Source organism: Hemicordylus capensis, chromosome 1 (genome assembly GCF_027244095.1).
Source record: "Hemicordylus capensis ecotype Gifberg chromosome 1, rHemCap1.1.pri, whole genome shotgun sequence".
Lineage (NCBI taxonomy): Eukaryota > Metazoa > Chordata > Lepidosauria > Squamata > Cordylidae > Hemicordylus > Hemicordylus capensis.
The window spans coordinates 272,911,197-272,973,388 of NC_069657.1; the positions used below are offsets into that span (position 1 = coordinate 272,911,197).

General features: G+C 43.3%; 2 protein-coding genes across 2 annotated transcripts; both read left to right on the top strand.

Annotated features, from left to right (window-relative positions):
• The first annotated feature begins 6,186 nt into the window (after nt 1–6,186).
• LAPTM4A (lysosomal protein transmembrane 4 alpha) lies at nt 6,187–39,994 on the top strand. Its single transcript, XM_053285259.1, has 7 exons — nt 6,187–6,491; nt 33,674–33,794; nt 34,652–34,728; nt 34,814–34,936; nt 35,150–35,245; nt 36,987–37,085; nt 39,207–39,994. Exons 1-7 carry the CDS (start codon nt 6,393–6,395, stop codon nt 39,279–39,281), a joined length of 690 nt encoding a protein of 229 aa, XP_053141234.1. The 5' UTR covers nt 6,187–6,392; the 3' UTR covers nt 39,282–39,994.
• Nucleotides 39,995–43,352: 3,358 nt separating this feature from the next.
• On the top strand, nt 43,353–60,610 carry MATN3 (matrilin 3). Its single transcript, XM_053285258.1, has 11 exons — nt 43,353–43,593; nt 50,678–51,247; nt 52,855–52,977; nt 53,087–53,209; nt 53,309–53,455; nt 53,554–53,700; nt 53,801–53,947; nt 54,048–54,170; nt 54,709–54,843; nt 58,374–58,487; nt 59,886–60,610. Exons 1-11 carry the CDS (start codon nt 43,380–43,382, stop codon nt 59,939–59,941), a joined length of 1,899 nt encoding a protein of 632 aa, XP_053141233.1. The 5' UTR covers nt 43,353–43,379; the 3' UTR covers nt 59,942–60,610.
• The last annotated feature ends 1,582 nt before the right edge of the window (nt 60,611–62,192 follow it).

Sequence of the window (62,192 nt, forward strand, 5' to 3'; positions counted from 1 at the left end):
AAGACAGTAATAGACAATGAATGCACCATTCAGTTTTCTGTCTCCTATGGAAGTGCCTTGGCAGCTTTGTGACCCCATGAGTCTGTTGGGATGTTAATAAGGTCCAAAGTCTTAATAAACTACAGCAAACTTTACAGATCAGTATTTCCAATAGCACAGAATTCTATCTTTATCTCCTGTTCTCATAGAAGAGGACCTACCAAACAACGGAAATTGTCAGATACTAGAAGGTGGAGTTTTAATGGTAAATGTAATCCCAGGCTTATTCTTTTTCACCTGCTCGTGTATCACAGAGCCCTGGGTGGTGAAAATTAGGTTCTTTATTGTAATTGTAATTTTATTTACAATCATTGACCAATCAGAGAGTAAAAACTAATAGACATTAAAATGTATGTGTGTGTATATATATATCTATTTCTATCTCTATCTATCTATCTATCTATCTATCTATCTATCTATCTATCTATCTATCTATAGTTTAGAATTACAATTAGGTTCTTTAATTGTCCCAGTGGTCCATCTCAGGAACCTAAATGCATGAGAGAAAAGAACACGCATGGACTCCAAAAGTACCAACACAATGATTTCACTAAAATAAACAGTGGTTTATTCTGGCACTAGACCTCATGTACAAGCAATGGGATATGATGTGATAATATAGACGAAATGAGATGGCAAACAAAATATTTGAACAGTGGGGAAATGAATAATGCAGGAATACAATGCAAAGCATTTCCTAACAGCAAATACTTTCTTACTCATCTATTTTCCTGTACTTCTTTCTGTACTTCTCTTAAAACACTCTAACATTTCAAAAGAAGTCACAACTGCCTGGGATATATTGTTGGGATTCCAGCAATGTAAGGAAAGGAAGAGGCAGAGAGATTCATTCCTTGGGTGGAGGAATCTGTTTCCTCTCCCTTCGACATGCTCCCTTGTCTTTTCTCCCAAATGCTTTCTCTCTTGGCCTTTTATATCTGTATCTCTTTTCCAGGGAAACCAGGAAGAGGAGAGAACCCAAAACAGGGTGGATTTGATTTATATCAAACTGATTTAAATCACGATTTAAATCACTAGCAGAGTGGATAAAAATCAATGATTTTTTTAAAAAATAATTTTAAAAAATCAGATTTTTTTGATTTAAATCAGATTTTTTTGATTATTTTTTTTAAATCATTGATTTTTATCTACCCTGCTAGTGATTTAAATCGTGATTTAAATTGTGATTTAAATCAGTTTGATTTAAATCAAATCCACCCTGACCCAAAATGTTCCAATCTTCCTTTTCTGTCAGGAATTGCATCAACATTATGTTCCTTATTAATCTGATCACTGACTGTAATAAATTATTACTTCTTTACTATGTTCCTTAATATTTCTGTAATTCCTTTTGAAGTCTCCAGAAAGTACTGGCTGATTTATACCATGTTTTCAAAAGTACCAATCTGACTCATCTGCTTTGGTAATCCGGAATAATGCACTCTGCATGCACTTTATTACCTGCTTTCCATTTGTGACATGCTTGTAGTCAGAACTGTATCCCACGCTTATAGCACATTGTACACCATGCCTCCCAGTTGCTTGGTCACACCCCCTACACATTCACAGGCATGTCCCTATTTCCATTGGTGAAATGTTGGAGAGTATGCAATTCAACATTTGGCTTGATTCCCAGACCTTAACATAACCTTGACAGGCGCAAGCCATCTTTCATGCCAAACTCCAATGTTTTCAAAACATTTTGCTATGTAAAGTTCATCTTGTGGCTCAACATTCCCTGATATATCTTGGACAAAAGTCATACACAGAGTGTATAGACAGAGTTTGGCTTTTTCAGTTCTCAGCAATCTTCAAAGTTCCAGCATTGGCTTATTGCAGCTGACCTTTGGTTCACCAAGTTTACAACTTTTCAGAAGCAGGAGCTGATCTGAAGCTTTTAGGACCAGACTAACAGATGGCACAGTCAGAAATTACAAAATGACGGATGTTTGTCAGTGACTTCAACAAGTGTAGTTCAAGCACATAATGCCAAAAGCCAAGAAAATACAAAACAGATTATCTCCCATCCTCAACAGACGCTCAGCTTATGTAATAGTGAGGGACAGAGGTCTCTGTTAATTTTATGGGCTCACATATTATTCAATAAAATCATAATTTAAAGTATGCCATCTTTATAATTACTATAAAGTAATTATAGATACTATTATAGATTATATAATAGATTATATAAAGTAATTATAGATACTAGCTGGGTGACTCTGGGCCAGTCATTTCTCTCTCAGCCTAACCTACTTCACAGGGTTGTTGTGAAAGAGAAACTTAAATATGTAGTACACCGCTCTGGGCTCCTTGGAGGAAGAGTGGGATATAAATGTTGTTGTTGTTGTTGTTGTTGTTGTTGTTATTTCTCTTAGCCAGCCAGCATGGGGATGTGGCAAGGCAATGCAGTGCTGGCAAGGGAGGCACCTGATTGGCTGAGCTCTGTTTGGCCAGTGGAGGCGCCTGATTGGCTAGGCGCCAGTTGTGAGGAGGGGCCATCAGCCTGGGCTGGGAGTCAGGAGGCAGTGGGAAGGACTGGCCCTGGCCTGGCGCCAGAGGGGGTGAGTGTGACATGTGTGCCTTGGGACATGCGTGCCCCGGATTTGGCGAGTGAGGACTGAGGAGGAGAGGGGGAACAAAGTGGAGAACACCAGCCAGCAGACAGTGGCCGCCTGCTGGCTGGTGGGTGAAAGAGAGGGGAGAGAAAGGCGGCGGTGGGCAGCGGACGGTGGGAGAGAAAGAGGGCGGCGGGCAGAGGGAGAGAAAGGCAGTGGCGGGCAGAGGGAGAGAAAGGCAGTGGCGGGCAGCGAGCGGGGGGAGAGAAAGGTGGCGGCGGGCAGCGAGCGGGGGGAGAAAAAGGCGGTGGGGGGCAGCGGGCCGGGGAGAGAAAGGCGGCGGTGGGCAGCGGGCCGGGGAGAGAAAGGCGGCAGAAACGCGGCGGCGGGCAGCGAGCGGGGAAAGAGAAAGGCGGTGGCAGGCAGCGGGCCGGGGAAGAGAAAGGCGGCGGCGGGTTGCGGGAGAGAAAGGTGGCGGCGGGCGGTGGGTGGACTGGAGGGAGAAAAAACGGTGGCGGCGGGGCCCTTCTTGGCCACCCGCCCTGTGTGTGGGGAGGAACTGGAGGGGAGGAGGGCTGGAGAGCACGGGCCAGAGGGAAGGGAAGAGCCGAGAGACCAGGGCAGGAGGAAGAGGGAGGGGGAAACAGCCAGCCCCAAAGCGCCGCACAGATGCTCTGTGCGGGGTTGGCTAGTTTCTTTTTAATTCTTGCAGATGCACTGCATATTTATGATATGGATTTCAGCTGAATTTTATTTACCCAATTTTTCACATTTCCATGATTTGCACTAATGCTCAGCTGAAATCTTCCATTTTATAGAACTTAAGATTCTGTAAGAGCAGACTCCTTCATGCCTCTCCAATATATAGTCCATAATATGTTTTATGTGAATGTAACACAAATGCATTTAAGCAGAAAGCAGAGGTGAGCAGCACTGTTGCTTCAGACTCACCTCAACCTATGAGCATTCACTGCTGAGATCTTTCTGGGGTGTGGGATTAGTTATGTAAGTTTTTGTCCTTGGGGATTTTTCATTTTATGAAACATGCTTTTCTCTCTGTAATTTCTTTAACATTCGATCAAATATTGTTGCTGATTTCCTCCCCTTTAAAAATACCTTCCTATTTTTTTGTCAAAGAATTCTTGCATTGTGAATTTTCCTTGCCCCTATGTGTGATTGCAATTGCACTTAACAAAGCCAGTCTTTAGTCTCAGCTGAGTGTGATTTGTATGAACTGACAAATTAAAAATCTACAAAGGTTGGGCATTAAACACCAAAGCAGAAGTAGGCCATAAGAATGAAGTTGCTTCACTTAAACAGAACACAACCTAAATCATGGATTTCCTTTAAAAGCCTGAAAAGGTTTCCTTGCCACACTGGAATTTCTAAAAGCTGTGTGCATTTACACAATTGCCTTTTTGTTCACATGTACTAACCCCAAGAAATCTTCTGAAAGTTTTTATTTAGTTCCCAGTGTTCAAGTGAACAAGAATTCCTGGGGTGATTTGTGCACTTGAAAATCACCTTTCTTAAAGTGAGGGAGCCTTTGATGGACATGATTCCACATTCTGCTGATAGCCATTTGTATATACTGATCCTAAATGGTTTCTATAGAAAACAAATACATAACCTAAACTTGCTACTCACTTTAAAGTACACATAAAACATCAAAGGAATAAAACCCAGCAGCTGACAATTTTTTCTGCCTTCAAAGAGAATGGCAGATTAACACAAGGAAGGGACACAAATTTCCCTGGGCATCTGAGAAAGTGGGGGGGGGGGGGCACACTGGCTGGGTGATAGCTTACTCTTTGCTCTCTCTCTTGTGCTTCGCTGAAGAAGGCAGTGGGCAGGCAGGGGCCCATCTTCACTTGTCCCAGGGCCCATTCCAGTCTTGCTACAAACACCCCTGCATGGCAGTGTGCCATTTCAGCAAAGCTAGTGGCTGACATTCAAACTAATCGAGGCGCTTCACACGAGTGGTGCGAAGCGCCTTGCGGTGGTTTGTGGGGAGAGCGGACTTAGCCTGCAGACAATCAAACTGTAGTCCTGGGTTGCCAAATCGGCTGCCCACACGACTACCAGCTTCGTCACGGAGCCAGTGGCGGCTGAGGGGATCGGGGGCTGCTTAGCCCCCAGAAGTCCCAGGATGCCCCGCATGAGCACACGGGGCATTTGGGGAGAGGGACCCCTGGAACTGGGAGGCTGCTTGTCTACTCATGTGTCAGCAACACCCCCCTCCCCGAAATCCCTGGAAACCATCTGCAAGTTTTCCACTGATGGAATGTGCTTTCATCTGATTCCTGGGGTCTCCTGCAGCCCCCTGCACCAGATTCCACACAATTTCTGAATGTTGCACAATTCTCAAGAACAGCACTTGGAGGGTGTGGCTCAAGTGCTACAGTCTGTGCCACTGCATGAGTGCAAGTCTGGATGCAAACCAAAATAAAGCTGTTTTCTTTGGTTTTTGTTATAAGCATAATTTGGGTTGTTCCATATTAAAAGGAAAACATTAACAAGGATTTTCTTGGTTCTTGGTCATGCTTGTAAGGCTGTAAAAGATATCTGACTTTCTTGTGAGAACAATGGATATACATTACAGCTTAGATGAAAATAAAATTGAGAATTCAGTATTTAGCCCACAAATTATCTTCTATTGCTGAACAGAAAAAGACTCGTGATTGACTTAAAAGAGAGATAACAGGCATTTACAGAGGAGAACTATAGAGTTTAAAAACAGAACTCCTGAAGTGACTAAAGTGTTATTCCTGAATTTAACAGATATGAGAGAGAGATACAGTAAAATAATGCAATGGCTAAAAAGAAAGAGAGGAACAAAGAGGAAAATGAGAAAATCAACAGTATATTGCTTCAAATGCTTGGTGCAAACTTGGGCAGGAAGGCAATCTGCCTTTTAGCTTCTACTCAAGAGTTCTGCACATGAATAGAACATAGTTACACACAGAAGAATAAAATGCTCTTCACACACAGAGATTCTGATGACTCATTATTATGAAGGAAAGGTTTGAAAGATCTCTCCATATGGTTTCAAAACTTTCCTGTAGCTATGCAATAGTTGCTTAACAGTTGCTTGCCAACAAGGAAATGTTCACTGTGGGCAACACCACCAGAAACATCAAGGCTAAAGGTGTGGACACATTATGAAGGGAAGTCACGAACCGCTGTGTGAGTTATCAAATTCTTATAGTGAGATTTTAAAGATATATATTAAGCACTGCCTCTTTATCATGTTAGATCCCGGCATGCCAAGGCAGAGCAAGGTTCTCCTCCCGCCCCTCTTGGCTAGGAACAGAAAGCATCACCTAGGCACTCCTCCACCCCTGCCTGCAGTGCTGATGTATGCGATGCACTCAAAGGCTAGGAGGGGGACTGATTTACCAGGAAGTAAAATTCCCTTGAAAGCGACGGGATTTACTTCCAAGCAAACTTGACCAAGATAAAGCATCACGCCAACCCGCCGGCACGGGAAATCGGGGATAGTCACGTGACGTAAGCCGCCCGGTCATCCTCCGTCTCTGGGCTAAAGAGGAAGGGAGTTCATCACTGACGCCATCACCACCGCGAGCCCTACGATTGGCCCGTTTGGCTGCCAATTGCCCGCCCCCAAATCAGATAGGAAATATTTTGCTTTGCCATCCGCGGTCTGATTGGCTAAGAGCTGCTTGAGGACGTGCGCGGCGCTGAGGCCCTCGCGTTATCTGTAGAGTGCGAGGCAGACAGAAGGAAGGAACGTTCAGTTTGGCAAAGAGAAGAAGCGGCGCCATAGTCGGCACTGCGATGACGTTCAAGCGGGGTCGAGACCGTTTCTACAGCACCCGCTGCTGCGGCTGCTGTCATGTTCGGACTGGTACCATCATCCTAGGCACCTGGTATATGGTAAGAGGCCTAACTTTAAAGGAAACTGGGGGAGGGGATCCCTCCCTATCCCCCATCAGTATCTCATCCTGTGCTTCACTGCGCATGTTCAAGGGGAGGGGGCGTGGGGGGGTGCTGGTGAGGCGCCGGTTGATGTTCCTTGCTGCGCGTGCGTGTAGTTCCGCCAGTTAAGCTGAGGGTACGCCATCTCGGTTACTGCGCATGCACAGGGAGGAATGTGTGTGGGCGCTGTGGAATGTTGCGCGTGCGCGTTGCTTTTTCGAAGAAAGTTCAGGACCTTGACGATCAATATGTAGGATAAGAGGAGGATGAGATTATGGAACTAATTAGATGCCGGTGTTTATCTCCGTAGTCGCAGCCCACTGTACGCGTGATTGATTGATTGATTGATTGATTAAGTGCCATCAAGTCGATGTCAACTTAGTTGGAAGTAAATCCCGCTGAGTTCAGTGGGACTTAATTCCAAGTAAATTCGCATAGGATTGCGGATGCATCGCATTCGAAAGTAACCTAGTAGCCAGCGATGTAGCTAGGGGAGAGGCAGCCGTGTTCACCCCTCTCTCTGGTGGACCCTCAGAGTGAGGGCAATAATGAAGAAAGTAGGGAGGGGTGGATCTGGGGCCCTGGGTTCTTTGATCCCCTTTACTCGCTTATAGCTACATCCCTGCTTGCAGCAGGGTTCCCTTGAAGTCGGCTATGGAGTAGAGGAAGGGCAGAATTTGGAGCTCCTTGCAAAGAGGACTTGACGATCATTGTGATTGTTGAACATGACAGTATTACTCCTCATTTTCTTTCTTATCTCTTCCCCTGCCCCCTTTTGCAATCGCCAAAGCAAACTGACTCTGGATTACAAACATCCCTTTTTGCTCCCTTCCAAAATAGGTAGCTGACGGTGTTCTGAGCCAGCCAACACAACTTCCTCTGCCTTGCAACTTAAACAGTAGAAAAGAGGAAGTGTGTTTCTTTTTAGCCTGTGCTTTGTAAACTATAAACAGTCAGGGGGTGATTTCATCTTTAGTAACCTGTTTTCATACCATACTCTTTGTAATGCCCTTGACTGATATTGGAGCCCATGAAGATTAGAATAAAACTATATGAATGGTTTTGGAAGTCTCCTTGAAAAAGTGACCTGAGGTAAATACTGTGGTGGTTACCAAAGGGAGCCCACCAGTGTTCCCTTTAAAGTGTGTGTGTACGTGTGCTCCGCTCACACCTTTTTTGATGCCTGCTCAGTTAATTGTAGATCCTGTGCAGGTTGAATCAGGATGCTCCCACTCCAAATGCACATGAATGCACACTGCCATGATACTGCTGTGCCCACTGCCACATTTTTCTTCGGGAATCAACTGGATTTGACAAAACTAAGGGCCTTTAGATGTTTGCCTTGCTAAGACAGATCCACATTGCAATACTGGTCTGACTTCCAGTTTTAACTCTTATGTTAACTCCAAAGAATCCTAGGAGTTATGGTGGTGAGGACTGAAAATTCTTTTACACACTTGTAGCAACTCTTGCCCCTGAACTAGCTTTCCTGGGTGTGGGGAAGGAGAGGATGAAAGAATACTCCCAGCAATCTGGGGTATAGATGTGCCCAAAGACTGCGCCAAATAAAAGTTTGTGCTTAAACTTTTCCTGAATGTTATTTTAAGGTGGCTTTTGCTCAGAAAGTTGATAATGAAACTAGGATTAAAATGACATAACTGACACTTCCATAGACAAATAATACTGAGGCAGTACGCTGAAGCAGCAAAACTGTGACAACCTTGGAGTTGCAGGAGGAGACTCAATCACTACTACTTCTTCTTGTGAAAGGTTGCAAAATGGAAGTTTATGCAGTTTCCCTTTTATGGTGGGAAGTTTCTAGCAGTGGCTTTTTTTTCCCTGGAGAGTGAAACTTTTGTGCTAGTAACACTTTTTTTTTTTTTGCCATGCTTGCTTCTCTTCACAAGACTTGTCAATTCTTGCATTAGTTCACCAGTGATATTCAGACAAATGTTTTACAGACCTTTTTGTTTTGGTTTTTTTGTCAAAGGTGAAAAATTCAATTCAACCTGATGTACTGTTTCCTCTCCCTTTTAGCAGGAAGATACTGTACTACATAGGAGGGTTTGTTTGGTCAATCAAGACTTTCTTATGTAGCTGTGTTATGGAAAGCATTTGTATATATGTGCTTAATCAAGTGCCTACAGTGGATGGCCAAGAGTTGTGGCACAGCATCCAGTTTGTGTGGGGGTTCTATACATTTACTAGCTACTGGGAAGTTCCTTTTTGTTCTAGGGAGATCCTCCCTGCTTCTGTGCCTTGAAAAGGCTGGGTCTGGAGCCATCTCCAGACCTTGTACTGTCTTCAGAGAAAGAATTAGAAAGTAGTGGGATAGCTTGTTGCTCTCAGCAATTCAGTGTGCCATGCACAACCCCCATTCAATGGGTTAGGTGAATGATTCTTAAAGGATCTGCTTCTTCTTGATTGGATGGTGCATTGCTATCTTATGGAAAAGAGGATCTGAGGAGAGCCCACCCTTGTAAAGCCCATTCACTCTCTAGCAATGAGTGACTATGTGCATGGAACCGTGTTCTGATTAACAAGGCTAGTACAATATCTAACACAATTAATTTGTGAGCGGAGTTATGCTCTTTTGATCTGTCTGTGGAGGAGAAGCTGAAGGTATCGGCTCATCTTCATTTTCATGGACTGAAATAAATGTAAAAGGATTTAGGAAGATCTGAGATTAATTTCCCCCTCTTCTGCTTGGTGGCACTTCTCAGTAGTGAGAGGAAATCTATTTAGTTATCAAGATTAAAACCTTTCAGCCTGCTGAAAGGTTTAGAGAAGAGTGTGTGTATTTGTGTGTGGTGAGTGTATGTGTGCACACGCTTGAGGTGAAGGAATAAAACTTTTGTGAAAGGCTAGCATTGTGGTTTTGCACACCATTCTTGTGTGCTCCTTGAAGAGTGTGTCTGTTGGTGATCCTGCAAAAAGATAAATTTAGCCAAGGTGGCACATTAGACGGCCAAGAACATATGGCAATAAGCAATGTACTGCCTCCAGAATTTCATTCTTCAGTAGGAGTTCTCACATACCCATATGTGGTTTTTGGGGAAACACTGTTGTGCTTTGAAAGTTGGCACTCTGAATACTACAGTTTAGGTTTATTGTGAAGCTTTATTGGTAGTTCTTAGTTTAGTTTCTGGAAAATCTGTTTACATTTCTTAAAAATAGCTGCAGCTTGGGCTGGTCTGAATAAGATAAATCATTATTATTCAGTTTGTGTGTTTGTGTGTGTAAATTTATTTAGACTTATTTCTCACTTTGTTCATATTCAGCTACATTGCATAACATTAAGTATAGAAATAGATTGCAGTAGTCCAGAATCTGTTTTGCAGAATTTCAGCATTGGTCAGACTGAATTTTCTCCATTGACTGTTCTGTACAGTTCTTTTAATCTAGATTTTGTCTGTATTCTACAGGATGTGTTTAATAGTTGCTGGCTGCCTTTAATAGTTGACATATGCTGGAATCCTATGCACACTTACATGGGAGTAAACCCAATTGAACAGAGTGAGACTTGCTTCTAAGGAAACCTGCACAGGATTGGATGTGTCCTTCTAATGCTTCAAATACTTGACCATTACTTGGTCATATTTATTTAAGCAATTCCAGATGGAATCTCCTCCCCCCCCACCCCCACTTAAAAAAAAATTGAATCTGTGTTGCTCTGTTTTGTTGCAGAGGTCTCTTACACTATCCAGTGCAAGATGGAGTGTGTTGAGTATTTGCTCTGGTAGATACAAAGAGGGAAAAGTTCACTGATGGCTTGGAGGAAAGAGTTTTACATAACATTTGTCTATTCATAAGGCATTGTTAGCTTCTGTTTGTGTTGCAGATTATAATAAACCTATTAAGCTAAGCTAAATCCTCTTTTGTAAACTTTATGGAGAATGTTGGGATCATTATTAAACCATGTCTTGCATTCCTGTTCAATTGCTCCAGTTTGGATTCCATCTCTCTGGATTGTGTACTCAAATTTGGTCTGATGAGTAGTATTATATTAGCATACTTCAAAATAAAGTCACATTTTAATACATGCTTCCCTGACACTTGTGGAAAAGAAAATGATATATTTCTTAAAAACCACCAAGATATGCCCCATTGGTACTTGGAGTGTTGCCTCTGAACTAAAATCAGTTCAGTTCAGTTTTATTTTGGACTCTGACCAGCAATACAAAGTAGATAGATTAAAAACTTTAAGCATTAATAACAATTCACCCTAAACTGTAACAGTTGGATTAAGTATGGAGATGGAGCAGTGGACCATTTGCTGCAGCAGGAAGCTGTGACAAGTGGCAGAGGAGCAGGTACGGACCTGCTTTCCTCACTTTTAGAGGAGCCCCAACTGTCCTTCAAATCTGTGCACAAATCTTAATTCATGCACAACCCTAATTAGAGTCTGATTCTATTAATGACCACACAAAATTTGGCAACATTATTTGTAGCGTCAGAATCGTAGTCAGCTAGAAGAGAACAAACAAAACTCCTCTGAGTGGCCTGGAAAACTTCTTAGCAAATTTGCTATAAGAGAAGTGCGAGAATCATGATAAAAAGTACAGTATAATCAAACATGAGCTATAGACTCTACTGCTCCATCTCCACATGGGCATGCCTGTTCCTCATGAGGAATCTGCTTAGACCTGCCCTCCAGAACTGCTGACAATAGAGCATTAAAATGTGCCAACGAGAACTTACTTGGGCACTGTTAGGTACCTAGCCACTGTTCCCTCTAAGCTGTGCACGTCAGTGGGCATGCACAAAATCCATTCCCGTAGCTGTGCACTGTCTCACCCTTGCCCTGCAACTGCCACCTTTCTGCCACTGCCAGTGGCTTCTTTGCTGCCTGCTGATGCTCCCCACTGCCACCTCCCCCCTTCTTGGCTGCCACCACGTGGGCTCCTGCAGGTAAGATGGGAGGGGGGATTCCAGTCAGTTTCTTAACCAACTCACCTGCCCAAATTGCAGAAGCGTGAGCAAGTTCCTAGGGGACTGCTGCCTCTGCTGTCGCAGCTTGTAAATTCTGGGCTGCAGCTAGCAGATTACCTGACAAAGTTCCTGATTTTGGGAGGGGGGTGGGAAGGAAGCTAGACAATTCCATCCGACCCATTAATCCCCTCCTTGTAGAAAGGAAACCCCACTGATCTGTTGCTGAGGGCTGCAGTGAGTTGATAGCAATATAATGCTTTTCTAATGGGGCAATGGGGAAACATACATAAGACGTATAGAGATAAGGAAAGAAGGATGTATAGTACCCTGCTAGGCACCACAGCTAGCTTTTTATTTTTTGTTTGTCCTGGGGGAAGCTAATTGGTGACAGAAATGGTCAAATAAGCAGCAGATAGTGACTCTGGTAGCTTCCCCTACCCTCCCTGAAGGTGCAAAAATTCTTTCAAAGATGAACTGCTGCCTAAAGAAAAGGAGAGAGATGCAGAGAGGAGGGTGGGATGGGGTTTTTCTAAATTTCTCCCAGATATTTATTGCACACATTAAAAAGACAAATCGGGTACAGGGGCATAAAACCAAATATTAAAGGATCCCTTGTCCTTCTTGAGAATATGGATCACCTGTGTGTGTTTTTGTTGAATGTGTTTTCTTCTAGGATGTGATTTAACAGAGACCCGTTCAACCTGTTTAAACAGAGGCAGATAAAAGGTTTCCTGGGGATCTTCCAGAACCCTGCTTTGACTCCTGCTTTCCACAGGAGCATCAACTGAGCAGTAATTAGAATCCTCAAAGTCCTTCATCCAATCGTTTCACTGCCCCAGTCTTGCCCCAGTTCCCAAAGTCTGCGTTCTTATTAATGCCACATAAGTAGTTCACTAGAGGAGCCAAATGAGCCTATTAAATGAAAGCGAAGAACAAACCCAACTCATGAACAAAATCTCACCACTAAATTAATAATAAAAGTAACATTGAACTATATACTAAACTTAATGTAAAGTTTAATCAAAACAACCACTGTGTAACCAAAAACGTATGACTGAAAGCATCCTATACAGAAGAGCAACCAGCCAGACATCTTTAACCAACATGTATATACAATAAAATGCAGTACACATATAAAGACATTTAATTGTAAACTCCATTAAAGAACCCAAGGTCTTTTAGAGGCAAGGAGATAACTCCAACAGCCAAAATTGGCAACAATATATAGTTCCAAAGTGGCTCAAAGTTCCCAACTGCAGCTCTTCTTATAAGGACTAATTCCAGGATAGTTCAGAGGGATGCCAACAATTCAATGATGATCTCTAGATATCTCGCCGGTGTTTGTACATCCATACAGTTCTGCTCAGAGACCTCAGGACCGGAGAGGGGAAGATAATACACTCTGTTATGTCTGCTAGCTGAGAACGATGATTGTAAAGACATTCAGTTCTGCTCAAAACCTCAGGACCGGAGAAGGGAAAACAACACACACTGTTATGTCTGCTGGCTGAACACTAGGAGAAACTTGGAAAAGCACTACATCTGCCCGGGGATAGATAGCCATTTTGCTGAATGCTTCCTCAGGAGCATTTTCCATCAGACTCCATTAATAAGCAGGCTAAATACATGTTATATATAAATACATAATAATAATATAATATATAATAATATAATACATAATACATAATGTTATATATAAATACATAATAAGCAGGCTAAATACATTAATAAGCAGGCTAAATACATTAACACCCACTAATGTTCTTCCAAGCAAATTAAAGCCTCAAAAGTCTGCGCAGACTATTAATTTAGAGTGGTGAGCATTTTGTTCATGGGTTGGGTTTGTTTTTCTCCTTCATGGTTCCGTGAATTCCCCCTTCTTTTTGGTTATTAAATGAAAGTAGCACGTGCAAAAAAATAAAAATAAAATAAATCAAGGTCGTAACTGAAATTGATCACTTCTACTTTTATTCACCTACAAAAAATGTCTTGATACATTATGGGGTGGTGTGAAACTGCAGTCTGCATCTGCATCCAGCAGGGTACAGCAGCAAATTTGCCTTCTGTCTCCATCTCATAGATAGTAATTTATTTATTATATTTATATCCTATCCCCTCCAGTGAGTTCAGGGGAGCATCCATGTTTCTTCTCACCTCTCATCTTAACTGGGCAAAGAGGCACCTTTTAACGTGGTGATTCTCTTTATTTAGAAGGGGGAGAGTAACTGGCCCTATCCACTCCCAGCACTGTACTTCCAGTGACTGTTGCTGGTGTCTATCTTGTGTTTTTTTTAGAATGTGAGCCCTTTGGGGACAGGGAGCCATCTTATTTATTTATTATTTCTCTGTGTAAACCGCCCTGAGCCATTTTGGAAGGGCGGTATAGAAATTGAATTAATAATAATAATAATAATAATAAATAGCTTCACAACAACCCTGTGAGGCAGATTAGGCTGAGAGAGAGTGATTGACAGATAGCATTTGCAGGAAGTTTTTCACACACTGCTTTTAGTTTGCATTTCCGCCGGAATGGAGGGTGTGCGTTCACATATTGGTCAAATTACCCCAAAGTCCCCACGAGCTATCAGGGAGTATTTCACACACGATTCGGGTTTCTCATTGCACATTAGGATGTAGCCTGATTTATATCCAGAATTAAAAAAAACACTTTTTGTATTGTTTTGGGGGGGCAATTTCGAACTCGTGGTAAAGCCTCTCAGAAAACCTGAGGTAAAGCCTGCTGTCTGGGAAAGCTCCTGGTATTGGGAAATGGGGTGGGGAAGGTAGCAGTCTGCAGCTGGTGAGGGAATCTATGACCGTGCCGCACGCAGCTAATTAGATGTTGCCCTTAAATTGGTCTTGGGAGTGCCCAAGTCCAAATGGGGTGTGTGTTGTATCTGTAGTAGCACATAATACTTCACATGTGTGCACACTGTCTTGATACTGCTGCCCAGAACAAAACTAATTCCACCCACTGATTTAAAAAAAATAAATTGGGGGGAACACTGTACCTAGCTTGTTTGAGGTTATATATTTGGTTCCCAAGGAAAAAAAATTGTAACATAACTTGGATAGTTTTGGTGTGCGATGTCTAGGAGCCTTTGAGGGCTAACTTGGCATGTAATTGCCCGTATGCTATCAATAGCTATGGAGAGAACCCAAGTGAATAGAATTTCTTTGTAATTTTTAATTAGTAATTTCCATCATGATTGAAAGCCATCCTTCAGTATCAAAGGTGCCAAACTCTTAGGAAGAAGAAAAAGATTTAACCATAAACTGCATACCACTAGCCAGACCCTGGTTTCCACACTTGGTACACCTGCCTCTAAACATAAAATCTCATTAGGCACACAGCAAGGCACCTTGAAATAAGCTTCTCAAAAACTTGGTTTGGGTTGTTTCTAAGGCTGCAAAATTGTAGTATAACGTGATTTGGGCACCATATAGGAGATGGGCTAACACTTTAGCTTTGTATAGTTTGATAGGAGCTGGCATAAACTGTCCACCTCTAGTTCAAGAAAAAAGCCAAGATTGCTGAGATACTACTTGGGCATTCTGTGTTATAAATAGGGATGTGCTTGAAGTGCAGTGCAGTCCCTGCACCTCTAACTGGGAGGAGAGCAAATCCATACCTCCTGCTCCTCTGCTTACTGTCACAGAAAGTTCTGCAATACTCCCCCCCCAGTTAAGATCATGTGCTGGCGGGGCATTTCCCAGCTGCCCTAGTGCGATGCTGGCATGCACATGGCCTCCACACATGCGCTGTGGCCATGTGCGTGCCAGCATCTCACTAGGGCAACCAGAAGACTGTTGTTACTGTTTAATAAACTATTTATGTGAGTTATATATACTTGTAAACATTATTTGTTACAATTGACATAGTATCAATAGAATTTGAGAAAGATAAGAGACATTACAAACTATGTCCAATTTTCTGTGAACCTATTTGGCTGTTGTCCATCTTGTGCTCTCTTGTAACAAAGTTTTGTTGCAGTTGCTGTGTCCCATATTCTTGCAATCCATTCTGCAATGGATGGGAGAATGTACTTCCTCTGAAGTGCCACAATGCATATATTTGTTTTCATAAGCATACGCCTATTGAAATTGTCTCTAAATCATCATCAACCAATTTCTTTAAATAAGTCTTAAGATTACACAGCAACAAATTACCAGTCATCTCACTAATCAAATTAACACCCACCCCCCAGAATTGCACCCTTGTGCAAGTCCAAAAAGTAGACACATCATTGCATAGTGGCTCTACATCCCCAAGATGATTAAAATGTTAACCTAGGAGTTCAGTACCCTAGAACACTTTTCAAGAGGTAAAACTATTTGGTTCACAAATAGTTTTTTGGGAGGGACCACATGTAACAGTGTTCTTTACTGTAAGGCACAGGAGCCAACAGCAGCTCCCAGCAACCCTTGTTTGTTGTGCCTATGTGCAGCTTCGGCCAAAGCTGAATACTTTCTGTAGTCCCTAGGCACCGTGCAAAGACAATCAAACCCACTGTGCAGTGCTACACTCTGCCCAGCACTGGTAGGTGTCCTGTAAGGGAAAAGCCCTCTTGAGCCCCTGCATCATCTTGGAACGTGTGCACCAAGATCTGAGAAATGCAGCCTTTCCCAGGGCTTTCTCCATAGAGCTCTTGAGAGGGTTCTTTCTTAAAGAGCTCTCCTAGCACTGAGAAAAATACAGTACTGTGCAGAGGTCAGCACAGTGGGAAATGACTCTCATGTTGTTGTTCTGCTAAAATGGCCGCTTCTTAAAAAATAGTGAAGGTCATTGAGCTATGAAAGGATTAAAATGAATAGCATCCAGAAAACCTGTTCAAACTTTGTATTTAAAGAAAGAGGAAATCTGATTTTTGTTAAATCAATGTTGCTAGGATATTTAATTTTCAACATTCAATTAGTACAGTATAGAAGCTTTCCATCCAATAGCTCAGGGGTTCCCAACCTGCGGCCCTCCAGATGTTGCTGAACTACAATTCATCCATCTTATTTGTTTGTTTCTCTGTGTAAACCGCCCGTAGCCATATTTGGAAGGGTGGTATAGAAATCAATTGAATGAATGAATGAATTCCCTCATCCCAGCCACAATAAGTTGATGGGGTGATGGGAATTGTAGTTTGGCAGCATCTGGAGGGCCACAGGTTGGGAACCCCTGCTATATCTAATCCAGAGCATTTGCTGACTTGGCATCTGTGCTGAGCAGGTGGTTTCTTTAGATACTGAAATTATGTCTAGTCATATGTTGAAGACCTGACCAAAGTTAAACTTCCTGAATATAATTATTGCTTCTGTGCTATGAGCACTTGCATTTCTAATAACCAAGTGCACATTCCACTGAGATAATGAATGCATACCACTTCTGGTTTCTTTAACTTGAAGTATCATACATAATGTTTGTCATTCTAATGTATGTAAATCTAAGGCTAAAGAAGCAATCAGACAACACATTTGGGACATTGATTTGCAAGCGGGGGAAAGTTATCTGATTGCTTGGTGGTTGGAAATCATGGTAAAATACCTTTATGATCTTGTTATACCAAAATATCAGAGTGTCTTTACTTTAGCTTGATTTATCATATTTACCCGAATCTAAGAAAACACTGAATATACTTAAAAAGTAAAGGTTAAATACAGGTCATACCTGCATTTACTGGAAAGGAACAGGGCTCTGAATTTAAGATGACCTCCTGAGTTCACGTCAGCCTTGGAAAAAACTAATCTTGGATTCAGTAAATACAGCAATGTATTGCCATCAGCTCTATTGGAGGGGAGATAGCTTTATATTACCTATGCAAAAAGGATTTGTCCTTGTCAAATAGAACTGATTGAATTATGGAGCATATTTTGCTTTAATGCCAGTATTGTAGAGGGATTCATTTCCTTTTTATAACCCAAATTTTAACAAAATTCCCAGGCAAGATAATTTTTACATCCTCCTTTCAGATTCCAACATGGATATTACCCTTAACATTTCAAAATTCTGCATTAGGGCATGTCTCATTAGGAAACAGATGGTCATATCTGTAAATTAACTGGTTGGGTGTGTGTTGGATTTCTGAGTACTGAAACCATGTACAGTAAGTTACGTAAGCTGTACGAGTTGTTCTGTGTGTTCTGTTCTTTAGCATAATAAACTTGTATGTTTGTAAAAGATCTGTTCAAACTCCTGGGTATAATGACAGCATCAAGATATATTAATAGTTCAGCTAAGTATAACAAGAACTACTTGTCATTCATTAAATGGCATTAAGAGTCCTCTATCAAGTTACCAAAAAACGTTCAGATAAGGGTTGAGGAAACCATTGGTTTAGGTATCCTGCTTCTAAATCGACTTGGGGACCACCTGTAGAAAACTTGTGTATGGATTCCTTCTCATGTATGTATGTATGTATGTATGTATTTTGATTTCTATACTGCCCTTCCAAAAATGGCTCAGAGAAATTATTAATCAGAGAAATTACACAGAGAAATTCTAAGTAAGATGAATCTCTGTCCCCAAAGGGCTCACAATCTAAAAAGAAACACAAGATGGACACCAGCAACGGTCACTGGAGGCACTGTGCTGGGAGTGGATAGGGCCAGTTACTCTCCCCCTGCTAAATAAAAAGAATCACCACATTAAAAAGTTCTTCTTTGCCAAGTTAGCAGGGGGTAGTTGCACAATTACTTGCATGAAAACTTGATCTGTGGGATTGTTTCCTCCTGATGCTTTGCTCTCCCCAGAATTCTACACTCTTACTTTGTGTCAGCAGTTGTCTGGACCCCTCATAGACAAGGAGAGTTAAACCACGTCCCTCTAATGTCTAATCAGTGTCTGTTGACATTGTGATAACTAGTCAGTGTCTGTTCTTGGGCACATCAAACATTAATTTTGTTTTGTGGGTTGTTAGGAGACTTCGCCTCTATGTGGCTGGCTAGCAATGGCTCTGCTGCACCTTCTGCAATAGATTCTGCCTTGTTACAGAATATGCTTTAGAAAAGCAGCTTCTGCCTCTGCTTTTATATTAGAGATGTAAAATAAACACAACTTTTAAAGATCAGTTTTACTGGTAAGAGAATGCATTAAATAACTGTTCGAAAATACTTAGAAAATAAAGTGTGAGGACAAAATGGTTGGCAGTCGGACCTGGAAGACGGATGTCTGCAAGTAGCGGAGGCATCACCAGAAGGAAGCACTTCACTGCATGTTCATGTTGCCACAAACAAGGCATGAGCTAGTGTCTCCTTTGTGCTTACTGGAACTAGGCACTCCTACAGGAGCTCCTATCATTCTGGCACAGTTGTGCTAGTAGCCATAAGTTAAAGTTGGGTTGGACTAATGTGAAAGGTTAGACTGGATATATCCTGCCCCCCATTAACGTAGTGGTTAGAGTGCTGGACTAGGACCGGGGAGACCCGAGTTCAAATTCCTATTCAGCCATGAAACTAGCTGGGTGACTCTGGGCCGGTCACTTCTCTCTCAGCCTGACCTACTTCACAGGGTTGTTGTGAAAGAGAAACTCAAGTATGTAGTACACTGCTCTGGGCTCCTTGGAGGAAGAGTGGGATATAAATGTAATAATAATAAAAAAAATAATAATAAATGATATGATTTTAGAAAATTAAGCATTTTATTTATTAAGAAGATTATTTTCATCCCTAAGTTTTTACATCCCTATTATATACTGGATATCTTCAACTTGTTCTTAGAAAACCTTTTTGAACCTGCCAGAGTCCCTTAGAAACTTTATTAGCAACTTGTAAATAATGTCAAGAGTAAATGAAGGGTTTGATTATTCATTAGTTGACTGAGATGAAAATGGGGCGGGCGGGGGGACTTATCCTATTTGGTCTCCCATACTGTGGATAATGCAAACTTGTGCCTGAATAAGTTTGTGCCACCTTTTTCTGTGTGTCCCTCTCTCCTCCCAATAAATAGGAGACTTGTCACTATCCTATTGCTTGCAGTCTGAGCAGGCAAAGTTTGAGAATTGAAGCATTAAAGTGCTTACATTGTAGAACATACAGCTGATACATGAAAACAAAGACAGGGAAACAAGAGGCAATAGACAAAGATAGAAGCTCTACTTCATCCATAGATTCAGGTGGAATAATTTGATGTAAAACTAAATAATCCAAATGTTTTGTGCTCCAGGTTAGATTTAACCTACTTCACAGGGTTGTTGTGAGGAGAAACTTAAGTATGTAGTACACCGTATTTAAGTATGTAGGGCTCCTTGGAGGAAGAGCAGGATATAAATGTAAGTAAGTAAATAAATTTCTGTTGTGCTCTAGCAAACATTTTATGGGCAATCTGTCACATAAAGTACAGGTATCTTGCTTATTTTAAATTTATTCATTTGATGGTTTCCCTAGGAATTGAAGCAATTTGTTTGAAGAAATAGGTTATCTGGGCAGGCTGCAATATTTGTATGTCATTCCCGGTGAACTTTGTAGCATGATCTAAAATAGGGTTGCAACTTCCTTACATGCTTGCATTTGGAAACTGTTTGCTTTCTGTTCTCTTCAGTCATGAAAACCTTTGCAGTTTAGCCCCTAACCTAGGTACTTAAGCAGATGGAAATGGTTGTGGGACTGCAGAAGGCTTCGGGCAGCTCTAGAATTGTTATAGCATGGACTCAGCTGAGGCCTTCAAATGATACAACTCTTTCCAGAGCACTGCAGTTTTTGGGGGTTTTTTGGCTCACCTTCACATGGCTTCTCTTCCCATTTTTTTTAAAAAAGTCACATACATCTCAGACTTGTTGGACTGTACCTTCTTGTTTACAAGTATTTGGACTGAGAAGTCTTGTGGACAAGATGAAGTAAATACTGTCTAATAGATTGTCATCTTGTCAGTGTTTTCTCCCCCTCCCCCATACCTGAACCTTGTATTTTTGGCAAGAAACTCAGTGGTGCACCTGAATTCCTGGGTAGCCTTCCTTTCAAGCCTAGGCTTACGGAAGTGTGTAGCTATAGAGGTGGACCTACACAAGACTTTCAGGCTAGGGATGTGCAGAAAGTTTCAAGCCTGGAATGGCCTGCCTCGCAATGGGCCATTTGGAGTGTGTGTTCTGTCAGAACAACCAGCTTGACCAGTTCCAACAGAACGTTGCAGGCATTTGTGTTCTGTTCTGCGGAATGCAAATGCCCGCAATGTTCCACTGGAACAACAGGCTTGATTGCTTGGTCCGATGGAACGAGCCTTCATTTGAAGGGTGTTCCGACTGTTTTCTGGATCCAAGGTTGAGACCACAGTTTAAGATGAATATCCTCTCTTCCAGGCTTTCCCAGGACGCCAAAGTCATCTGGGGCTTTGCTTTCACATGTAGGCAAGCCTTATTCCATTAGCGATGTGCCGGATGGACTGGTCCGGAGTCCATTCTGCAGGCCTCCAGACCGGTCCGGCCTTGGGGCGGTTCGGGTGCTGGGTGGGGGTCCCTTTAAGGGCAGGGGGAGGGTGTACCTACTCCTCCCTCCGCTTGTCTCCCGCTGGCGCGCGTCCGTTTAGCAAGCATTTGGGGCGGCAGGATACCTCCCTGCCGCCCCTTCCCCCACTGGCAGCAAAAGGCTTCAGATAGCCTTTTGCGCGTGCGCACGCCACGTCTCTGTGTCGCACACATGTAATGTCTCTGCAGCACGCATGCATGCGATGTGCACATGCGCAAAAGGCTTCCTGAAGCCTTTTGCTGCCAGAGGGGGAAGGGGCGGCAGGGAGGTATCCTGCCGCCGCAAATGCTTGCTAAATGGGCGCGTGCCGGCGGGGGGAAAGCGGAGGGAGGGGTAGGTACACCCTCCCCCTGCCCTTAAAGGGACCCCCACCCCAGTGCCGGGCCGCAGCTCTGCAGTTCTGTGCACATCTCTATATTCCATAACCCTGTGTGCATGGCAGAAAATTCCTAGGCTTCTGAAAATTTAATAGTGCCATCTCAGAAGCGGAAATATTTTCAAGCTGTGTCTATAGGATGCATGTGGGGGTTTATTCAGGACCCATGTGTGCCACTGTCATGGTTTGGTGGTAACATGCCTGTGAGGAAGGGGGTGGGGGGCAGGCTCTTGCTTCTCCCACCTCTTGGAGTTTGCTGCTGCCACCAAGTGGAAGTCTTTGTTCCCTGCCTGCCTCCACCAAACAGCCCAGAGTATCTTTGAGTTTCCAACAGTAACTCTGGTGTGGTAAGTAAGTGTGGGGTGGAGAACAAAGCTGAAACCACAAAGATCTTGAACAAAGAAATTTATGGTTTTTTAAAAATCTAATTTATGGTCTTGGCAATGATTTTTCCGAACATTCAAAAAAAGAAAAAACCCACCAAAAAACACATGAGCAAAGGATAACAAATCAAACTAGGAGAAATACATTCAGTTGTCTTGTCTAAACTGTAGCCCTAATCAGTCTCTCCAACAGCTTTCCCCCTCAGCTTTCTTCTTACAACTCTTCTTTCTCTGACATTGTTTCTTCCAGACTTTTTTGGATTCCCTCTGATTCCTAGCAAGCTCTAAAAAAAAAAAAAATCCTCTCTCGAACTCTGTCTTACAGTCCCTAAAATTTCCTCGTCTCCCCCCAAAGCAGCCAGTCAGAAGGGCAGACTCCGCATTCCTGGTTTTGGTTTTCTGGGCTAACATCTTGTCCTTTGGGCCAACTTTTTGACCTCAGGAGGTGAGTCATCCCCCAAGCTAACTTCTTGACCTTAAAAAAGCCTATCTTTCCAGGCTAACCTTGACCCTAGCCCTGTAACTGACCAGCAACAAGAATGCTTTATTTTCCACCAGGCAGCCATATTAAAATGTACAACACAACTGTAACACAAAATGGAGGATTGAATCTCAATCTTTCACAGCTACTCTGAGTTCCTTCAAAACAAAACCAAACCTATCCAAGTGTGGATTGTGACCTTTATGCCGTTCTTAAGGTGACAACCTCTCTGCAGCTAGCAGTTTTAACGAGAAAACAGTAATATTACTGTTATAATATGTTATAATATGTTAATATATTACTGTTTATTTTAATAATAAAGACAAAAGAAGGTAGCCAGAGCTGTGATATAAAACACTTGAACAAATTATTTCAGTTACCTCACAAGTCTCTTTTGGTCACTCCATATTTCACCATAGTGTGTTTCACTGAAGCTAAATGACAAGGAGAAAGTATGGATGAGATAGTTTATTTTTAATTTGACCATAGGCCATAACCAAACTAAAGTACTATACAGTACACAAGAAAATCCAAGAACAGAAAATCCAAGAACAGTGTTTGCAAAACCACAGGTCATGTCAAGAACAGTGATTAAATAAACAGGATGCAGGTTATCAAAATATACAGTTAATCATTAAAAACAATCTTATCGCACACATACAGAATAAGGTCTTTGGATAACATCCCTTGAAAGAGCAGTGAAAGCCGCCTTTTCAGTGTAGATCTGTTGTTGGTTATAAGAAATTTTGTTCAAGCGTTGGCAAGAAGCTGATCTGGATATTTGTCTTTCCTTTGACAATAGTATCTGTGTCTTTTCTTTTGAGTTCCATCATTCCTAAATGATGCAACTCAAGTTGTGGGATAAGTCTTTTAAAAAGACCAGATACAATATTTTAAGTTGTAGGGAAATTGGATACAAAACTTTCAAACAGAAATGACATGACCATTTAAGGCCCCAATGAGAATCTGTTGAAAATGTAAAAAGGCGAGACACTTCCTGATAAGAAACTTGGTAAGATCTGTTAAGTTGCTGTCCCAGTTATTGTTAAACATAATGACATGTGTTGGTTGGGGTCAGTTTTACATTTGGAAGTGAAGTTAGATCTTTCAGTATGAATACTTTTTTGTGTATGTATTGTTGTTGGGTTTTTTTAACCACTGTAGGGTGATATCCAGAAGGATAGGCTTTAAGAAGTTTATGATGGCAAAACCTGGTCAGTTTTAAACAGCCAAGAAACTCCGCTCAATTCACAGAGAGCTCTGCTCCTAGAGACTGTTTAGATAGTGCAAGCAGAGACCACAATGATACTGGATCAGTAACTGAAGATGCAAGAATGCACTTCCGTAATCATAGAAAGCATTCTTGGGAATGCTCAAAACCTAAAGATTTTATCCAGAACTCCTTAGTTCAGTAAGATCTGAGTGGCCTTAAATTTCTGCTCTGTATAAGAGCGACCACATCTATCTATCTATGTGGTCGTTAAGAGTCGACACCGACTTGATGGCACTCACTCAATCAATTAATAAGAGCTGAGGATGCAGTTTAGCCTTCATCAGTTGAAATATAAGGAAGACTGGTTTTCCTCCACTGTGTTTGAGCATATTAGGATTCCACTGATATCTTCTACCTCCAGTTTTTAACCAATGGAAGATGTACTTCCAACTGCAAGCTTAAGGATAGCAATTTAGTTGAACCTGCTCAGTTGTCTGAGTGTTAAATGTGCCACATGTCGGCTTCAAATCAAAAATTGCCATCTTGATCTGTACTTTGTAACTCTCTTTTTACAATAGTTCCTTAATAGCTCCAGTAGATGGCACAAGCCCACTTGGGTATGTGAAAGAATAACCATATCAGCATAAATCAGGATTGACAAACTTTTCTTGCCAACAGATACTGGGAAATAACTTTCTCCCTAGATGTCTGCAGCAATCCTCGAGCAAGAAGGGAGCTAATATTGCCTTGTTTAGCTTATTTTGTTGCTATGATTCTTTGTTGTATTGCTGGGACGAGTAGTCCCCACTGTAATGCAGATGTTGGAAAATGAGGCTTTGATTAGAAAAAGCAGTTGGATCAAGATTTGTATTGGAAATGGAGCTAGGCTTTGTCTGTAGCCTGTTTTTGGAATTCAATGTGGCCTTTAAATTGACAAAAGCTGTATGTAGGTTTCCTGTCCCTGGGCTGGTGAATTTTTAGTTAGGTGGGCCAATATATAACAGTTGCCCATAGCTGAGAAGGCAGCGTGAAATTCAGCTCCTTAGTTAGCAAGAGAGTGGCTTTTTCTATGCCTGTTTGCATAACACTTTGCCATTAAGTTGATCAATCTAACACATTGCTAATTTCTAGGGTGGCTTTTGTTCCCTTGTGGGGATGGTGTGCTAATATTTCAACTTAAGGAGCCTGGCCTGTAAAACTGAATAAGAGTTTGTTAACTTATTTTTAAAAACCTCTATGTTGCTTTTCCCCCCACTTGGGAACTTTGAACTGGCCAGCAGCATAGAGATATAAGTAATCAAGATTTTTATTTATTTATTTATTTATTCATTCGTTCGTTCGTTCGTTCGTTCGTTTGATTTATATACCGCCCTTCCAAAAATGGCTCAGGATGGTTTACATCAAAGTAAGAACAATTAAAATCAATTAACAATTAAAATCAGAACTATAAAAACAGCATACAACTAATGAACAATTAAAACATTTAAACAGTTAAAAACCCTGGAGAACTAGGCTGAAAATTTACAACAGTTAAAAACAATTTACAACAAATTAAAAAAACCTTGGAAGGCCAGGCCAAACAGATAGGTTTTAAGGGCTCTCCTGAAGGCCAGCAATTAATTGAGATTATGGATTTCTGCCAGGAGTGCATTCCACAGCCCTGTGGCAGCTATAGAGAAAGCCCGCCTCTGAGTCGCCCCCAGATGAACCGGTGGTAACTGGAGACGGACCTCCTCAGATGACCTTAACGTGCGGTGGGGATCATGTAGAAGGCAGTACTTCCTAAGATTACAGCAGCATAAAATACAATTGGATCACTGACTGGAATAGTTTCAATTCAGCTTCTCCCTTGGCCTCTTTAAGGAGCCAGGTCTACATTAGATGTCGGAATATCTCTTGTGGCAGGACCATATTGAGGCTCTCCACATGAGCAGTGTGGAGAGCCGGATGGGGTTTGGCAGAGAAAGCAGGTCAAGCACTCTTTCCCCGCACACTAGCAGCAAGCCCTCCCTGGGCAGCCGGATCAGCTGCCCACACAATTACCAGTTCTGTCACGGAACCGGTAGGGATGGCAGTGATTGGGGGCCATCTGGCTCTTGGAAGTCCCAGCATGCCCTGCACGAGTACACGGGGCATTTTGGGGGACCCCTGACTCCTGGAGGCTTGCTGCAGCCTCCTGGTCGGGGATCTACTCACATGTTGGTGCAGAGCCATGCCACGGAGTTTCACGATTGAAAAAATTGGGTTAGCGGAGCTCTCACTCCACTAACCTTGTTTTGGGGGGGGGGCTGTTTTGGCAGGCTAGTTGCTGTTGAACCACTTGGCTTGCCCATGAGCCCGGTGGTTCTCAGGCTGGGGCGGGGGAAAACCTGGCTGGGCTCCCTCAAGCCGGTCCCCCCCCCATGAGAATAGCCTTATTGACTTCTCTAGAGAGGATATTCAGCGTGTTGGCACCATAACAAAAAGGTCCCATTTCTCATGCCCATCCAACCTCAATCCATGGGGTAGCCCAAAGCAGGATCACAGGTGTTGAAATTAGAGCCTGATTAACTTTCATTCTTCAGGATGGGTACTGCTGGTACCTACTATCCCAAGATGGGTTTGAAGACTTTAGAGGAAATTCCAACCTCATTGGGTGCTTTATTAGTTCCAAGGGAAACAATTTGACATTAAGTCTTTTTGTTTAAACCAGTGGATAGGAATAAACAGATTTTCTGGCACAAATTTTGAGACAGATATTTATCAAGCAAGGTATTTTACAAGGATTATGGAACCAATGCATTATTGCCACTGAGGCAGACCAATAATTGGTTGAAATGTATTTGGCTTCAACTAAGTGACTTCATATTCTCTTCCTTGGTCATCATTTAGACTGGTGGACAGACCAGTATTTTCTGAGAGCATCTCTTCTAATTGCAATGTCATTCATTTTTTCAAGGGATAGAACTCAATGAGGCTGTTCTCACGACCGCTCAAAACTGGGCTGAGGGAGCTCAGCCTGGTTTCATGTGGACATCTGCAACACCAGGAGCTATGTGGCCCCTGGCTGCTAGCCCTCCTAATTTCCCCTGACCCCTTAAATGAGGTTAGCGGAGCTAGCGCTCCACTAACCCCATTTCCCTGATTGTGAGTCGCTGTAGCTCGGCTCTACAACACACACATTCGCGTGGGGCATTCTGGGACTTCCAGGGGCCAGGCAGAGCCAGTAATTGTTATCAGCTGCCCAGGGAGGAGGCAGTGATTGTCTGCGGGGAGGTTAGCACTTCCGGGCTTCCTCCCTGCAGAAGGGAGTAGCCTCCTGGAGCGATTATGAGGATCGCTTCAATTACGAGCAAACTTGCAGTCAGCTGTTCCGTAAAGACTTCATTGAATTATTATGTGTATTTCCAAACATGCTTTTAAAAATGTTTTTAACACTTTCATGTTTCTAAAGCTTACGATTATATGCATAAATGTAATTTATATAAACCTTTGTTACAATATAATTGTATTGTGTATATATAATGCAATTATATTGTACTATATACAGTAAAATACAGGATTAAATATATTATCTACTTAGGAATTTCGTGTGTTTGCTCCAAGGAATAAACAGTGACAAGATCAATGTTTTGTATAACTTAGGCATCATTAAATATGCTATGTGAATGACTTTCCCATACAGGTGAAACTCGGAAAATTAGAATATCGTGCAAAAGTCCATTAATTTCAGTAATGCAAATTAAAAGGTGAAACTGATATAAGAGACAGACGCATTACATGCAAAGTGAGATAAGTCAAGCCTTAATTTGTTATAATTGTGATGATCATGGCGTACAGCTCATGAGAACCCCAAATCCACAATCTCAGAAAATTAGAATATTACATGGAACCAAGAAGACAAGGATTGAAGAATAGAACAATATCGGACCTCTGAAAAGTATAAGCATGCATATGTATTCAGTACTTGGTTTGGGCCCCTTTTGCAGCAATTACTGCCTCAATGCGGCGTGGCATGGATGCTATCAGCCTGTGGCACTGATGAGGTGTTATGGAAGACCAGGATGCTTCATTAGCGGCCTTCAGCTCTTCTGCATTGTTTGGTCTCATGTCTCTCATCCTTCTCTTGGCAATGCCCCATAGATTCTCTGTGGGGTCAGGTCAGGTGGGTTTGCTGGCCAATCAAGCACAGTACACTGTATACTTTTCAGAGGTCCGATATTGTTCTATTCTACAATCCTTGTCTTATTGGTTCCATGTAATATTCTAATTTTCCGGGATTGTGGATTTGGGGTTCTCATGAGCTATACGCCATGATCATCACAATTATAACAAATTAAGGCTTGACTTATCTCGCTTTGCATGTAATGCGTCTGTCTCTTATATCAGTTTCACCTTTTAATTTGCATTACTGAAATTAATGGACTTTTGCACGATATTCTAATTTTCCGAGTTTCACCTGTCTATTGCTAGCCACTTCCAGAACAGGCAGTTTAATAAAACCACCAAAATGGTTGGGTACAAAAGGTAGACACAAGCAGGGGACCTGGAGCAGAAATGTTATTTCCCCCCCCCCCCCACACACACACATAGTTTGGGGAGAAGGGGCCTAGCCACTTCCCCAGGGGTGATGTTAGCTCCCTAGGCTTACTCTTGAGCAGGGCCAGGCAGCTGGATCAGCATCGCTCCAGCGAAAGAAGAGATTCTTCCTTTGTGGTAACGATGGCTACAGACCCAGGGCAGACAGTGCCCGTTCAAGAGTGCCAGGCCATTGGGGCTCTACATAGAGCCAGGCTGCTGTGTGGAAGGAAGCTGTGGGGGTGGTGGGTACCCCAGAGACTGATTCCCTTGTCTTGGGGATCGTGGCCAGGTTTCTACAAAACTGAGCCCCCTGCCAGCCCGGCCATGTGGAGATGTGCCCATGCCCCCCAGGGGCAATGCCACCGTCCTGGAGCAGCTGGAAATGTGGCCTCCCCTCTCCCAGGAATCCCTGTGCCCACAGATTTGCATGTGGTGCTACACCAGACCAGACCCAGCAACTTGGAACGGGTTTAAAGGTCTGTGCCTGAACCTGCTGTCTTACTCATCCACGTAAATGGTTTTTTTTTGGGGGGGGGTGCTCTGGAAACTGAAAGGCAGCCCCCAGCAGGGATTCCTGAACAGCCAAGTTCTGTTCTTCTCGCACAAAGGTTGGGGAAGGGCGGCCCAGCCCCTTCCCCTATTGGGGGATCTTGTTCCACAGGCTTACTCGTGACTAAGGCTGGTCACCGGGATCAGTATGGGTAAGCCAAAATCCTTTTCCAAAGATGCAGCCACCCACTGCCCAGGCATGAGAGGGTCAGACCATGGGGACACCCAGGACAACTCATGAGAAGGACGCTCAGAGAGCTGGGGAGAGAATTGCCAAGCAAATTCAGACATGATGCCTGACGGTAAAACATCCCCCTTCTCCCACAGATACTTCTTTCACAAGAGGGTCAGGCCATGGGGGCTTTAAATAGAGCAAGGGGGAGGGGCAGCCCAGAGACTGCTTTCCTCATCTTGAGGACTGGGTCCAAGTTGCCACAGAAATGTGCCCCCTGCCAGCCCAGCCTCCCATGTTGACATGTGCACACTTGTGCCCCAGAACGGCCACCCCACTGTCCCAGGCTGGCCAGCAAACGGGGGCTCTCCTCTCCTGTGATTCCACGCACCCGCAGATCTGCATATAGCATGTCACTGGACCTGGACCTTGAATTCTGAATGGGTTTTAAGGTCTATCTCAGTGTCTCCCCCTCCCCTCCGTGCACACGTCCAGGCCATGACACATGGAGCATTTAGATGACCTTTGGGTGCATGAAAGTCTCCACAGGGTGGAGGTGGGGGGTTTAGGGGAACTGTTCTATTTTTTTTAAAAAAACCACCAGGAGTTGTGGGGGCGCCATATAAGCAGGGGGCCCTTGTGTGCGTGGGCCGGCTGACTCAATTCATGAGCTCACAGTCAAAGGGTGAGGTAAAACCCTTGGATGGGCGCAACCTTCCCCAGTAGACTGGCCACCTCAGGAAAGGGCTAGCCCACTCGGCAGCAAGCTGCTAGATAGCAGACTTTGGATGGGTCTGCATGGACTGCTTTGCCAGGGTCACAACTTACAACATCAAAGGTTTCTGGTGGGACATAGCCTGCAGCATACTTTGCACTCCCTTATCTACATATTCTCTCCTCAGAAGTCACCATGCTCCCCTCCCCTCCCTTAATTAAAGCAAAATAACTCCCCTGGACCCTAACCCCCACATCCGGATAGTGGGACTATCGGGATGAAGGGCTACTGGGGAGGGGAGGAGGTGGCACCATCGCTGGCAGAAGAGCTGCCATGGCATTTAAATGGGTTTAAATGCTCTTTCTATTCCATGGGCAGATCACTCTGAAAATGCATGATCACACTTGGCATGTCCCTCTTGAGATTGTGGCCAGTTGTAGCCACCCTGCTGACGTGGTGACACCTTGCCCACAGCATGGCTGTGGAGCTTGCTGGATCTGTCTCAGAGGCCGAGTAGAAGGGAGGGGCTCCCCTCTCCTTCAACTAGAGTTTGTCAGACCACAGTTTGGCGAACATCTGCGGCATGATTTGGAGTTCCAAATTGAAACCTTGGCCATTAACGTGTGAATGCGGCCTTAGAGAGGTTGTTTGATTTATTTTAGCATTTTTGCAGTCAAGACCAAACCACCATTCTTCCTTACCAAGTACTTTGTGTCATCCGTTTGTAATAATCCAGGGGGTTAAGAGCCTCAACAATTTGGTAAAAAGTCAGTCAGGAAGTAAATACTTGATACATTTGCTTTGAGAAGTAAATCTCTCCATTATGCAAAATCCTTTAACCCAGTGAACAGCAAGTTTACAATGACTCCTTAATCTTCTAAAGGTAAAGTGTGCCCTCCCTTGTTGACTCCTGGCAACCACAGAGCTCTGCGGTTTTTCTTTGGTAGAATACAGGAGGGGTTTACCATTGCTATCCTCCTCACAGTATGAGATGATGCCTTTCAGCATCTTCCTATAGTCTGGAAAACATACCAGTGGGGATTCAAACCAGCAACCTCATGCTTGCTAGGCAAGTCATTTCCTGCTGCACCATTAGGTGGCTACAGCGTATGAATTTTGACTTGATCTTGGGAGACAATGGGCTAAATAGTTCATTCCTCACCAAGACAGGCACAAAATCTACTCTGATAAATTTGAGGGTCACTTCCTCCAAAAGCAAGAACTTCAGAGATGCAATAGCTTAAATGAATCTGCTAAAAGAACTGGATCTGCTTGTTTGCTAAGGATATGTGCTGCGAGAGGCAGACTTCTCTGATCATTAGAAGTGTAAACGAAAACTATTGTCTGCTGACAGTAGGCACTGGATGTCTGTACTGGCTTATGTCTACAGATGTATTTGAATACTTATTGAGCTACTAGTAATTTTAAGCCCGTTATAATAATGGGTGCTAGGTTTTTTTTCTTTTCTTTATTCCTTCTTCCTTTCTCTTGGCCTTTTTTGTTTTGTTTTGTTTTGTTTTCCTTTCTGTTTGTCTTCCTTTCTCTCCTTTTCTTCCTTTTCTCGCTCTTCTTTTCCCTCTCTCTCTATTCCTTTTTAAAAAATTATTCTTTTCTTTCTCTTTTCCTCTTTTGTTTCTCTAATGGCCGTGCTCTGTGGGGCCGTTCTCCCCCCCGCCTTGTTCTTCACTTCTATCGCTCCTGTTTTCCCTTCTTCCCTCTTTGTTTATTTTTTCTCTCTTCTCTCTTATTCCTTCTTTATTTCTTTTCTTTTATCTATTGTTCTGTCTCCCTTCCTCACTCCTTATTGTCTGTCTGTCTGTCTGTCTTTCTGTTTGTCTGTCTGTCTCTTTCTCTCTCTTTCTTTCTGTCTTTTCCTTCCTCCACTCTTTTTTAATTTACCCTTCCCTCTCCCGTATCAATTATTTCAAGATAGTTATCTTCACAATCTAAGAACCATGTAAGCTCAAGGCAGCATATACAGGCCCTTTCTTTTTATCCTCACAACATTCCTGCAAGGTAGGCTGGTATGAAAGACAGTGACAGATCTTTGGCCATCAAGTGAGCAGCAGGACTGAGCAAGAATTTGAAGCAGGTTCCCCTGTGCAGCACTGTAACCCCTAAACCATTTTTGGCTTTCATGCCATTTGTTCCAGCTCATCACACCCTGCACTGCATGCCTTTACCATGCAAGATTGGAAACATCAGTTGCAAAGAGCAGAGCTTTTATTACAACAGCACCAAAGCTACAGAAATTTTTTTTGGGGGGGGGAGACATTGTTTTCCTCTCAAATACATTTTAATGTTTGTTTACAAAACAAAGCCAGCTCAGGTGCAAGAAAAGTAGCATACCTGACAAAACCCAAGGAGAGGCTCTTCCCACAGAGCTGCTGGCTGCAAGCGCCTGAGGCAAGAGCTCGCGCGCAGCAAAGCTCTGCAACCCGTCCTTCCCACTCCCTTCTCAGCGCTGCATCCACATCCGTGAGAGGGGGAGAATGGCGACCACCGCCGCCGCCCGCCCTCCCAAATGCCGAGTCCTCCTCATCCCCGGCCCGAGTCAGTCGGGCGATGAAAGTGTTTAATTTGATAGGGAGAGAGGAGCTCGCAAACAGAGCTCCTCTCTGTGCAAAGCCTCTGTCCGAACTGGCGCTTTGGACGCAAAAGGCGTCCTTTGCATCCAAAGCGCCAGTTCGGACACAGCCTTTGCACAGAGAGGAGCTCTGTTTGCGAGCTCCTCTCTCCCTATCAAATTAAACACTTTCATCGCCCGACTGACTCGGGCCGGGGATGAGGAGGACTCGGCAGTTGGGAGGGTGGTTGGCAGCGGCCGCAGCAGCAATTTCAGCATAAGGAGAACTCGGCAGTTGGGAGGGAGGGAGGGCGGACGGGCGATCGGCGGGCGCGACAGCAATTTCGCCCGTGGGGTCGGGCAGCTGGGAGGGCGGGCGGGCGGGCTAAGGGCAATTTTGGCGAACATAGTATTTGAACATTGGTGTCGGCGGTCCTGTCTCCCTTGGGCTGTTCTGGGCCTGCGCTTCGCGCAGGCCCAGAACAGCCCAGGGAGACAGGGACGCAGACGCCAACTTTCCAAAGCCACGGACACTCACTTAGGGTTTTATTATATAGGATTGTGTGTCAGATACAAAAAGGAGTCAACTTAAACATATGTTAGCTTGAGCATTTTTGGTCAATTTCTTCACATAAGCTTTATTTGTGTGTTATGTGCAAATCTCAACCTTTTGGACACACTTGCATATGTCAAGGCAAAATCCAGATTCATTTGTATGACTCTTTATTTCCTGTCTCACACAAGTTGGTAAAACACTGTGCTTGTTTCACCATTTACATGTCCCTGTCCTTTCTTATATTTTTAGGAACATAGGAAGCTGCCATATACTGAGTCAGACTATTGGTCTATCTAGCTCAGTATTGTCTTCACAGACAGGCAGCGGCTTCTCCAAGGTTGCAGTCAGGTATCTTTCTCAGCCCTCTCTTGGAGATGCCAGGGAAGGGACTTGGAACCTTCTGATGCTGTTCCCAGAGCGGCTTCATCCCCTGAGGGAAATATCTTGCCGTGCTCACACATCAAGTCTCCCATCCATATGCAACTAGGGCAGACCCTGCTTAGCTAAGGGGACAAGTCATGCTTGCTACCACAAGACCAGCTCTCCTCCTGCAAGGTAGGGCTGGTTTCAAAAATATGCTCTTCAGTAACCTAGCAACAGGTTATTGTTAGGATCTGGAGAGATGCTGCTGTATACCAGGAACAGAGATAAATTACTGACTGCCTTTCTGTAATAGTGTGTTGTTCCTAGGGCAATTTGTTTTGTGTATATCACAGCTATTCTAGAAAACTGCTTGGTCAGATGTAGAAATTGATAGCAAGAGGTGACTCCCCCACCTCTGTATTTTCCCAGGCTGACAGAATTATAGGGTGTATACTGGAAAGCTGTTTATGTGAAGGTGCAAACAAAGGCTGCAATCCTAAATATGCTTACTAGGGAGAAAGTGTCATTGAACTAGATCAGACTTTATTTTATAAACATGCTTATGCACACTGGAAAACTGTATATTTTGCTATTGAAGTAGGTAGTCCTATTCAGGGCTCGGGAGATCTACTAGTCTACTCATCTATGACACGTTAAAAATGATGCCTGACGAGTGAAAAAAACCCTGATGAATAATGTACCAACATAGCTTGAGCAACCATCTGGCAAGCAAAATATTTTGTCTAATTGGTGAACTGAGCCACCATTTCTTGAGCCCTGTTAATATTTTGTGCAATGAAAATGTCTTCCAATATTGTCTGCCCTCTCAGGTGGTGAATCTACTGATGGGCATTTTGCTGACAGTTGAAGTGACTCACCCTAACACTGTGCCAACAGCGGACATCCAATATGAAGTCATCGGTAACTACTATACTTCTGAGAGGGTGGCTGGTAAGTGTATAATGTTGTATATTCACAGATTTTTGCTCCCTAAACACTAGTGCAGGTGTGTGTGTCTTGGAAAACATCTCCCAATGATGGTGTAATGTGTTTAAATAAAGTTATTTTTAAAATGTAATGGGTGAGTTATATTGACAACACATAAAACACATTTTTCTTGTGGTTTTAAGAAATAATATATGAACATAGTGCTCAGATCAGTCTTAAAGCAATAAAGTAGTTAAAGGAGTTGTTATAGGAGTTCTAACTGAAAGCTGATAACTACAAGTGAAGGACTACAGTGGACCAGGAACTATAGTCATGAGAAATATGACCTCTGCCCTCATTTGGAGAAAAACTATCTGGATAAGACTTAAGTTCTTTTGATCAGCCAGCCTGCTGATTGGTGAAGGCGTTCTAACTGGACAAAAGAGGCCTGGTTTTTGGCTTGTTTTTTTAAAAAGAGCTCTCATATTTAGCAGGTGGAGAGCAGCTGTATTTGTAGTGGCTATCATTTATGTCTACCTTATATATATTTTTAGATGGTGAGCTCTTTTGAGATAGGCAACTAACTTATTCCGTTTCCCCCCAAAGCTTTGACATCTTTAATGTTCAAAAGCAGTATATACATATTCTTAATAATAATAAATGCATGCTGCTGTTCACCAAACATTCTTTGTGACTGCCTGGTCGCTTTTGAGCCACCAGTTGAGAATTGTTGGATGAGATGTTTAACATTGTGATATTGGTAAAATTATGTATTAATGTTTTTATATTAATGATTTACAAAGTCTCATGGTATAATTAGTTGTTTGTTTTTTTTAAAAATCTTATCTTTATAGTGATTCTTGGTATTTTTCTCCTATCAGAAAATGCATGTGTTCTCTTTGCCATCTCCCTACTCATGTTCACAATCAGTGCTATGATGGTGTATGGAGCAATTGCTGTAAGTATGTGAGAGAGATTTTTCAGCATTAAACTTGGCTGGCTTCACTTCCAGATTAACTAACTCTCTCTTTTTTCATTATTAGCATCGAGTAGGGTGGCTGATTCCATTCTTCTGTTACCAGCTTTTTGACTTTGTCCTCACTTGTCTGGTGGCTATAAGTTCTCTGACATACTTACCAAGAATAAAAGACTACCTGGATCAGCTGGTAAGTATGTGTGAATTTAAGCTTTGTCTAAACATCTTGAGGCAATTGGTTTTTGTTTCCTAATTCTGCTTTGCTTCAAAACAAAGAGGAAAGGAGCAAATGAAAATGGAAGTAATCATTTCAGTACAACATATGCAGAAGATCAGGCCTCTTCTGAAGCTGTTCACTAATATGGTCTTGGTGTCTGTCTAAAATATTGTTTCCTTTACGTAGCCAGAGTTCCCGTACAAAGATGATCTACTTTCCCTCGATTCAAGCTGTCTTCTGTTCATTGTTCTGGTGGTGTTTGCCTTGGTCATCATTCTAAAGGTCAGCTTTCAGATTCATTCTGTTTCTTTTAGGGATGTTAGTGTATTTATTGCCAAAGATGTGCTGTGTAGGCTTGAGCATCCTGGTTGTCACTTCTTCCGACTGCCTGTCCTGAATGGCAGTTCTTCAGTCCCAGGCAGGGTTCTTTGCCTGAGAGCTTTTAAATGGAAAAGCTAGGGGGCTATACATGTGCAAAACATCAAGCTCTGCTACAGCAGTTATACCCAACATGGTTATTTGCTTTTAAAAGTAACAAACATACAATATTAAAAGTATGAAATTGGTTTTTCTCTGAGATGAGTTAGAAATCTGAATAAAACATGCTGTGACAAATATTAAAATCAGTCTTGAAAGCTGTTGATGGCCTTCAAAATCATGAACGCCTTCAAAATAACGAACTTTTCCTTGTTTTCATTTTAAAATGAGATGGGGGAGATACATATTTTTCTCTAGCTTTCTTTTGATTTAGGTAATCCAGAGAAATCTTTTTACAGACAAGTTGGAATTCAGTGATGCTAGATGAGGCTTTAGACGATAATACTCAAAAGCTGAGATGTTTGCTAGTATCAAACCAGTATTGTCACTTGTATTACTTTCTGTGTAACTTGCACGATTTAGCTCTTTCTTGTTATAAGAAAGTGTGTTCCCAAACTTTTGATTCTTTAGGCACAGTTTTTTCCTGGATTAAAACTGCATGCACCTTTTTTTTAAACATCTGTAGTCAAAAGTGTAGTCAGAAAAATGAGTAGAGATACTCCTCGCAGCCACAGGATAACTCAGTTAATATTGCCTTTTGTTGTCTAGTTTGGGATGGGACTATACTTCCTGGACAACCGAGATGCCCATCAGGAGGAGGAGTGGCGGGGGCTGCAAGGGGCTACCTCCCTCTGCTGATTTGGCGGGGGGAGGGGGGGATCTAGTGTTACATGAGGCTTTCCCACTCAGACAGAAGCCCTGTTTGGACAGATAATCTGTACCTTTGTGTGGATGACTATACCTGTGTTCATTTTAAAAGTGAACCTGGGTACAGGCCCATCAAATGCATGCTTATAGATGGGGAGTGTACTGATCTACCTGTGTTTAATATAATGTGTGAATAATTGGGCTATAAAAATGGATGCATCCAGCATGATGGCTTAATTTCTCAAGGTACACTTCAGCCCATTTGGCAGCACACAGAATCCATGTCCTAGAATTTGTTTTCGTGCACTGGCCCTGCTTTAGTGGAAAAAAAGAGTACAAAGTTGCATGGTAACTTGTTAAGCAAATATATACTATCTCCTTGCAATTTTGCTTGCCCGAGTGATGGATCTGAGGAGATTACTTAAGTAGGAGAAGAACAGCAAGGAGCCACTTGTGTGAAGTTTTTACTTTTGTCTATGCTTTGTTTTGCTCTTTCCTTGTATACATTCTGCTGATGTTGGCATGCTATCCAGCTAAGCTGAAGGTACTGAAATAGAACTTATTGTGCTTACTCTAGGACAACTTCAGATGTTGGTGCTGTATTTATAGCATATGTTCATAAATGGAAGCACAGCAATTTGTAGCCAAGTTCGGTTTTCTGGCACTTATTGCATCGGAATAAGCAATTTCATTAGATTTCCTAGTGTGATTGCTGAATATGTATAGCTAGATATAGAAAGTATATGTATATGTATATATATGTACTTTGGTCCACTGTCTAACTCTCAATTCCACTGCTGTTTGCTCTATTCAAATACATATCTTTTAACTCTTGCAGGCCTATCTAATTAACTGTGTATGGAACTGCTATAAATACATTAGTAACAGAAACTTGCCTGAGATAGCAGTATATCCTGCATTTGAAGCTCCTCCACAGGTAAAATCTTCATAAGACCAAACTAAGCTGCAGTTTTTAATTTTGAGAAGTAGAACTGATAAAATATTATCTGTCTTTTGGTTTAGTTTTACACTCTTTATACATATTCTTGATGGTGAAAGGCAAAATACAACTACTTGGTGTTTAAGTCAAATAGCTACTGTCCTGGGCCCCTTGCTTTAGTATAAAAAATGCCGATGATGGGAGAGTATCTTACTTATAGATCTTCAACAGCTAAGGCTTTGAGGCCAAGACATAATGGAGCGCTTCACATGATTAAAGTGAAGCGCCTAGAGGTGGTGTGTGGGGAGAGCAAGCTTAGCCCGCTCTCCCCACACACAAGCAGGGAACCATCCCTGGGTGGCCGGATCGGCTGCCCACACGATTACCAGCTCCATCACAGAGCCAGTAGGGGATGGCAGGGAAGTCTCAGGATGCCCCACCCGAGTGCACGGGGCATTCTGGGGAGACCCCCGAGGCTGGGAGGCTTGTTGGAGCCTCCTGGTTGGGGGTCTCCTCATGAGTCTCCACAGCGCGGAGCCGCACCGTGGTGACTCACAGCCACCAAATGGGGCTAACGGAGTGCTCACTCCACTAACCTTGTTTGAGGAGAGGGGGACTTGTGCTGGCTAACCACCAGGAGCCACACAGCTCCCATCGGTTCTTAAGACTGCTCGAAAGCGGGCTGGGCTCCCTTAGCCTGCTTTTGAGCAGTCATGTGAATAGCCTCGCTGGCTGATATCCTAATTAATGCAGCACCAGTGCAACAGGAGAAGCATCCATGCTTCTGAAAAGTTTAACTCACTCAGCTCCACTGCTGGCTCGGTGGGGGCAAGTTTAGACGGCCTCCCCTTCTCTAGGAAGCACTCTGTACTACCTGAAAATATGTGAGGGTCACGCAGACCTCAGAAACATGTTTCCCGTGTCCCACCACTCCCACACACTCTAGCACCTGTGCTTTAGTATTAAACTCTTCTGAAGCACCAGTGCTACACTGGTGCTCCTCCCATTACACTAGTTCCTTGTTAGGATGTCGCCAGTTTCTCTAAACCTTCAGAAGCAATGAACAATTTAACTTCAGAACAAGGCATTTTTCTGGAATTTCACAGAAATCAGGAAATTCTTCGAACCTATTTTAGCTTGTAGTATTTGTGCAGCAACCCTCTGCTTATTCCCATGAGGCTGCAAATTTATTTGGGGTGGTGGTGAAAATAACCAAATTTAAGTAAGCTCCAGTGAATGCAGCCAGAATAGTACTCCCACGAATGGAAGAAGTTTCATTTGTGCAAGGGAGAAGGAGCTATTTTCACCAATCGCTTCTTTCCTTTGCAGCCCCCTACAAAAATATCTCTCTCTGGAGTTTGGAGACCTTCAGCGGTTTCTGGGGCTCGGCAAAAATGTCCCCTTCCCCTTGTGCAAGTAGAAGTTTTTAATCAGGATGCTACCCAATATAACTTATTTCTAACTAGACATACATAGCATTATGCTGTAAAACTACTAACTTTCTCGGATCTAATAAAACCCTTGAAACCAAAAAACCACTTTGATTAGAAGCTGCTTTTAAATAAAAGCAACAAATTGGACTGAGGGAAACATCGATTTTGTATTTTTGCTTTAGTGTTAAATGTGGAGCTGGGACCTTGAGGGAATTGTTCAGAATGAACTTTTCAGAAGTGATGGCTTTGGAATTCTTGTTAGGCTTGATGTAATTGTGTTAAATAACAAGTAGCGATTTATACTGTCACTTGAGGTAAAGCAATTGCTTCAAAGTGATAATGATAAAACAGCTTGAGATGTCAACATTTTTCAGATTGTGCTAACTTGCAATCCTATAACATTGGAGGAGGAATCTCTTTGCAAGATCATTTTAACACTAATTGGGAAAGAGTCACCAAGTGGTAGTGTCACCTTAATTAGATTTTAAGCTATCCAGAGGCGTATTGGGTGGTTGGGCCTTACTCTCCAAGCTGCTTAGGGCAATAAACTAGAATAGAATTGACTTTCATGTGGCGATTCAAATGTCTCTACTTTGTGCTATGAACTGGCATAAAATATGCAGCTGATAATACTCGTGTATTTCAGGAGTTGAATTAAAAAAAAAATTCTTTTTTCCATTCACAGTATGTTCTGCCAACTTATGAAATGGCAATGAAGATGCCTGAGAAAGAACCTCCACCTCCTTACATACCTGCCTGAAGCAACAGAAATAGTTGAAACACTTGTACCAGCTTCTTTTTTATACTGCTTAAATAAATATTCAGGGCTTTAGGAGCAACACTATATGGTTGAGAGGCATTTGATGTAATCTTACTAAACAAAAATCCATACAGGAATGATTTAATTTTTTTTTTGGTGGTCTTTTTAGTAGCTTTAACTTTATTGGTCTCCTTAATCCTCTTAAACAATTATTGCCTTAGGGCTTAATTCTGCAAGTACCTCTATATCTGTATATAACTTTATTCATATGCATTTCTGTTGACTTCATTTAACTTGGATAAGTAAGATTAGTTTTGGATGTTTTTATTCACAAGATGAGGCTCTTGGCAAGTACAGATTAGTTCCGAAGGACAATCTAATCAGAAAGCAGGATTAGTTTTTTGTTTTGTTTTTAACCTCATTCTGGGGGTGTAGGGCAAGGAGTTCAAGTGTGGTATACAACTACTTATATGTATTTACTTTGCACTTTTTCTTTTATCTTACCTTACTGTGTTATCCAATGCCTTGAAACAATATTTTCAGGAAGCCTGAAGTTGGCACTACAGTTTGAAGTTTTTACTATATGCTGTGAATGCAGGAGAAATGTACACAGAAATTACATTGTGTCAGATGTCAGTTGCATGCTTCTACTCTGTATGTATTTTCATCTTTGTTATAAATGATGCTTTAATAAATCTTGTTTAAAAAAAGAATTTGCCAGTGGTACTGGTGTAAGACTTAATCTATCAAATGTATTGCTCTTCTGAAATAATGATCTGCAAAGGGTATGGGTTTTATTTACTGTGCTTACAGGCAAAAACAGCTACAACTAGAAAACCTACTGGAAAAACACTAAGAGGCTATTCTCACAACCGCTGGAAAGTGGACTAAGGGAGCCCAGCCCGCTTTCCAGCGGTCATGAGAACCACCAGGCTTGTGGGCGAGCCCAGTGGTTCGGCGTGGCGAGCCCGCCTAAACTTTTTGGATACTTAAAAAAAACAAAACCAAAAGCATAGTAACTGCTTTATATAATTACCAAACTAGATAGATCTTGTATAATCTAGGATGGCATACTGTTCCTTTTGGCAATCATTACACAGACCCACAGGTTTAGTGGGTCAAATGGTTAGATTTGTTTTTTTTTAAGATTGAGATTGAATATTAAATTTGCTACAGTTGGCATAATCGTGCTACAAAAAGTGTTGCCATCTTTCCTGACTCTTTTGAAAACAGATGTGGGAGTTGAGCTCAGGTGTGAACATTGAACTATGTCCTGAATAAGTAAATCAGTTTTCACTCATATTTGTCTTATGGCCGATATTTATAATCTGTATTGTAGGTCTGTGAACAGGATGACTTACCAGCCTGATCCTGGCCATTCTCTCATCATGTTAATGAGAAAGTGGTCAGGATCTTATTGAGCCATTAACAACTTGATGCTTCAGGATGGGATGGTGGGAGGGCTTACCTTTTAGTGTATAGTTGGTTTTTGTGAAGAAATTGGCCACCTTGTGGCAGTGATGACATTTAAAAACTTATCCATGCCTAGTATCTCTCTAAAATGCACCAGGAATGGAAACAACATCATGATGTCGTGTCCTCCTAGCATATTACTTGTGGGGGGGGGGTGGGCACGGGAGTGGGAGAGAACAGGGGATTGAGCGGCTGCTCCTTGTAACTATAGGGTACAGCCACTCCCAGTAATGCACCAGGAAAACATTGCATGCAATGCCTTGACAATCTAGGATATGCTATTCTAGGGTAGCACCAGAAAAGTTGCAGGAAAGGAAAGGCGAAATGCAGCTGGAAGGAAGCCAGTTTCTTCAAAGAAGCTGGCTTTTGAATAGGTTAACAATATTGGGGTATCTTTCTCCAGAATCATTTCCAGAGAAAAATACTCCGATACGGCTTGCATCGCCTTGGACTCAATTACTGGTTTGGTGTGATACACAGTCCTAGTATATTGCATTCTCCTCTGTTTAAAAACGGGTGCAGGGATTGAGCTGGTTTATAGGCCTCAAGTAGCTATGTATCTGAACATACCAACTTCCATTCTGGTGCCTTGGTCTTTGGGGCAGATACTTCATTCTGGTCTTTAAAGACCCATGCTGGTATTTAAGGCAGATACTTCATTGTGGGGATACATTGCCTTTCTTACCCCCCTTGAAAACAGGCTATGAAGACTTGGTCAAACAGCCCTCTGCCATTAACTCAGTTATAATGTGTGTTCCCTTTGAATTCCTTTTCGTTCTCTTACATGCCCAACTTGAAGGGGAAAATGTTGATTTATGTATTTAGAAAGTTGTAGGATTTCAGCTTCGCTTGTATCATTGATGTGCATTCTCAAGATTTCTTAACTGGGAACATTAGGAGACTTAAGGAACTTAAGGTTTACATGAGGGTGTTCCATATAGACAAGGAGTCACTTGGCCCTTGGTTTTCTGGCACTGTGCTGAGAACAGGATGCACAATGTAATCGCCCATTATCTAAACATCTCCATTTATCATGCATGGTGCATGTTGAATTTAGCTAATGCATAGGAGCTTGGTAATATGGTAATCTTGTTTTACTTTAAGGCTGATCATTTTAGATCTTCCACGAGCCAAATTTCTGAAAAGGTATGTTAACCCTCAATGTGTCATGAAATAAACTATTGCATCTGTCATGGGGTATTCATGTTTCCTATACATCCACATTGTGTAGCCTTCAGTTCTGTGTTCCTTTCGAACTGTGCCTTGTAACTAAATAACTACGGAAGTTCATATTTATATACGAAGAGCAGATGGCCATGTGACAGCCTAGCCTTCTTTTCCCCCAAAGGACAAAAGTGAGGCAGGGGTGAGATGGCATGACCCTATGGAAACTGGGAGCTAAAGGCACATGTTGTAAAAGCATGATGTGAGATGGGCCGTCAAGAGGATACCATAACAGGTGTGATTGCATTGATTTTCAAAAGTCAAGAGTGAGATGGCATGGCATCCTGGAATTGGAAAAGTCACCAAAGGGATATCTTGCAAAAACAGGTGGTGAGATGAGGTCATCAAGATGACACCAAGGACACAAAGACTAGTGTGAATGAACTTTAAATACACCCTGAACTACGTCTGGAAACTCTGGTCAAACATGTCTGGACAAGTCCAATAAGGAGGCAAGAGTCCACTGATGACAATGGAGCACAGCATAGCTTTGCATCCAAATAGGAAAAACTTTTCACACCAGGACCCTGGTGCAATTTCATCCTCCTGAGTCCAAACCACCTTATGCTAACTACATGGTATTTGGGGATACTGGGGCCATCTGACAATGTCCTAAAAATACAAAATTAGGAGAATAAACTTCTACTGCACAAAAAGTTTGGTGAGGTTGAAATTTGCCCTGTAACTGCTGAGGGTTAAAACACTGGGAAAATCTCACTTTCTTGGTTTCCCAGTGCTATGAATCTTAATTTTTCCTAATGCCTATGAGTTGGGAAAGGATACAGGTTTGTCTCTATCCTGTTATTGTTGACTGATATCCAGACTAGTTTTGCATGAGCTTTAAAAAAAATGTTGAGGGCACAACAGGGAAGGGGTAGTTTTCACCAATCTCCTGCTCCTGGGGCCAATGCAACCCTTGGGGACCCCTTTTTGGGAAGCAGAATGGGCTGCAGAAGGAAAGGGAGAATGGTAAAAATTGCTCCCCCACCCTCATTGCACCCACAAACCTTTTCCCCCCAGTACATGCGATGTTACATTGGGTGTCAGCCACTATAACTAACCCCCTTGGTTCACTTAAATTTGGCCATCCCAGAACCTGACACTTGGGGAGCATTTGATTATTGACTGAAGAGGTTAACCGACCCACATGCTAGTAAGTATTTCTTCTTCGGAGTGTCTTCCTAATACTGTGACTACTGAGGAGAATACTCAAAGAACTTGGGTGTTTCAAGTAAAGAAGCCACTGTCTGGGGGAAGGTGGAGAGAACTGGTGACTCCCTTTTTCCCCACTCCTCATACATTTGCTCTCTGGCCAGGAACTTTTAAAATCTGCTGTCCTGAGGGAAAAACACACAGCAAGGAAAGGTAGATAAACTGGTGCTCAAAGGAAGGCAGCTAAAAATGCTCCAGTTACTCAGGACCCTTTGTTGTTGCCTCTCCCTACTACTGCCTGCAGCTCATGGGGCTCGATCTCGGTTTGCTAATTACCAGAGCCGAAGAAGCTTGGACTCCATTCTACTAGAGGGCAAGTCCTTCCATAGAACATCCGCAGTACTAGCTGAAGAGCCTGACTCCCAAGGTACTGAGAGCTACTCTTCAGCAATCCCCTACTCAGGTAAAAGATACTCTCATACTATGGGCAGGGGATCTAAGAAAGGCTAGCTATCATAGAATATATGGGGAAAGAGCTCCCCCTCCCCGCCCCAGATGTTAGCTATATACTTGGAGAAAGCAAGACAGTTGTTACGAAGTCCAGGTCACCATCTCTCTTTCTGGCAGGATTCCATGAGAGGCAAAAATATAACTGAGGCAGCTTTTTTTCTGGCAGAAATGTGATATTCAGCCATAATAATGTTCAGCCTTATTTACTGTTGACTGAGAAGATGATGCCTCTTAAACTCTTTGAGCACTTATGGGAAAGCAAGTAGTAGCATTTATATGCTTGTCCCAGGAAGCCAACAGTTAAGTGGTAGCATCAGTTTATGCTGATTTGTTAGCCAGCTGAAGAGGAGTGCTTTGAAGAACCCCACCCTATCTGAAATGTCACTAATTTAGGGGGAAATGCCAATTGTGTGTGCATTTTAAAGAGCTTATTAGTAGCTGCAGAGTGTAAGTAAACATAATGATAGCTTTGTTTCCAGCACTAATTCTTATACTTTTACGCATGGAAGGCATTTGCAAAAAATGTTTCTAATAAGTCATCTTTTTTTAAAAGAAGAAGAAAAACCCACTAATCTACTCCTTTGGAGACCTTATTTATTGTGTATATATAAAAGGGAAATGAATCCAAAAGGTTTCTATAAAAGCAAACCTTTTAACATTAACATGTTGTCAGCAGTGCTCGATGTTTCACTGTTTGAACAGACATTCTTATATAGTAAGCTCTTCCAATCACCCACCTGAAGTTAATATATAGCATGAGAAGTTGACACTAGTCTGTCAAATAGTTAAGTCAGTGCATTTAGCAGGCACAGTTTGTAAGTCCCAAATATCCAAACTGACAAATCTTCCCAGAGATTTGTTGCTACCGAATAATATAATTAGCCAGTGTGGTATAGTGGTTAGAGTGCAGGACTAGGACCGGGGAGACCCCAGTTCAAATCTCCATTCAGCCATGATACTTGGCTGGGTGACTCTGGGCCAGTCACTTCTCTCTCAGCCCAACCTACTTCACAGGGTTGTTGTGAAGAGAAACTTAAGTATGTAGTACACTGCTCTGGGCTCCTTGGAGGAAGACTGGGATATAAATGTAATAATAATAATTAGCCAACCCGTACAGAGCATCTGTGCGCTCTTTGGGGGCGTGCTGTTCCCCCACTCCAGCCGCACTCTCTCTTGCCCCCTCCCTTTCACCCCTGCCCCACTCTCCTGCCCCCTTCCTCCGGTGGGCCGAAAAGTTTCTCTCTCATCCCGGCCTCTGATGCCTCCTGCCTCCGGCGGCTCTTCCATATCTGGGACGGCCAGGTCAGGCCGTCCCGCTGTCTCCCGCTTGGTTGGGCTGCCGCTGCCGCCGCCACTCATACTTGGGACTCCCGCCGCCGCTGCCGCCACCACCACCTCTCATACTTGGGACTCCCGCTGCCTCCGCCTCCCGCTCGGTCATGCTGCCACCTCTCATACCTGGGACGGCCTGGCCAGGCCAGGCTGCCCCGCCACCTCCCACAGCCAGGTCGGGCCGCCGCCGCCACCGCCTCTTCCATACCTGGGATGGCCAGGCCGTCCCGCTGCCACCACCTCCCACAAGTCAGCTGAGCCGAGGCCACCTCCTCTGGCCGTTTTGTGGCCTGCTCACACCGCCGCCATTTTTTCTTCCCCCTCTCAACTCCCACAGCTGGGCGGGCCCAGGAACTCTCGCAATGTGTCGCGAGAGTTCCGCCGCCAAATTTCTCAGGACATGCTAAGAGAATTAATATAATAGATAATAATAATAATACACACAAACACACACACACACAAGGGAGGGTTACATGCTTGTCCCATCACTTGATATCTATTACATCCAATGATAGTTCACATGTGATGTAGCAGAAGGGGCTTTTGCATCACCTCACACACACTTTTCCATTTTTAGAGTTCACACTTTTACCTACAAGTCATCAATTGGGGATGACTCCAGAAGATACAAAGGGACAGCCGGAGCCCCTTCAAGACAATATCCAACTATCCCTCATCAAATTGGAAACTTAACAAAGCTTAATGAATCACTGCAAATTAATTGACAAGTTGTCACAGTGAAATCATGACCGGGTTTGAGAAGGGGGGAAAGTAGATCTTGCAGGTTATTTTACAGTTTTAAAAAGGCTTTCCTCTTTCTTCCTGCCCCATTCCTCTTCCAAAGTAATAAGCCAGAACTGGCAAAGTTAGCTGAGAAGGATGCAGTTTTCCAGTTAACAGAACAGCAACTAGACGCTCATCCCCAGGAGCTGTCGGGGGTACAATGCCAAAATGGAAAATGGTTGCTCTCTGTACTAATTATTCCTGGGATAATAGCAGCTTCGAGTGGGAAGGGATCTTGGAGGTCTTCTTGTCCAACCCTCTGCTCAGTGCAGGAATCTGGGGCAGCATCTCTGACAGATGATTGTCCAGCCTCTGTTCGGAAATCTCCAAAGGAGGAGAGCTGGCCAGCAGGAGGCAGGCTGCTGCACTGTCAGACAGTTCTTACATTTAGGAAATGCCTCCTGAGGTCTAGCCTAGATCTGCTTCCTTCTGAATTCAACCCATCGGCTCTAGTCCTGCCCTCTGGAGCAACAGAGAACAAACCTACTCCTCCTAGTTAATAACCCTTCAGAAACATGAAGATGGCTAGTATCTCTCCCCTTGGAGTCCTCTCTTTTCAGGGCTAAACATACTTAGCTCCTTCAACTATTCCTCATATTCTGGAGTTGCCTTTGTCATACACAGTGATGTCCATTAATGTGTGTATCACCCTAAGACTGCAGTTACAACCTAGACTGTAGAAGGGAATGTGTGTGGGGTGTGGCTGGGCAGACTGTGTAGATTGGGGTCCAGGGTTGATAATGACTAATGGAGGATAATTAGCTTTCTGGATTCTCCTCATTTTCCTCTTTATTCTGATGTACTGTTACCATCTCCTTCTTTTCTAATTGTATTTTTTCTTCAGAATATTCTGTGAACATATTCTAACTCCCATCTCCCCACATTTACTTTCTAAGATTAAATTTGATGTGTATGTTGAATTGGGTTTATTTGAGTTTTAACCTGTTTTTTAGGCAGTACTTATATCAGGTAGCAGCGATATAGGAAGATGCTGAAAGGCATAAGCTAACACTGTGTGGGAGGAGGCAATGGTAAACCAGCAGAGTGTAGTGGTTAGAGTGCTGGACTAGGACCAGGGAGACTTGAGTTCAAATCCCCATTCAGCCATGTTACTTGCTGTGTGACTCTGGGCCAGTCACTTCTCTCTCAGCCTAACCTACTTCACAGGGTTGTTGTGGGGAGAAACTTAAGTATGTAGTATACTGCTCTGGGCTCCTTGGGGGAAGAGCAGGATATAAAATTATATATATATATATATATATATATATATATATATATATATATATATATATATATAAAACCCCTCCTGTATTCTACCAAAGACAACCACAGGGCTCTGTGAGCGCCAGTTGAAATTGACTTGATGGCACACTTTACTTTAAATTATAACAAGGGAAATGTAAACAGCAGGGGCATAGCAAGGTTGGAGTGGGCCCAGAGACAAGATTTTAAAATGCTCCCCCTCCCTGAAGCTCAGCACATGAAGTAAAGAAATCCTAAATTATTTTTTTAAAGGTTTTGTAAATTGTGGACGATGCAAGTTACTTAATGGTACTAGAGAAAGACATAGGGACATAGGAAGCTGCCATATACTGAGTCAGACCATTAGTCTATCTAGCACAGTATTGTCTTCACAGACTGGCAGCGGCTTCTCCAAGGCTGCAGGCAGGAATCTCTCCCAGCCTTATCTTGGAGAAGTCAGGGAGGGAACTCGGAACCTTCTGCTCTTCCCAGAGCGGCTTCATCCCCTGAGGGGAATATCTTGCAGTGCTCACACATCAAGTCTCCCATTCAGATGCAACCAGGGCAGACCCTGCTTAGCTATGGGGAAAAGTCATGCTTGCTACCACAAGACCAGCTCACATGCTGTTCTGGTAGCTCCAGGTCTTAACACTCGCATCAATTTTGGAGGATGAATACAACTGAAGGAAGCCCGGGAGGGTGCGCGGTTGGGGGAGTCAGTCATGTGACTTGCCTGTGGGCCTCTCCCCAGGCAGCGGGCCCCCTAGACAACTGTCTCCCCTTGCTCGATTATAGTTACGCCCCTGGTTAACAGATACAATTTGCATCTCATCAGCCATTCATTAACTCAGGCAACTTGAACAAAGCATATATCGAGTTGTGAATATAGCAAATATTTATATACCGCTTTTCAACAAAAGTTCCCAAAGCAGTTTACATAGATATAAACAAACAAACAAACAAACAAAATGGCTCCCTGACCCCAAAGGGCTCACAATCTAAAAAAGATAGACACCAGCAACAGCCACTGGAGGGATGCTGTGCTGGGGACGGATAGGGCCAGTTGCCATTATATGGTTTAGGCATCCTTGAAGCTAAACAACTGCAGCTGAGCACAATAAAAACAGCAATAACAACTTAATTTGTTGGCTTCCCGTAAGAATAGTTCTCTGGATGGCTCACAAAATAAAACAACAAAGCAACAATTTAATAAAACTATACCATTAAGAACACATTTTAAGAAGCTACAATAAATTACAAAAACATTTTTAAAAGGTTTGAACAATCTTTGTCAGTCAAAAATTGTGTTTCATTACACTTACCAGTTCCTGACAGAATCGTCACCTAGGAAGTCTCCCTCTGCACCCAGCTCTTCTGATACCTTGGTCTGCTTTATACATATATATATATATATATATATACACACACACACATACATATACACACACACACACACTAGCCAACCCCGCACAGAGCATCTGTGCGGTGCTTTGGGGCTGGCTGTTTCCCCCTCCCTCTTCCTTCTGCCCCAGTCTCTCCTCTCTTCTCCTCCCCTCCTGTTCCTCCCCCCCACCCCCGAGCTGTGGCGGGTGGCCAAGAAGGGCCCCACCGCCGCCGTTTTTACTCCCTCTCACCCACCGCCACCTTTCTCTCCATCCCCCTGCTGCCCGCTGCCGCCTTTCTCTCTCCTGCCCACCGCTGCCTTTCTCTCCCCTGCCTACTGCCCACCGCCGCCTTTCTCTCCCCCCGCCACCGCCTTTCTCTCCCCCGCCCGCCGCCCGCCGCCGCCGTTCTCTCCCCCCGCCCGCCGCCGCCGTTCTCTCCCGCCGCCCGCCGCCGCCGTTCTCTCCCGCCGCCCGCCGCGGCCGTTCTCTCCCGCCGCCCGCCGCCGCCGTTCTCTCCCCCGCCCGCCGCCGCCTTTCTCTCCCCCTTCCCGCCGCCCACCGCTGCCTTTCTCTCCCCCCTCTTCTCCTCAATCCTCACTTCGGAACTCTCGCAGCCTGTCACGAGAGTTCTGCCGTCACAACCGCCAGGCCAACTCCCAGCCAATCAGGCGCCTCCGACGGCCAAACAGAGCTCAGCGAATCAGGTGCCTCCCTCGTAGGCATTGCCTTGCCACATCTTGCCACATCTCCACGCTGCCTGGCTAAGAGAATTAATTGTAAAGATTTAGTTAATGCTTTTGCACTAAACCTGTTTTGCAGGTAGAACACACCAAATGCATGACATTCATTAATAATAAAATACAGCTAAAGGGGGAATTTTGAAGAGACAGTAAAGGAATGTATAGGGTTAAATATAGACACACACACACACACCACGGTAAAGGCTTGCTATTCTACCTGATGATTGCTCTTCTGACTCCTGGTGTTTCAGCCATTATCCCTGCTCCTCGCTTTGATGGTGAGACATTTCAGAGATGATGTGCATCTTGGATTCAGTGAAGGACTATGCGCTGTCTCTTGTCTCAAAGACAGTGGAGGACAGACTAGTGAGTCAGAGGGCTAGAAGGTCAAGACATTGGTCATCCCTTCTCTACCGCTCTGACACTATCCCGTTGGAATGTAGATTGCTACTCTCAGGGACACTTCCTTCCTTCCAGCCACTTCCTTCCTCCCTTCTCGTCCTGTTCCTTCTACCTTGCAACATGCAAGCTCCTCTCCTTTGCACCATTTGTGCAGAGATGCAGAATCCATCTGCATCCAGCTAGCTAGCTAGATTAGAGATCCTAACTGCTCACTTTCCTATGTAGAATGGAGTTCTTTAATAAATGCCATAGATATTGATTTGAAACTATGAACTGGCTCCAAGTTACTTTACTCTCAGCATACACACATGCCAAACTAAATTCCGCTGTGTTGTGCCTCTGTGCACTCTGTTATAATGAAAAAGGGTTTCTCTACCAGAGAGAATTGCCAACAATCATGACATTCCAACTGTGTGGCCATTGGGGATGGGGTTATGAAAAACAATGCTGTAAGCTGCTCTGAGTCTGGGGAAGTGCGGGATCTAAATCAATCGGTCAAACAGAGCATTCCTGGGAGCAGCGACAGGTTACACTGGATCCCCAAAGAGAAAGTCCTGCCCCTTAAGAAGTGCAGCTCTTTCCTCAGCTTCTAATTCCAATCTCAGTCTCGACTCTCTCTGTCACATACATGTATCCAATCTGTTTTCTGGGCTGCATACACAAAAAGGGTGGGGATGAGCCACACTCTGATCAACCTCTCCCATCAGGTGAGTATGTGTTGTTTGTCATGTGAGCCACACGATGGCTTCTCCTGTCAGGATACTTTCAGGCCATTAACTCTCCAATTCAGAGACATCCACTGGTCTCATGCATTATTAGCAACCATGCCAACAAACAGATGGCCAAGTAGCTATTACGTGGTCTGTAATACAGCCATTAATCAAATCTGCTATGATGGCTTCAAGTCTTTTGTGAGGTCCAGAAGTTCTAGAGACCACAAATCTAGACAAACTGATAACACTCTCACAAAGATAACACAATTATATGGTTATCAGATTTGTGCTAGAAAGTTAATTCTTGTGCTGCGCGTTACTATCTCAGCCAAGCAGATTTCTACATCCTCTTCTATTTTAAAGAGGATGTATATCTCCTGAATACACGTTCTGAATTCAGAAATGTTGTTTGCATTGTTTGTTCTCATTTTTTCTTGCAGAGGATGCCTGCAGGAGCCGGCCCCTGGACCTTGTGTTTATAATAGACAGTTCCCGTAGTGTTCGACATCCAGAGTTTGAAAAGATGAAAATCTTCTTGGCCAAAATGATTGACACCTTGGATGTGGGGGAAAGAGCAACCCGTGTGGCAGTGGTGAACTATGCCAGCACTGTCAAAGTGGAGTTTAATCTCCAGACATACTTTGACAAAGCTTCCATGAAGCAAGCAGTATCCCGCATCAGTCCCTTATCTGCAGGTACCATGACTGGCCTGGCTATCCAGTCAGCCATGGAGGACACTTTCACTGAAGAAGCAGGAGCAAGAGCATCTTCCCTCGATATTCCGAAGGTGGTAATAATTGTGACAGATGGTCGGCCTCAGGATGAGGTGCAGGAGGTGGCTTCCAGGGCTCGAGCATCTGGAATTGAGATTTATGCAGTTGGGGTTGACCGGGCCGACATGCAGTCCTTAAGGCTGATGGCTAGTGAGCCCGTGGATGATCACATTTCTTATGTGGAGACATTCGGTGTGATTGAAAAGCTGGCTTCTAAATTTAGAGATACCTTCTGTGGTAAGATTATCATTTCAGCTATGCCATTATTTCTGCTGCTATGACAAGGCAATGTTGTTTCAGCTAAGTAGATCAGATTAAGTTTAAAGTTTACTTTTGCATCACAAGTTCTGCTGTGGACAAGCTTGATATGGGTGTGGGAGAGTGTCTCTTGGAAATTGCGAAGTGTTTTGGTGTAAATAGTTTCATGTGCAGAAAATCTTGAAAGCAGGACAAGGGCTGCTATAAAGCCACACACACATACCTGCTTATGGGTGTTTGAATTGGTTCGTGGTTGAATTGATTTGACTCAAATCTGGGCGATTTGAGTGATTCAACCTTAAACTGAATCACCCTTGAGGGATGCTTACCAGATCCAAGGTTGAATCGGGTCACTCTTGATTCAAGCTCGAATCAGTTTGGTGATTTGAGCTTCCATTTTGCCTCCATCAATCTCCATTTTGTTCCTCCCAGCTCAGTGACCATCACTGCCAGAGGTGAAATTTTAGGAAATTTTTTTATGTTTGGATTCTCTGTTGTGAAATGATTTATTCGTGGGAAATCCCTATGAAGAAGTCATTTCACAACTGAGAATCCACAATATATTTTTAAAAATCCTAAAAATTCACTCCTTGCCCAATTCCTTTGGGGGTTGTGTGGCAGTTGGTACCCATGGATTGGTGCCCCCTAGCCCTTAAAAACTGGGCCAAATTGATTTGAATTTGAATCATATCAACCTGGATTCAAGGACAGCAGATTTGAGCTCAAATCAAATCAGGCTGATTTGATTCAAACTCAAATCTAATTGCAAAAATAGATTCATGCAGATCCTGACACCTGCTTACGTTTGATAATACAGCAATTAGAGCTAAAAATGGAACCCCTCCCCTGAATACGTGCGTTTTAGGACATTATTAGTCATATGGTTTTGAATTTGAATGCAAATTCCATAGAATGAGACACATGAGTTCCTGATTAATTCATAATGCATTGTTGTCTATCGGTGTCACCTCAGCACATCACATCAGGCACACTCAGCAAAGTAGGATATTAGGGTGATGCCATGTCAACATATCTATGGATTCTATGTGTGTGATGTTCAGTATCACACATAAAAGGAGCCCATGGACTCTCAATATACTAAAAGCACATGCAAAGCTACCTTTAGTGCTTATTCAAATTTCACTGGCCATGGTGGTGCAGTCTTCTCATGAGACTGCAAGACGTGAGGTATGATTTGACATGAGGTATCATTTGTTCACAACCACCCCTATGTTGAAATGCCCCCCATCAAAATTTACCACCTTTGGCAACAGCTTCAAAACCTGCATCCTTTCTCAGATGGAAAGTTTTGTTGTGGGGCATGATTTTTATGTAGAGGTACTTACCAACAAACAACTTCCCACATGAAAACTGAGACATACAGCCCCATGACAGAACTGCTCTGTCTCAGCCAGGAAAGGGCTTTAATGCCTCCTCCATCGAAGAGCATGAAATATGTGCAGTGCACGCCTATGCATTTTTATTAACTATCCTCAATGGGACTTCTATCCAGGTAGGTGTTTAGAGCTTTACAGCCTGTTCTATATGGGCAATGAAATATGATGTTCTGTACATTCTTGCCCTAGCTGTGGTTGCTTGTGAGCTTGGAACACATGACTGTGAGCAAATCTGTGTGAGCAATGATGGTTCCTGGCATTGTGACTGCTATGATGGTTACACCTTGAATCCAGATAAGAGAACTTGCTCAAGTAAGTTTCAGGCATCTCCTGTATTCAGCACATTTTGTGATGGGATATTTTGTTTTGCTTGTGGGATTTTTGTGGGTTATTAATGCAATTCCCGAACATCCTCTCCTAGGAGAGGAAGCCTGTGTACCTGGAACTCACACCTGTGAGCAAATCTGTGTGAGTAGTGATGGCTCCTGGTACTGTGAATGCTATGATGGTTACACTCTGAATCCAGATAACAGAACTTGCTCAAGTAAGCACCAGCTAGTTTCCCCCCCGAATCAGACATTTTGTGAGCCCCCCCCCCGCCCGCTCACGCTGTTAATGTAATTCCTTTAACAAAATTTCCTAGGGAGGGAGACATCTGGACATCTGGAGGGAGACGTCTGTGCCTCTGGAACCCACACCTGTGAGCAAATCTGTGTGAGTAGTGATGGCTCCTGGTACTGTGAATGCTATGATGGTTACACTCTGAATCCAGATAACAGAACTTGCTCAAGTAAGCACCAGCTAGTTTCCCCCCCGAATCAGACATTTTGTGAGCCCCCCCCCGCCCGCTCACGCTGTTAATGTAATTCCTTTAACAAAATTTCCTAGGGAGGGAGACATCTGGACATCTGGAGGGAGACGTCTGTGCCTCTGGAACCCACACCTGTGAGCAAATCTGTGTGAGTAGTGATGGCTCCTGGTACTGTGAATGCTATGATGGTTACACTCTGAATCCAGATAACAGAACTTGCTCAAGTAAGCACCAGCTAGTTTCCCCCCCGAATCAGACATTTTGTGAGCCCCCCCCCCCGCCCGCTCACGCTGTTAATGTAATTCCTTTAACAAAATTTCCTAGGGAGGGAGACATCTGGACATCTGGAGGGAGACGTCTGTGCCTCTGGAACCCACACCTGTGAGCAAATCTGTGTGAGTAGTGATGGCTCCGGGCACTGTGACTGCTATGAAGGCTACTCCTTGAATCCAGATAAGAGGACGTGCTCAAGTAAGCATCTGGCAGTGACAGCTTCTTCAGTTAATACATTTTGTGATAGGATTTTGGTTTTAAGTGGTTACTAATATGATTCCTGAACATCCTCTCCAAGGGAGGGAGGCCTGTGAACCTGGAACCCACAACTGTGAGCAAATCTGTGTAAGTGCTGATGGCTCCTGGCACTGTGACTGTGATGAAGGCTACGCCTTGAATCCAGATAAGAGAACTTGCTCAGGTAAGTACATGGTAGCTAGAGGAAGAGGAGATGAGGATGAATTATCCCATATTGCAGATGAGGAGCTGAGGCAGAGATACCAACTTCTTGAAGGCACATTCATGACTGAAGTGCAGTTTGAACTGGGGACTTCCCATGTCTCAGCTGACATCCTTAGCCACGAAGTTACATTGTCTCTCAATAAGCAATATATCTATAGAAATACATGCCTCAGTTCGTATATACGATGTTTTATTCACATTGATCCTCAACATGTGTTCTAGCTAGGGACCTTGGGGATACTTGTACAGCTGGAAGCCATGACTGTCCCGACCGGCCGCAGAGAAGGGAAAGACGGCGGGGGGCGGGCAGCACTCTTGGAACTCTCCCCTACTAGCACCCGTTATTTCAACGGGCTTAAAAACACTAGTTCAGTATAATTTAACAGGTAATTCAAGTAATTCAACTAACAGGTAATTCAAGTATAGACCCGACAGGCATGGGAAGGGGGAAATGGTGAATTGTCTCTTCAACCTGACTTTTCATTTTTTTTATACAGCTCGTTCTTCAGCTGTAGATGTCTGTGCACCCGGCAGCCATGACTGCCACCAAATCTGTGTGCCAAGTGGCAGGTCCCATTATTGTGACTGCTATGAAGGATTCACTTTGAATGCAGATAAGAAAACATGCTCACGTAAGAATCTGACAGTTACGTCAACAAGTGTGTTCAGGAAGCAGGAAATGAACTGTTGCTGCTTTTTGTGATGTATGCAGCATTTGGTTTTGGTTGAGAACTCAAACGTGTGTCTTCTTGGAGGGCTGCCCCCATTTCTCCGGATGATGTCTCAGACAGTAACAGCCGCATGACAGGCAGCATTTTCAGGAGGTACAGCTTTTCCTGCTGTGGAGATGCACTAAGCAAGAAAGCTATGCCTATTGGAATTATATCTGTCATGTAGAGCTTAATGGCTCCGAGGAACTGTTAGGGGAAAATGTGAGTAGTCTACTTCTGGGCCTTCAGTGAATCCCATGAAAATGAAGGAAAGAGAATCAATTAACATGGGGCAGAAGGAAAAATAATTAGGCAGGAAAAAACAAGAGAAAGCCATGAGCCATGGGAGAAAGCAATGGGCTTGGAAGGGAAATAGGGAAGGCATAGCTACCAGAGTTGGCGCAAGCTACCCTCATCACTGCCTAAAAGTCCCAGTACTGTCTGAGGACTCCAATAAAATAGTAATACTCATAGGAACACAGGAAGCTGCCATATACTGAGTCAGACCATTGGTCCATGAAGCTCAGTATTGTCTCCAGGGGTTCTCAGCGTTGGGTCCCTGGATGTTATTGGACTTCAACTCCCATTATCCCCAGCGGCCTTTGGTTGGGGATTATGGGAACTGAAGTCCAATAACATCTGGGGACCCAGCGTTGAGAATCCCTGGTCTACACCAGGCCTGCTCAACTTTGGCACTCCAGCAGATGTTGGCCTACAACTCCCATGATCCCTGGCTATTGGCCACTGTGGCTGGGGATTATGGGAGTTGTAGACCAAAAAGAGCTGTGGGACCAAAGTTGAGCAGACCTGGTCTACACAGATTGGCAGTGGCTTCTCCAAGGTTGAAGGCAGGAGTCTCTCTTAGCCTTATCTTGGAGATGCCAAGGAGGGAACTTGGAACCTCAGATGCTCTTCCCAGAGCAGTTCCATCCCCTAACATCTTACAGTGCTCATACTTGTAGTCTCCCATTCATATGCAACCAGAGTGGACCCTGCTTAGCAAAGGGGACAAGTCATGCTTGCTACCACAAGACCAGTTCTCTTCGCTACTCTGACAGTGCAGTGCTCAACTGGGCCATAATACTAAACAACGGTTTAGTGACTGGCAGCACTCTCTCAGGTTTGAACTTTCTCTGCTTCCTGGTGTTTGCTAACCATGCTTTGCTGTGATGCCTATATTGGCAAACTATGGTTAGCCCTAAACTCCAAAGACAGTTTACAAACCCACCTCAAATCATGATTTCAAGTTGTGCTTTGAAGACGTATGGATCATAGTTTGTAAATTCAATAATCATGGCAAACTGTAGATACTGAATATCAGGAATGGGAGACCTCACAAGTGGTGGGGGAGGAGGGAACCTGCAAGCTACATTTTTGTGAAAGGAAAAAGCTCATTTCTACTGTGCATTTCCTACTGTGAACTGGTAACCTCCCAAGAAGGGGAAGCCCCTCCTGGCATTATAAATTATAAGTATGTAATGCAAGATCCAAGCAAAGAGAGCACAGCATAGATTTGGTTATATTTTAATTTCTGCATATCTCAGCTAGACAGAAATAAGCCATATATTTGTGTGCAACTAACTTTTTAAAAAGCTAAATGAAGTAGTGCAACATTTCCCAGTCAATAATTCTTTTGACATTCTATTAATCACTGGCTTTAGAGTAGCTTAGAAAAGATTACTTGTCTGTGAAACTTTTATGCCATTCTGTGAAAATGCAACATCTGCCTGTTCAGAGAATTTTAATGTAGTATGATAGTAAACTGGCTGGCAGCTACCAGTGAGACCTATCTCTATAATTATAATTTTCCACATTTAAACTTAATAGCAGTTCTTTATGCACTAGTTCTGTAACAGCAATGTCCCGCAGATGGTTCTTGAACAAATATACATTAAATAAAGTCAGTAGTCAACACATTTCAACATTGACTTAGAAGCTAATTAATCTCTACAGTACATAAATAGAACAAACAGTGGCTGACATCCTGACTAATGAAGCACCGTGCAACTGGAAAAGCATTATCTCTCTTTTTCTCTCCATCCATCATATTTATATACCACCTGAGATGTGTATCTCTAGGCGGTGTACACAATTAATTTAAAACACAAAAAAAATAAAACAGAGTAAAAACGAAACAATTTTACAGAACAAAAAAGTTAAAACAATTTCATGGGATAAATACATTTAAACAGTTTAAAATTAATTTCAATTAAAAGCCTGAGAAATCGGGTGTGTTTTCAGGGTCTTTTAAAAAGCAATCAGAGATGGAGATGCTCTTATTTTGATAGGGAGCAAAATATAGTACTAATGTAGCACTGGTCTTCTGAAGAGTTCTAGTCTAACTCTGCAACAGTGCTAATGTGTGTTAGGGATGTGCATGAACTAGTTCAGAGGTCCTTTTCTGGACCTCCGAACCGGTTCAGTGTTCAAGCGGTTCAGTGGGGGTGGGTGGGTTACCTCTCTCCCTCCCGTTGTGTTTCCCCCACCGGTGCTGTGTCCAAAATTGTCATCCGGGGTGACAGCATACCCTCTTGTTGCCCAGGTCAGCATGAGACTGGGAGTGGCCAGTGCACTTGCTTCCGTGTGATGTTCACACAGGCACCGGCCACATTCGGTCTGACGCTGACTTGGGCAGCAAGAGGGTATGCTGCTGCCTTGTACAGTGATTTTGGAAACAGCACTGATGGGGGAAACACAGCGGGGGGTGGAGGAAGAGAGATCACCCTCTCTGCTCCTTAAAGGTAACCCCTGCCCCCGCCAAACCGGCCCAGCACCGGTTCGTGCACATCCCTACTGTTTGTGTGGAGAAATGTAAGTTTGTGGCTATTTCCCCAGAATGTGGCCATTTCCCCAGAAGTCTTCTTTGTCACCTGAAAATATGTCCCTGAGGGCTGTGTGTCCCTCAGGGGTACATTTTTGGGTGGCACAGAGAGCTTCCTGGGGAAAGGGAGTTTGTTGAACCCTGCCCACTGCCCATCCCCCACCACTAAGCCAGCAGTGGAGCTGAGTGACTTGAACCTTTCAGAAGTGCCAGTGCTTCTTCCATTGCACTTGTACTTCATTGGTCAGGATGTCAGCCAAATTAGCTTAGTTTAGTATAACTGCTAATAGACTCGTTTCTTCATTTCCTGTTTGATTGTTGCAAGCAATTAAGCACTGAGTAATTACATATATGTATAAATAGACTAAAAGCAAAATAACCATATACCAAAATCATAACATTACAGTGGCATGGTTTAATGTAAAATGTTTGGAGCTCTAGAGTGCAATGCCAAAATTTAACTGTGCAGAAAAGGCAGAATGACAGCTGACCCATTCTTCCTTGAATATAGGATTCTGTTAAAATCTAAAGTATTAATATAAATGATTTCTATTCAAAATATCAAACTGTTGCTGTCAAAGCAAACGCCAGTAATTTTTGTGCTTAAACATACAATTTATTCTCTTTTCAGGAATATCAAGAAGTAGCATTTCTTCTGTGACAACCGATGAGGCATGTAAATGCGAATCCTTTCTTACATTTCACAAGTTGGTCACCTCCTATCTTGAGACATTATCCAAGAAATATATCCTTTCCTTGAATATTTTTTCATTTGTGGCCGTCTTGCTTTTTCAGGTACTTCCAGTTCCAGGACCAAATTTGCTTGCAAAAACAGGGGCATAAAAGCATTCTGTAGGAGTTGTGAACGCTTGTTATTACCCTCTTTATTTGTTATTAGCTTAACCTGTGCAGAGCATCTGTGCGCTAGTACTTGATTGCTCCCCTTACCCCCTGCCACAGCCCCCTCACCTCAGAGATCACTCCACCCTCACCTGAGCTGCACTCCTGCTCCTCCTCCACCACCCCATTGCTTCCACCCCCCTCACCCCTTTTGGTCGCAGCTGCAGCGTTGCTGGCGCCTATTGGTCAAGCTGCAGCCCCCTATCCCCAGAGACCTCCCACCTTCATCCGAGCCCCACCCTTGCTCCTCCCTACAGGAGCAGCAGCAACAGTGGTTGACCGGAACCTTCCTTGCTGCTGTCACTGCCATGGTTGTTTGTTCCCTCAGGCTGCCGACAGGCCTGGGCCCGTCCCTTGCCTCCCTGTGCCAATGGCCTTGGTAGCCCCAAACAGCAGCAGTGGTTGACTGGGCCCTTCCTTGCTGCCACTGCTGCCATAGCTGCTCTACATACTTAAGTTTCTCCTCACAACAACCCTGTGAAGTAGGTTAGGCTGAGAGAGAAGTGACTGGCCCAGAGTCACCCAGCAAGTATCATGGCTGAATGGGGATTTGAACTCGGGTCTCCCCAGTCCTAGGCCAGCACTCTAACCACTACACCACGCTGGCTCGCAAGTTAGTAAACTAGCTGCATGCCAGGCTTGGTTTGCAGCGCTTCACAGGTGGAGGACTGTAAGTTACTATTTTCACTTCCCTCCCAGAAAAGCCCTTTTCTCTGCCAGGAATAGGTCCCTGAGGCTGGTGCAGCTCTCAGGGACATATTCCTAACAGAGAAAAGGCCCCATTCCCCTCTGCTCACACAGCACTTGCAAGTTTTGTGTGCAGCTGGTTTACTGGCTGTTTTCAAGGACAGAGCTTTTGCTACATGTCAGCCACTGGCTTTATTGGGTTTTATCCATGAATAATGTTGAGTTGCAGTGCTGGTATTTTAACACTCAGTCTTCATTGCATTTAATTTGAAGAATGTTGCACTGCTTTCAGTTTAATTTATTTTCAAGTAAATGTATTGAGGATTTAGATGTCAAAAGAGGGCTTAGATGCTTTCAGCTAGCACAATCTTGGCAGAAATAAATTTTAAAAATTAAGAACTGGCAAATGTGAACGCTTCACAGGGATCAATTAGTTTAATGTAATGTAAGCACCTTCATATTACTGGTTATGCCAATATAACCTTTAGTTAGAACTGCATTTATATTTGAGAACTAAGTCTCTGGATGTGTGATGTTATTCTTAACTGCTGACCACTAGATGATCTGTCTAAGAAATTAGAAACATACCAGTATGGCGAGGAGCATGTCTAGAGCTATGCTTCTGCTTTAGTTCAAAGCCATGTCCTTCTACTGCACTTTGCTAGCGTTTGTGCAACAACCTTACCAGAGGTGTGAGTTGTTTTATTATTAAGGACCGTGCAAGACAGCAAGCCTGATCAGTGATGCCATGTGTTGTGCTAATAATTATGTCTAACTGAAGAATGAATGCTGAATATACACCAGTGTTTGTTCATATTCTAAGGTGTATGTATAGTGTCTTTTCCTTCACAACTGTATTTGCATGCTCTATTTAAAATTAAGGCTTATTAGGGAGTAAGATCCCTGGACGTACAGCTAAAGTCATATAGATAGGCACCTCAGATATGGTGAATCATGATTCTTACTTTCTGTCTGGCAAACCAGAATCTCAATGAAATCTCCTAACTGGTGTAGAAAATATTTGATAGTTAAAGCTGAGCTTGATGGCACTGAGGTTCTTTCTAGCCTGATTCCATAATACAGGGAGATATAAACCAAAGAAGTAAGAAGGGACTGCATAAATTAGTTTCCTGTAAAAGAAGAAAAACATCAGCACTATATTGAATGAACATAATGTAGCAGAACATTATGTGAAATGGCTTGCATGCAATTATTTGCCAATGGCATGTGTTCATATAATTGACATATTGTAACCTTTTAAATAAAGATCAACATACAGAACCCTTTCTCCATCTTGCTCTGAAATTTTTTTACATATCAGAAAAACACACAACTAATATTAAAGTTACTTACAAATTTGGCACAAAAATGTAAGCTAAAACAAAACCTATCTGAACATCCCATTTCCAATTTTTTTTTACAGGCTCCTCAGCTTTAGCATATCAAACTGTCAGTCTTAATCACATGTAGGTGTTTACCAAAATTAGGATGTGTGTGCAGTTCCAAACCACTATTACTATTATTTATATACCACTTTTCAAGACAAAAGTTCTCAAACGGTTTACAAAGAAAAAGAATGAAAAGGAGTTAATGGAGTTAATTCTGCCACTAGAATTTGTTTTGTGAATGCAGACACACAAAATGTTGTGTATTTGAAGTTTTGTTGTAGGAAGAGGCACATTACATTTAGCAACAGTGAAAATAGTGGGGGCAACTGCGGAAGAGACTGAAGCAAGGTGGCATAGTTTTGGGTGGTATATAAAATATGTTACATAAATAAATGGTGTTTAGGGCACCATTATTTATGCTAAATAAATAAATTGAGCAGGGTCCCACTTTTCATGCTAGAGACTCTGTGCCTCCAAGTGCTGCATTGAAGGGCGGAGGCTGCCCCTGTTGAATTGCTGTCTCTCATGCATTAAAAGCACAGAAAACTCCTTTAGGCTAAAAGAAAGAGAGAGAGACTCCACCCTCAAGGCAGGCAGAGAGTGGTAGGTACTGGTGAAATAGTAATATGCAGCTAGAGTGCAGGTCCTGTCTCAAAGGGTCAATGATAACCCATTACCATGATAATACAGTAGTTAAATAATTTGTCATCACAGTCAAATTTAAAATAAATCTCCAGAAGTATGGTAACACTGAATAAATACATAAATAGTTGCATATCATTTTCACAAATAGATCCACACCTCTAATATGAATAAATCTCTTAACTAGAACCAGTGTCAAGGATTGATGAACGTGGCCAGTGGGCAAGGACCATCAAAGAGCCCATAGCTGACCTGAGGCCTGGAGGAGAGCTGGTCATGTGGTAGCAAGCATGAATTGTTCCCTTTGCTAAGCACAGTCTGACCTGGTTTGCATTTGAATGTGAGACTACATGTGAGCACTGTAATATATTCCCCTTAGGGGATGGGGCCACTCTGAGAAAAGCACCTGCATGCTTACATGCAGAAGGTTCCAACTTCCCTCCCTGGCATCTCCAAGATAGGGCTGAGAAAGATTCCTGCCTGTAACCTTGGAGAAGCTGCTGTCAGTCTGTGTAGACAATACTGAACTAGATAGATCAATGGTCTGACTCCATATAGAGCAGCTTCCTATGTGAAAAAAGATGGCGGCTGTTAGTGGGACGGTTGAGAGGCTTTTAAAACCAGGGTTTCTTAACCTTGAGCCCCAAGATGATGTTGGACTACAACCCCCATCATCCCCAGACATGGCCTTTGTGGCTGAGGATGATGGGAGTTGTAGTCCAACAACATCTGGGGGCGCAAGGTTAAGAAACCCTGTTCTAAACTGCTTCTAAAGCACCAAGGTAAGCCTTCCTCAAACCTTTGTTGGAAGCGTACTTTGAAACAATGGTAGT

Excerpts from the sequence above, each read along its gene's own strand:
- LAPTM4A (XM_053285259.1), top strand. The coding sequence starts at position 6,393 with ATGACGTTCAAGCGGGGTCGAGACCGTTTCTACAGCACCCGCTGCTGC. Across the intron at positions 33,795-34,651 it reads TACTTCTGAGAGGGTGGCTG|AAAATGCATGTGTTCTCTTT; the intron begins GTAAGTGTATAA and ends TTCTCCTATCAG. Across the intron at positions 34,729-34,813 it reads TGGTGTATGGAGCAATTGCT|CATCGAGTAGGGTGGCTGAT; the intron begins GTAAGTATGTGA and ends TTTCATTATTAG.
- MATN3 (XM_053285258.1), top strand. The coding sequence starts at position 43,380 with ATGCTCCAGTTACTCAGGACCCTTTGTTGTTGCCTCTCCCTACTACTG. Across the intron at positions 52,978-53,086 it reads AGATAAGAGAACTTGCTCAA|GAGAGGAAGCCTGTGTACCT; the intron begins GTAAGTTTCAGG and ends ATCCTCTCCTAG. Across the intron at positions 53,456-53,553 it reads AGATAACAGAACTTGCTCAA|GGAGGGAGACATCTGGACAT; the intron begins GTAAGCACCAGC and ends AAAATTTCCTAG.